The following is a 72,089-nucleotide window of genomic DNA, read 5'->3' on the forward strand; positions in this document are numbered from 1 at the left end:
AGGAAATGAAGTTTATGCTGACCAACCTTTATGGAACAAAATACTTGTTCAATAAGGACTTAAGTGTTAGACACATTGACAGTGTATATTTTATCTTCACAGGAAACATTTTTGGTGGTAAAAAGTGACAATAAGAACAGAGCCCATGGAGCTGCTTTAAATGAAATGCTTTGCTCCTTTGGAAATGACGGCTCTTCAGTCAGTTTTCCCAGCACAATGAGCTGACTCTGTCTTTTGGAATGAGCACCATTGGCTATTGACCAATATTCTCATCTATATTGATTTCTGTTCAAAAAATACACTGTATTTCCACTTTAATTATTTGCATGGCTGCTTTTCGCAGAGATGGACATCAATATCACAGAAACTGGTGAATCACACCAAACCCACAGTCATTAAAAAGAAGCTCCTGTACCAGTGGTCTCCAGAGACTCATAGGAACGATCAGCAGGGGATTTTAACTGTTAAATTAGGGATAATTTCTTAATGTCCAAAAAACTATTTTTGGGAAGAATCACATGAGCGTTTTTTTGTGTAAAGACGACTTTATGTTAGCAGTTTAGTGCTTGTCAGTAATGTGCTTAATAATTACACTTTTGTCTTGTCTTTATGACTAAAGCCCTTTAAATATAGTACTTCCATGGCCTTTGTTGCCTTCTACCTTGCAGTTACCAGCCTCTTATCTAACCACAATTTTTTTTTTCAAAGCCAGTAGTTCACATTTCCAGCTTTTAATTGATATTTTTCCAAGTTATGTCCAAGTCCAAGCCTTTATGGTCAAGTCCAAGTAAATTCAACTAGTGCCAGCATTGCAAACCAGTAAAAGTGAAAATAAAAAGTTAAAAGAAACCCCTAAATAATAGAAAAAGCTCATAATAAGTTATAGCATTGGTGTGATTTCTATAGCAATATGGCTGCCACGCACACATGCATCAGTGTGTTAGCAGGTGAGTGCAGTAAGGGGCATCAAAACAGGCAAATGATCAATCCTAATAACCAGCATGGTGAATTATTTACAGTAGACACCAGTGAACCATTATAGCCAATACAACATACGTATAATAAGCACACTGAGCATAAAAAAATAGTGAGCAATAGCTTATTAAAGTTTGTTAAGATCTGAAGATTCACCTACAGCAGCAGGATCCAAGTGAGTGTCTCCAGAGTGAGAAAGCTCGTTCATAACTATTATTTGCTCCACACAGGGATGGAATAACAATGTATCGTATAATGTCTATTTATCCCCACTTCAGACTAGTGAAGCTGATACACTCCATCACAGCTGTGGGGTCAGTACATATCCCACTATCACTGAATTATTATTTCAGTTTACTGAAGTCTTAAATACACTTTCTACTTTTATACTTCCACTGTCTGCTTTATAGGATGAAACTGTATTAAATTGTAAAAAAAACCCAACCTGTAACATTGTAGGTCAGCGAGTTACAACCATAAGGATATGAAGTTTTCATCCTAGGATACTTTTTAAAATATTTTAAGATGTACTTCATTTATCCAAACAGTTGTGAAAAGATTTACTTTGTTTATTCCTGATTTGAAAACGTGTTTTTATTACAGTAGTTAAAAATCAAATTAAACACAGCAAACAAAATCATCTCTGATCATTATATTAGATACACCTTGCTGGTACTGGGTTGCACCCGTTTTGCATTTAGAGCTGCTTTAATTCTTCTTGGCACAGAGTCAACACAGTGCTGGAAACATCCCTCAGATTTTGGTAAATATTGACATGACAGCATCAAACAGTTGCTGCAGATTTGCTGTTTGCACATTATCGTCATATAATGTGAATCTCCGTTTTCACCAAATCCATCACCAGATCTCAATCCAATAGAGCACCTATTGGATTGAGATCTGGTGACTGTGGAGGCCATTTGAGTACAGTGAACTCATTGTCATGTTCAAGATATAAGTTTAAGAGGATCTAAGCTTTGTGACATGGTGTGTTTTCCTGCTGAAAGCAGCCATCAGAAGATGGTACATCGTGGTCGTAAAGGGATGAACATGGTCAGCAACAATATTCAGGTAGGCTGTGATATTCATAAATGATCGTTACCTTATACTAGGTTGTCCAAAGTGTGCCACACACCATTACACCATCAGCTGCCTGAACTGTTGATACAAGGCAGGATGAATCCATGCTTTCATGTTTACCCTGAATTCTGATCCTACCAGGTGAATGTAAGAAATCAAGACTCATCAGACCAGACTTCATTTTTGCAATCTTCTATTGTTCCATTTTCCATTTTCATAATCATGTTTGAGCTGTAGCCTTAATTTCCCGTCCTTAGCTGACAAGAATCGCACCCAGTGTGGTCTTCTGCTGCTGTTGAGATGCTCTTCTGCATACCTTGGTTGTAACGAGTTCCTGTTGCCTTCCTATCAGCTCTTACCATTCTCCTCTGTCCTCTTACTTCAACAAGGCATTTTCTCCAAGAGAACTGTGGCTCACTGGATATTTTCTTGACATTCAAAGTCACCTTTCCTTCTAATAATGCTCAGTTTTAACTTCAGCAGGTCGTCTTGACCATGTCTACACACATAAATGCATTGAGTTGCTGCTTTTTACAGTAACATGCAGATGGCCCATACCTAATGAAGTTTCCCGTGAGTCAGTTAACAAAGCAAAATCTGAATTTATTTTGATGGTAGCATATGTAGCAAAACCAACATCAGCCAAAACATGAAAAACAACCTTGTACAACAAATTAAAAACAGTATCATGCAACAAATTGCTCGTGATGTTTAGTGGAGCACTTAAATGTGTATAAATCCTGTAATTGTCTCATCTTTCTGGCGTGGTTTTATTTGCCTGACAGTAGCCACAGACACTGGGAGAATTTCAGAAAGGATAACAAAGGAAATAAACATGGCTTAAATTCAAAGCCAGCATTTGCCCTTAATTATTAATGTATCTAAAAATGGCATTCAAAATAAATAAGCAAATAAAATGATTGAATGGTCACAGAATTCACTACACATCGTTCCCACAGCAGCTTGCATCTGCACCTAAGGTCCATGCATTAGAGTCAAAGGCCAGTCAAGTTTTAGTGTTGAGAAAACAGTGAATTTAACCTCTATAGTTCCTGCTGGGTTTGCATTAATGAGACATGCAAAAGTGTGTGCGTGTTCATATGTGGGTGGGATGTGGGGGTTACATGTCTCCAAATGACTTCTATGCAAAACAAAAACGTTAATACACGCAGCGAGCGTGACAGCGGGCAGCACACCTTCCCATAAATCACTGTGGTTTTAATCACACCTGTCTCGCCGTCGCTTTGCCGACATCCCCGGAGAAATAGTTTCGCCTGCCTGCCTCTCTCTCTCTTGGTTTCTCTGTTTCTCACTCGTGCTCAATTATCTAGCAGCTCTTTCTGTGTTTATTTATTTATCCAAAGTTCATGTACAGTATGCATGCACAAATTTTCTCCTGGGGGAAGTGGGAGCGGCTCAGCGGAGCGTGGCGGCTAACCACACCAGCAGCAGGCAAAGAGGTAGAGGAGGAGGTGAAGAAGAAGATTAAAGGTTTAGCTGATTTTTTTCTTCTTACGGGCAGACTTAAAGGTTGCTGGTTTGTTTCCCAGTACCCGCTGGGGAAATGACAGTCCTGTTAAAACAATCTCTGATTAGTTGCCTTTGAGCAAGGCACAACTTTGCATCTACTTTAGCTCCAAGCTGGGCGGTTCTCATTAAAGGCAAAGCTCATGCTGCGAGGTGGCTGCTTGCGCAGTTTGACATTAAAACAAAGGAGAAGCTGATCATTGCATTGTTATACATGAATGATTGTGGCACAGAAGGAATCACAGTTAGGAGATGATCCTGGCATCAAAATGTAGGTACAAAGGAGACCTTTCATAGGCTTTAACTTGCTTGGATCAGCCACCTATCCCACATAGTGATATGAGCCTTAAAAATATAACTAAAATGCACTTTAAGTTTTCCTTCAGTGAAATATTAAAAAACAGATCAAACATCCAAGGTACTGGTGCCTGCTTCTCTTCATCTACCTCATCGATAATAGATTGGTGCAGTTTTTTTTGTTAAAACTATGATATATCCTATGATACAAAGTTCAAAGACAGTTATAGAAAATGATTTTTGCTCATATTTGAAGCAAGTTTAAAAGTGAATTGTGTTTGGGGGATCAAAGATGCCATTTTGGCCCACTGCTGTGTACTGTAAAGGTTCATAACTCAGAAAGTGTTCATAGTAGGAGGGTCACATTTTTCAGTGTTTCACTAAATATACTAAAGTTATTGGACAAATAAAGAGCTCATTCTGATGAAGACAGGTGGGATCTTTTCTCAAATTTGTAAGGGACAATCTAACCAGCTAGGTTAAAAAAACAAAACGGGACACGAGGTGCAGTCTCTGGGGCTGTTTCCCAGTGCCATTAAAAGCTCATAAAAATGAATCTTTTTTTTTTTAAGCAGTAAGTATGAGGTGTGTCAGAAGGTTTGTGGAACCGTCTCAAACATCTTCTATTTCTTGAGTCCTGATAAAAATGTTCACCTGTCAGAAAAGTGAGAGCTGTTGTACGTTTTAATAGAGAATGATAGGAAGGATCTCTGGAATAGCTCTTTATGGCAGCGTGGCTCTGATGCACACATTGAAAGTTCGTCTACTTCTTGCACACGGGATCATTGTCGGTCCTCCAATCCAGTCTGTCGTTCAGGAGACCTTCCAAGTACCTGTAGCTGTCTGCTATTTCCAAAAAGATGTTGAATTTTAAAAAAACAAAGAAGCGTGTTTGATTTTTTTAATGGAATAATCAGATTTATTGCATTTTTCCATCTGGATTCCTCATCTACGCGGTAATTTCAGCATCTGTCCATCGACGGTTCGGTTTTTGCCCTCAAACCACGACCAGCTTTGACCCTGGACATAACATTTTAACCACGCGCTGTCCACGTCTCATCTTTTCCTTGTGTTTGCTTACAAATCAAGCACATCACACACATATTTTTCCCCGTGTATCTGTGACAAAAAAGTTCAGAAGAACGACTGTAAAGGCTTGCACGAGAATGGCGGCCGTGTGATCAGAATTTACATTAACAAACAGGCTTTGTGTTTACACGAAAACGCCAGGCGCTGACACATGAGCCGAATCCTCCACAAAACAATGGAGAGAGAGCATTCAGGAGGACGTGAAGAGGGGGGGAAGCGGTGGGCTTTGGTAAAGAAAAAGAGGGAGTAGCAAAGGAACTAAGTGTTTTTTTCCTTTCTTTTTTTTTTTTAAACAGACATTAAAAAACACAAGGGAGTTGACGGGTTTACACCGAGGGAGAGGCAGGTAAAGGCTGCCTGGAAACTAATTAGAGGCCATATCACAGCAGCAGCAGGGTCTGAGCCACTTTCACTCAGCGCCGAGGTAAACAAAGTGCTCGGCTGCTTGTTGCTGTGACAGGCCAGATAAAGTAGTATTTACCTTTCAGTTGTTGGTTTCTTTTACAGCCGGTGCTGCACGTATGTACAGTGTGTTTGCCGGCGTTTATTTTGCAACACAGTGTCAACAGAGTGAGAGAGAGAGAGAGAGAGAGAGAGAGGGGAAGAAACAGAGAGGAAAAGTGGAGGCGCAGTGCAATTATAGACTTAGCTGGAATGGAAATGAGGTAGACGGAGACCGAGCCGGCAAAGGAGTGTCAGCAGAGCAGGACATTACAGAGTAAAGCCTTATTTACGCAGGACTAATACTACCTGGGGATGTTCAGTGATTTGTAAAAAAAAAAAAAAAAAGTGCAGGAATCGCAGGGGAGCCCATCAAAATCTGCCTAATCGCTCAAGTAAAAATGTGCTGCTTTTTGTTTGTCCTGATATGAACCCCCCTATTTCCATTTATTCCTCTTGTGTAAATGATATCTGTTAGTTTATAAAACTGGTAGCAGTAAAATCCAGTAGACGAGACAGATTTTGCTTCGATAAACTTTCAGTAAACAAGCATCTGGCAAACTTATGTTGGGAGACTTACACCCGCCACATAATGCAATATGTAAGTTTTAAACTTGGATTTATACATAAAAACCTGATTGAATTTGTTACTAGTTGAATTTGCGGTTCAGTTTTTAGGGTTATTTTTCAGGGTTACCTTCCTACTAGTGACTGTGTATGAACGATGGGACAAAGCCATTGTGGCATCGACTCTTACAGCTTCAACGTTGTCCTGTTGGGTTTTTTTTTGGAGCCAGAAGTGACCATAACTCTCCGAAAATATAGCCTTCTTGAATAGACTGTGACTCGGTATTGATTAGTCATATTATGTGTCAGATAATTGCATTAAAATACTAACAATGACGTACGGATGTTGGTGCTATAATGATTGACACAGATTGGTTTGAGGTTTTTTTTTTTTTTTGTATTGTGTTTTCTTATTTGTGGGGATGCCACCTGGATGGGGGTGGGGGGTGGGGTTCACAACTTTTGTAAGAAATGCTGAACTGTTTTGTTGAAAACTATAAATAAAGTTGTAAAAAAAAAAAAAAAAAATACTAACAATGACCACAAACAAAGTAAACAGGTCCAGTCTTATACCTGGTTCTATTGACCTGCTGAGCTGTTGTCCAACACATGGATAAAATCCCAGTCAGCAACTATCTGTTGGTTGCATGGTGACTGCATTGAATTTTATTGCTCTTGGAAATCTGCAAGTTATTGCTGGGACCAAATAGTTGCCCAGAAGTTGAGCATCCCTCACCCTCAACATCTGGGAAATCACTTTTGACCACAAGTCAGTTGCATAGATCACCTGCGAGACAGCAATCTGTCTCCAAACAACTGCAGTCCGACTTGGAAAACCTAGCAAAAGTTTTCAAATAGGTGTCGTAGTGACTTTAGGAACAAACTGAAAGTCACTGAACAGCTGACATGTTCTCCAAGAGTAATGATGAAAAAGTCATTTTTAACATTTTTATTATTTGAAATTGTGACACATTCACCCTCCTTCCTCCTGAACAGGTGCCTACGGTTTGCAATCAATATCACCCCAGTCATGTTACTGGCAACAAAAACATCACAAAGTGATCCGAATATGCAAAGCCCTTAAACATCACCATTAGAAACCAGTTTTACAAGCATAAAAATCTGTTTCATCACCTTAAAATGATATATGCAGACTGGCAACATGCTGCATCAATCTGAATTAGCCTGCACCAGTCGTCTCTTTGTAGTATAGGAAGTCAACTCAACTAGTTGCCAACTGGTTGTATTCTGGTTTCATTAATATAAAAATCAATACTACTATTACGAATACTACTACTACGGCTTCTAATAACAAAAATATTCCATTATCCATTATCTCATCTTATCATATATTAAATATTCTGATATTTAGTTAAAAATGACTTATTTCTTAACAGGCTGATGGAGGGAGAATCTGATTTTTTTTTTTTTTTAATTGTAGTGAGTTTCTGATGTGGGCTGACAGGTCACACGGCCCTAGTTCTCCACTTATTTTATCCTTTACCTGTTAAAGGTGATCTCACTTACTGATGATCAGTTAATTACTTAGTTTTCATGCACTGCATTTGCATTTTGGAGTATTTCTTGCTAAATAACTAAGGATACAGTGCAACACATCATGTTTTGTAGCTCATCTGAGGTTTTATTTATCTTATTGTAAGGCATGCTAATGACCAGAAGATCCTTATTATCTCTGGGTATATTAAACTACAGAATTTAAGTAAGGTGACAATATATTGGGGTGATTCTTAAAAGAAATCCACACTATTTACATATATTTACCTACTATGTACTTTCATTTCTTCCTTCTAGTGATTTCCATGTATGATTGTCATGATTTTAATGATTTCTCTGTCAAATTGTTGCAGAATATACAAGTTTCACTTTAAAGAATCTTTGGGAATTTTTTTTTCTTCTTCTTGGTTATGTGTTTTTGTGACTACAGTGGTCCCTCGCTATAACGCGGTTCATGCGGTGTTGCTGTTTCGCAGATTTTTTTTGCGCGATTTCACATGCTTTTTTTTTGCTTTTTTTTTTTTTTTACAGCGCATTGTGTTCTGCATCCTGATTGGCTGTAGACCATTGTCAATCAATCTCCTCCGTGCCGTGTCTCCTGTACAGTACAGAATGCATTCAGCTTGTCAAATATACATTGGTCTCCAGAATCTGCTGATACTGAGTGGAATCCATGTGTCCCTCAACTTTGACAAGATTCCCAGTCCCTGCACTGGCCACACAGCCCCACAGCATGATGGAACCACCACCATATTTTACTGCAGGTAGCAGGTGTTTTTCTTGGAATGCTGTGTTCTTTTTCCTCCATCCATAACGCCCATTGTTATGCCCAAATAACTCAATTTTAGTTTCATCAGTCCACAGCACCTTATTCCAGAATGAAGCTGGCTTGTCCAAATGTGCTTTAGCAAACCTCAAGCGGCTCTGTTTGTGCTGTGGGCGGAGAAAAGGCTTCCTCTGCATCACTCTCGCATACAGCATCTCCTTGTGTAAAGTGCGCCTGATGGTTGAACGATGCACAGTGACTCCATCTGCTGCAAGATGATGTTGTAGGTCTTGGTGCTGGTCTGTGGGTTGACTCTGACTGTTCTCACCATTCGTCGCTTCTGTCTATCCGAGATTTTTCTTGGTCTGCCACTTCGAGCCTTAACTTGAACTGAGCCTGTGGTCTTCCATTTTCTCAATATGTTCCTAACTGTGGAAACAGACAGCTTAAATCTCTGAGACAGCTTTCTGTATCCTTCCCCTAAACCACGATGGTGAACAATCTTTGTCTTCAGGTCATTTGAGAGTTGTTTTGAGACCCCCGGGTTGCTACTCTTCAGAGAAAATTAAAAGAGGAGGGAAACTTCCAATTGACCCCCTTAAATACTCTTTCTCATTATTGGATTCACCTGTGTATGTAGGTCAGGGGTCACTGAGCTTACCAAGCCAATTTGAGTTCCAATAATTAGCTCTAAAGGTTTTGGAATCAATAAAATGACAACAGTGCCCAAATTTATGCACCTGCCTGATTTTGTTTAAACAATTATTGCACACTTTCTGTAAATCCAATAAACTTCATTTCACTTCTCAAATATCACTGTGTGTGTCTCCTATATGATATATTTAACTGACATTTTTATTGTAACAACCAACGATTTATACAGGAAAATAATGACTATTAACAAGGTTGCCCAAACTTTTTCCATCCCAATGTAAATTGCTCATCTCTGGGAACCCAAAATGTCTGCTGAGTCTGCTTACCTACCACCTTCCTCGATGCTAGAGTCAGACTACTTTACAGTTTCAATGTAAAAAACAGCAGGAGGAGATAGAACAACTCTGCGAGCAGCTCCTCAAAACTCAAAAACATCTAGAAGAGGATGTTGCAAAGCGAAAAGAACAAGAACAAAGAGCCCGCTGTGAGTTCGCCGAGCTCAAACTCTGCACCAGTGAGGCCCTTTGTGAGAAAAATGATTTGAAGGTATAAAACTTATAAGAAGAGCTGGAAAAAAACAAAGCTTCCTACCTGGAAATCATAGAGAAGCAAAACCAGGAGAACACAGCCATGAAAAACCAACTCAGGCAAACAGAAGAAGAAAAGATATTACTTCAGGAGTCTTAGCAGTCACTGCAAGAGACAAGGAAGAAACAAGAAAATGGGTCCAACGTTGCCAAACAAGAGAATTCTCCAGCCCAAAACAAGACAATACATCGGTCAAGTTTGGAAAAAGAGGCCAGCTCACAACGAGACACTGCAGTCGAATCAGGACAAGAAAGAGGAGGCCAGCGCTACCAAACAAGAAAATCGCCAATAAAATCACAGTACAAACACAAATAAATATGAACAGTTATTTCCAGTGCCTAAATGTCCATTTTAAGGAATATTTGGTTTAATATTTAGTCATATATACATTAGTCATTGACTAGTTGGCACTCACAGTGCCAAGGAAATGTTTATCCAAAGTTGCTTCAAGATTGGTCCACTTGTCTTGGAGCAGACAGGGATGCAAACATGCGTACATATGCTACGATCATCATAGCATGATGTTCATTGTTCACTAGCACCCCATAATTCAGCAGCCTTTATAACCACCTTTACAAGCAATAATGTGAAGTAATTATTATTCTGTATGACTCTCACAGTACTGTGAAGGACTTTTGGCCCACTCTTCTTCAAAGCATTTCTTTAGTTCATTGAGGTTTGGGGTCATTCGCTTATGCAAAGCACTCATAAGGTCCCACCACAGCATTTTAATCATGTTGAGGTCTGGACTTTTCCTGGACCACTGCAGGACCTTGATTCTTTTCATTTTTAGCCATTCTGTTTTAGATTTGCTGCTGTGCTTGGCATCATTGTCCTGTTACATGACAAAATTTCATCAAGCCTTAGCTGTCAGACAGATGGCCTTACATTGGACTATAAAATACAGAGGAGTTCATGGTCAACTCTATGATTGCAAGGTGCCCAGGTCCTGTTGCTGCAAAACAAGCCTAGATCATCACCCTCCACCACTGTGCTGCCAGCGTATGAGGTGTTTGTGCTAATATGCTGGCGTTCCATCAGGACAAGCAAGGCAAGCAATCCATCTCTGCTTGCCTTGCTTGCCCCATTGGTTCACCACTGGCTTGCTTAAAGTGTCTCTTGCACAAATCAGTGGTTTACATTTTCATTCCTGAATTTGTTTGTACTTTAGGAAGAGATGCATAACAACAAATGACACCCCGGCTGCCTTAGGAATTTAAACAAAAGTCTTTAAAATGAATACTTCCACTGCTACTGGTGCAACTTATAAAAAATCATTTTTATTATTGTCTTTTGGTTATTATTTACAGTTTTCCAAAACACCAGAAGCCACAAAATGCTCAGAATTACAATTCAAAAAGGCATGTAAAGAAAATGAAATATTAAATAGAATTTGTAGGTTTTGATCGTTTTTTATTTAAACATACCTCTTCTTATTTTAAATGTTCTTTTCTGTCCTTAAAAATGACTTTATCTTGTTGTTCTGAATGTCGTTACTTACAGTATCATTTCTTGACACTCTCCCATTTGTTTTTTTGTGCAGTGTGAGATTATTTTCACAGAAATATTAGTAAATGAAGCCCATTGTTCTGCAGTAATGTTTCGCCGACACAAACTTGCGCCCGTCCTCATTCCTTGGATGTGTTTCCTTTGATCTTTTCCAGTTTCTTAATGGCACCTGGAGGAGATGAGGGACGAGAGAAGCATCTGAATGAGCTCGGAGCAAGGGCGCAGGTTTGGCTCTCTTCCTTGCAGAGAAGGAAGAGGAGGAAGTGAGGATACACGTGAGTATAATAAAGAGCGCGCCTTGTTTTCACCCCCTCTCCTGTGTTTTTGCAGGTCCCCTGTCTGTCCTTCTGTGAGGATGTGTGTCTGGGCGCAGCCCTCCTTTTCCACTCCTGGTGCCAATCAACCTCCACACCTGATGCCCATCTGCTAATCAACCTCTGCAGTATATCTACCCTGGCTTCACGCCCACTCGTCACCAGTCTGTTGGTTCAACCTGTATAGTACAAAACGTGCTTCAGCCATTTCCTAGAATAGTAAATTCTGACTTTTCTCTCAGATCCTTTCAGCCATCACCTGCACTCTGTCATCTGTTCCATGACTGAAAACCTGAAAATATGCCATATCTTATTTGAACAACTAATAGGTGGGGCTTATGTGCTTGAGATGACCGTATTAAGACTACCCACTCGTCCTGACATCATTTAGAGTCAGGAGTAAAAAAAAATATTAACAAAATGACTGAAATGTTAAGTATTTTTGAATTTAAAGGTTTGCAGATACTCTTAAAGGAGACCTGTTATACTCAAGTTTTTATCCTTGGACCCTTCTAGAGTAGCTTAGCATGATTCACAGTTCAAAATAATCCCCTTCCCCTTTAAGTCAGTTTTCTTCAGCGACAGGTGGGTTGCACTTCTGTGCCCGAAATGACCATATTAGGGATATCCTCTGTCTCTGGCATCATAAAGAACCAAGAGTAGAAAAACCGTCTGGATCCTGAGGAATTACTTGTATAGTGGCTGACTCCATTATTTGTGATTATAAACAATATGCACATAACAGAAAATTAGGAAGAGGAGAATACGTTCAGGTTAATGTAGGATAAGGTAAGAGCACCTGCACATCTCACCTGCCTGACTCTATTTCTGGCATTTGTTTTTGCTCAGATTTCATGACTTTAAACATTCAAGATTTTCCTTGCAGAAAAGTCAGACTCTATACATTTTACCTGTCAGCTTTATCAATGTGTTAATTACCACCTTATTGCCCTTCCCCTTTCTGGTCTAGAAAGGGCTCTCAAGCCTCTTTGTGGAGCTTCTCTGTGACATCTGTCTCCCATGTTTTGAATTTGAGAGAATAGCACTGTCAAGCGTTCACATAAACCACGTCAGGGCCGCCCGTGGTACCTATCTCCTCCACAAAACAAAGGCTCTCCTGCAATTAGGGAGGCCTTTTCTCACCGCCGACAGCTCCCCTCGTTTATTTTTCCTTTCCCTCCCCCTATTTTTTTTCTTTCCTTTTTTTGCTTTATTCCGACAATTTCCAGCAACTCTAGCAGACACCTTAAGTGGCGCTAAGTGATCAAAGAGGGGAGTGCATATTGGATAACGCAATTAGGCTACCACTGAGAGAGGAGAGTAACAAAGAGAGACAAGAGAGGGACTCTGAACAGATAATGGCTTGTAAACAGAGGACATTACTTTACACAGAGATTATTCAGATCCAGACCTGACACCGGATGCACCAGGGTCTATTAGCAGAGTCATACCCAGTGGGAGAAATAAGACTGGATCACTTTAGTTAGGAAATGGGAGAAAATGGCAGTGTGTGGATTTGTTCTCAGGCTGAAAAGATGATTCTCGGGCTCCTCTAATTGCCAATATTCAAAACAAAACAGCAGCAGTTGAAAGGAGGAAGGGATGTGAGAATATCTCGTCAAAGAGAAATTCTCTTTCCTTTCCCTCCCCGCTTGTCATTGGTGTGCTTAACAAGACGACATAAGTGGCTCCTCTCATCATAATGGAGATCCGAGAATATAAAGGGTGTGTGTGTGTGGTCGCGGCAGCGAGGGCCAAGTGTTGTGGCTAAGAAAGGAAGTCGCGGTTTCCTCCACCACTCCCCCCCCACCCAGCGCTAAATGACTCAGGTCAAACGGTCAAAACATAATTATCACAGAGGACGGCGGCGATCGCCAGTCAGACTGCTTACCTGACATTAACCCCAGTCTGAACTAACAGGAGGCCCGAGTCGCCCCGGGGAGCCAGATGCTAATTTGAAGCAGAGTTTGCAGTTGGAGGAGCTCGGGTGGGGTAATTGTGGAGATCTAATAGGGATCAGTGCTCTGGGAGCCCTCTATACATCTGCCGTCTGGCTAAGACCAACCACACCTGAGACTCACAGGCTTGGCTGCGGTCGCGCTCCCCTGTAGGCTTTGATGCTCAACGGGTGCAGCATGGCGCCACTGCTGGCACACGTGAAGCAAATGTGTGTGTGTGTTTATGTTTGTGTGTGTGTTTTGTGGTTTGAATTCCAAGTGTAGCTAAGTGGGAAGGCTGTTTTGCTAGAAGTCTGATCACAATGAAACTGAAAGTCGTATTAGTGAGAGAGTTCCCACATCAGGCTTTTCCGAGTATATCCTCTTCAAGCTTGATTCTCATTACCAGACGATTTCAGGAAAAAGATCAATGTTAATGTTTCAATGTTAATTTAAGTGACATCATTAAGCAAAGAAAACATGGTGACCTTTGTTTCGATACCTTCTTCTATGCTGCATAATTAATAAGGATAATGTGAATGAAATTAAATGAGGTGGCTTCATGGAAAACAGTGTAATTTGGTCAGATGAAGATGTTTAGCAACTTTGGTGATATTTTGACTTTTAACTTTTAAGTTAACGCCAGTACAGTGCAAAACTCTTTAGCCACCTCTAATTTCTTCTTTTTTGCTTCCAAAGACACAGACGTTCTTATAATATATTTACATCAATAATTCTCCAGGCTTTGTGAAGGTCTTTCAGGTTTTTCTTTTTCTTTGGACACTGGCTGCTTTTTCACTCATTTTCAGTCCAGTCCACTGACCTATGAATAAACCAAGCATAACAAAGGCACCTAACTCAAGGGATGAACCACTCGTGGTTACACAAAACTGACAACTTGGCAAGGAACTAATTTTAAATTATCACTTTGTTACTAGCAGCCTCTCACAAAAGCACATCATTGATTCACATTTTTTTGCCTATATCTATAAAGAAAATGCCAAAGACAGACAAAATATAGAATTTTTGTACCAACAAGGTGATTCCCAAAGCGCCATTAGCTAAAAATTGGCATATTTAAGCATGGTGTGCAGTGTGACCTTAAGAAATTTGAGGACACTGGACGAGTGGAGAACAAAAACAACAATTGTCAGATCTAAAAAAAAAAAAAAATTATCTGAAAGTCATGTCCTTGTTAAAGGCCTGACAAAGGACTTGAGAGATGCATCTGTATCTTTAGCTGATCCACATGAATTATAAGTACAATGACTCAGAGGTTCTTTGATCATACAGAGACTCTCTAATAGTCTGAAAAGATGACACTTTCAAAAGAAAAAGTTTTGTCCAGTTTTGACTTCCTCTACTCACCACAGCAGTGCTGAAGCAGATATTTTTGCTGGTACCCAGTGTAAACTGTGGCAATGCTATAGGACATCACAGTTGGCAGCACTGCATAAGATTCTAGGTATTTCCAACTCCTGGAAGTAACATCGGGCTTTTCTTTGTGGAAAAAATTAACAAAATTAGCAAGTACTAATACTGGGCTTTGTAATAGGAAAATACAATTTTAAAACTCAATGTTCATCAACAGTGCATGCTTAAACATCAAAGAAGTTCCTATGTATGTGTGTGTGTGTGTGTATATATATGTATATATATATATATATGATCATCATACAAGTCTTTCTCAGGTTTCATGGAAACAGCTCATCTCTAATGGCGGGCCTCCATCTGGAGTGAGGCTGGAATATTACTCCAGACTTTCTTCTTCACTAAAGATCTTCAAAAGTGTGTCAACACATAAAGCCCACAATATTTGTCAAATTTCAACCAGAATTCCAACACACAGTAGCACCATGCACAAATAAAATTAATACATCTCAAACTTAGAGCTTAAACCTTGAATGATTCACAGGTTAGTGCTAAGTCCTCATTTAAACCAGGGTATTTAGTGGCTGTTCCTTCCAAAGTCAAGAACCTCTCTTACTGCAAATCAGAAAGCATACGCAATTTAAATTCAACCAGTTCTTTCCCCCGGGTCATCTGCGCTACTAGATTAGTCCCTAAAAGTCCAGATTTGACACATCTGCATCTTTAGTTTCACTACGGACCTTAAAATTGAAAGTAAACATAAATTTTGATTTTAAAATGATCACAAAATGCTAAAAATCACGGTTATAGCTGTAAATCTGTCTAACTTGTTGTCAAGGCTCTGCCTTCTCCAAGCCTGATGGACCGATATCTTGTCAGGAACGTGAACGTCTTTTTCTTTTTTCTGTTTTTGTTTTTTTACAGTCATGAGATTGAGCATCATCATGATTGTTACTCATCACCCACTCTGCCAGATTTGGCTCCTTGTGCCCCTCATCCCCAAAGTTAATTCCAAATTGATAGACTCTGTTTTGGCATGAGCATTGGAAGAGCTCCATCTACGCATAACGAAACAACCTTACAGGGAATCAGATTTCATGTTTGTAACCAAGATCAAAATAAACCTTGTCTTAGTCTAAAAGACCAGAAACTTAACATTTATTGTAGCTAGACACAGGTGAACAAAATCAACATCAGACTATTAGTTTTCTTGGTGAAAATATACTGCCAATTTAACTTATATTCTTGAGTTTAATGGATTTATTTGTGTCTTTGGTGTTCGAGGTTATTAAAAAGTGCTCAAATAATCCTTTTCCTGTAGCCTCACTGTAAAGATTTTGACTCCAGAGGCTCACAGTCCTGCAAATAGTCGTGCACATTGTCATTCCCACCCAATATAGACAAGAGTAGATTACATAAATTGATGTGAGGGGCAGCAGAAGGCCTCGACCCTCTTGTAACACAGATCACCTCTGCACTTGACTCTAGCTTGCTCATTGTGTCAGTGCACTGAGAAGAAAGGTCCGGGCAGGCAGCCTCCTGGTCATCTTTAATTCATGCGATTAAATATGCAGGAGGAGCCCTCCTTGTACCAGCTGTTAGACACCGTTAGTAAGCCATAATTCAAGAGTTCAAATCCGAGCAAATTGAGGGCGAGGTCGGAGAGAGCGCCGGCCAGAGAGGCATTATCCTCCAGTTGAGAGGCGAGAGGCAGGTTCAGTCAGGTGCAGCGCGAAGCCGAGGCTTGTTAATCCTCACGGCTGGAGGAAGATAAAGCAATGCGCTGCCCTTATAAATGCAGGCAGCAGCTCAGAGGTGGACATACTGGCACACAGAGACACAGACTAGTGCTTTACTTAAAACTCAATTTCGTGCAGTGATACAGACACACTTGCAACTTTGACCTCTACTGTCATCCCTGTAGTTTTTGGTTAATGAGCAAAACCTTTATCTCTTAAGCCTAAACTTCCCAGACATCATGAAAAGGGTAACTGAACTTCATACACATCACAGTCCACTTGACTGAAAATTTATTGAGGCTTGAAAGACTTCATTACCATTTACTGAACAGAAGTCCGACTCTATACTTGAACCAATAAACAGAACCTGAATTTCCTTCCAATTGGATAAAAACTATGCAATTTCCTGCTTCATCTTCTTTCACCTACTGCCTTTAGTCACCACAGTGGGTCATCTGCATCTATCCCACCCTATCCCTAACATCCTTCTCTGTCACACCAACCCTCTGTATGTCCTCCTTCACTACACCCATGAACCATAAAACAAAATTGTTGCAACCTTGTTTAATGGACTTTGAAGACAGGGACCAAGTCTGCAACCACTCCCAATCAGATGGCACCTTCAAAGAGACTCTGGTGTAGCAAGACGGTAATAAAATGGCAATAAGACAGACTCAGTCTGGTATCAGTTTGGGATTGATTGGGTTCAAGTTGGCAATTACATGCGATCTGTTTGTGATAGACAGACAGTATTCTCTCCTGTGTCAAAGTAACTACTGTTTAAGATTTAGCAACTCCAAGACTATTAGCACGCCAGTGCACAAGCACAATCAACAACATCGGGGTGAGGATGCATTTAAGTTACTAACTTCGACGCGTCCAATTCACCAATGCCATCTATGCTATAAGAAATCATGTCTGTATATTTCAGTGATTTGGCCCTATAATTGATGAAAAGCCTAACCCCGAAAAAGAAGGACTTTCTGGGGGAGAAAAATATGTTTTAAAGTGCTATTTTAGCATCCCTTGAGTGCTAAACCTCGAGGAAACAACTTCTACAAAATCAAGATGTATGCAGGGTTAATATTTGGGATCCTTGGATGACATGATATGGTAGTATTTCATATATCTTATATCATCCTACCTTCTTGTTGACAACCTGGCTCGTGCCTTTATCTTTGCTGCAACATTTTATCACTTTATTATTTTAACAGTTTATCTAAGAAAGCAAATTCCATGCTGTGATGTCGCTTTCAGTATCTGTAAGTAAACAATTCAAATTTCTTGAATTTTTCAAATGCATTAAACTTCTACTTAAGTTTCTAAGTCTCTCTTCCAAAGGAGTTTTTCAATCTGAATGATACTTCTACCTGGACAAATAAAGGATATATACGCTTACACTAAGTGTGCATATGTGCCTTTCTTCATGTGTATCTTCCCTGATTCCTAGCTGTGCAAAATCACCCCATTGAGACAGTGCACCTACACAAATAAAGCACGTGTGTGGCGTTATATAATATGTGGATCAGCGTGTGTTCGAGCGCACACACGCGTGTCCGCAGAGGAAATCACCATTTCAATAAAGCTCTGATTAAACTTCCCATTTACCGTTGTAAAAGTACACAGGAACCTTCTCTTGGCAGGTTGCCTCCTGCAGCAGGCTGGTGCCAAGCTCTTTGAAACCCAATCAGTTTTTGGTTCTCAGATCACTATCCGCTTCTTAGTCTCTCCTCGCCTCTCTCCTCCTGGATCAGCAGCTCGTGTTGCAGGCTTGAAAGAGAAAAAAAAAGGGAAGAAAGAAAGAGGCCGGTGGTTGGTCATCCATCAACACAGCCAGCTGGCGTTGGATCAACACCCACCAAGTCCAGCAGGCACCTGTTGGCAGTCTGCAAGGTGCAGCACACTGCAAAAAATAGACAACATCACAAGGCGTAGTTTCAAATGGAAGCTCGCAGGCATGTTTTCCTGAGAACAAATGAAAAGTGTGCCAAGTGCAGGAGATAATTACATTTCCTTGCAACACAATTTAATTTGTTTCAAGGATTTTGCATGATAATAACTTCACCGTTTTGTACTAATTGCATATGTGCTGACAGACATACTAAACACTAATTATGGAGTGCCGCTGCCTATTTCAAATGTACCTAAGATAATACCTTTCATTTTCTTGTTTTCTCCTGTTCTTCATATTTCGAGCAAAGTTTGTGTCTTTAAAGTTGGAAAGGTCTGAAGCAGAGTAAGAACGTTTTATTCCTTTAACATCCACCAGGTCACTGACACTCCCCTTAGGGTTAGCTTGCATTTTAACCACAAGTTAAACAAGCATAGTTTCATAAAGTAGAAGATGTTACCTTTAAGTTATGATAATGATCATTTTTGGTTTCTATTTTGGACAAAGACAAATTGGTCCTGGATGAGGTGCAAGACTGAGCATGACTCAAAGACTCGCATGTAGAAGAGACCAATGGACCTCAATGGGATAAGGGTTCCTGAGGCTTCACCTTTAAGCTGGGGCCTGACTGGGCTCAGCCTGAAGGAGTAACCCTAACCCACCCACAGAGTGGACTAGAGGGGTCCTGGACAATGTGAATCCAGCAGCACTAATAGACAATGTTTTTGAAACTGGTTCTCAGATGGTTCTCCGACTAGAACGCCACCTGTTTGCCTTCTAAGTGAGGTGTTTTGAGCATATCCAGCTAGTAGGAGACATACTGGTAGGACAGACACAGGATACTCTGAGGTATTACCAACCAAACTGAAACATAATCTCTCCAGTGTCCCCTCAGAAGAGCTGGAGATGGTGGATGTGGAGAGGAAGGTTTAGCCATCTCTGCTTAGAATGTTGACCCCTCAATCTGGATCTTGATAAGATGCAAAAGATGGACTGATGGATGGATAGTGAACTACAAATAAATATTTGTGCTGCAGTTAGAAGATTTCCATTTTCATATGCCACACAGATAAAAATTTAATATAAAGGGTCAGTTTCAACCTTTACTGTAACCCTAAACAAGTCACATGTTGACCTGGTGGATACAGAGAGGTGAAAACCTTAACATGAGAACTGCTTGCAACATGGCAAAAAGCACATTAGCTGTGCAGGCTGTAGAGAGACTGAGAAAAAGAGATGCAGGGAGTGAGAGTTTGACCGCAGTGACCAGTGGAATTAGAGGCAGAGCTTATCCCTACTCCGGTATCAACACATATAAGCCCAATGTTCCAACTCCAGAAACCTGCCGTCCAATCCATCAAAACACGACTCCCATCGACATAAAAACCTCCCTCTCTGCCTGTATTTGTCTTCCTAATTAATTACTTCACATGCCACAGTATGTTTCTCAAATGATAGATGATGGAAAATTATAGCTGGTGTGTCCCAAGCACAGCCGGCGGTAGATTTGTGCAGTCAGCTTCCAGCTTGCATTACCTGAGTAGATCTGGCGGCGTGCCCGAGCACTCAGACAGGACAGGACGGATTTGATGTTTGGTGTGTAAGAGGCTTTTTTTCCCTTTTTTTTGGGGTGGGGGAAATGTTTCTAATGCCGGATTTAGTAGGTAAGCACAATCTGCCGTGTTCACCTATGTGATATTATCCAGCAAGGACGGAGGAAAGTCAGTCTGTTCAGTCTTTGTGGACCTAAAGGCTTTAAATGTTTGGCATTCTGCTGCTGCATCTGGAGAAAAGCAACTACATAACATTTTTATTTGGTTTTTGGTTCTTATTTTCTTCAAGTAACGTGATTTCTTTTTCTTTTTTTATGTGGAGAATAGAAGAGCCATGTCATTTCTACTTTACAAAACTCTGCTTTTAAAAAAGCAAATACACGACTTTGTTTAACACATTTAAGCTCTGTAAAAGCCCCCAAAGACCTCCAACTAAACAATAATCATTATAATTTGTTAAGTAATCCTGAAGCAACATGTAGGACAGCCGTATCCAAACAATCCTATAATTGCATTAAAGTCAGATTAACATTCCTTACATTAAACATTTTATGTGGCCATTTCGGTGATTAACAACCTTCCAAAATGTACGTATGTGTATGTGTGTGCTTCATCATTGCAGAGATAATATCAATATAAATGCATAATCGTACACCCTGTACATTCAGGTCTGTAACATTTTGGACCAGTGACACATTTTTTGTAACCATGTCCTGCTCTTGTTGAAAATGTTGTACTGTGTATGAAAATAACTGCGATTCCTATACAGGTAATGCAGTACTTCTGAAAGCTGAAAGTCTGTATCATATTTTAATTTAATCATATTTTAATTTAAAATCCACTATGGAGGTATACAGAGGCAAAACTACAAAAAATGTCTGTGTTTGTCTAAAAAAGTATTGCCATAAATGTAGATTAATGAATAGTCCCGTAATTGTTTCCTAATATTCCATCCATTTACAATATTTGCACATTGATATAGCTTTCTTCTGTGATATACAGCAGTGGTCCCCAACCCCCGGGCCTCGGACCGGTACCGGTCCGTGAGTCGTTTGGTACCGGGCCGCGAGAGTTGAGGCTCAGGTGTGAAATGTATGGTTTTCAGGGTTTTTATCGGTTTTCAGCGTTATTTTGTTATCGTTTTTATCGTTAACTCAGTTTTCCTGGGTCTTTTCACGTGTGTTATGAATAAATCTTCTTTTTTTCGGTACCGGTACTAGTTTTATTTTGTTGTATTTATCCGCGACACCTTAAAGGCCGGTCCGTGAAAATATTGTAATAAACCGGTCCGTGGCGCAAAAAAGGTTGGGGACCGCTGATATACAGTATAGCCTTCCCCACAGACAATGACAAGATTTAACTTTCAGATATTATTTTCCAAATGTCCTAATTTTCTTTTTAATGACTTTTTTATGTTCATAAGGTGCATCCATACTCATCAACCTGGACATCTGTAAAAATTGATTTTCACTGCATGTAACCAACGGTTTCTTTTATTTATGCAATCAGTTGGGTGTATCGCATATGGTGCACTGTTTTATCTTCATGTGCTTCCTTAAATGATGACTTGTGTTAAATGTATCAATGTAAAATCTTTTTTTCCCCAAGAAGACAAAGATTGTTTTATTTTGTATAATATGTATAATTTGGTTATATAATACAATAATAACCTATAATCTCATAGGTGGTGCTTAAAAACTTTAGAGCCAGCAGAAGAAAGAGTCCCAGTGTATTTCTAAAATTCACTTCAAGTCACTGTTTCTGTTTTTGTTTTCACTCTACTTGTTTATTTCTTTAAAAACTCAGACTGTTAGATCTTACAGCACGAAAAATACTTAAAATTTCTACATGAGTAAGTTCAAAATCCTCATTTATCTTACACTGGACCACAGTGCTCCAAGCTCCTTACACTGCTTTAGCTCCTCCCGCTTTAAACTAGCTTTCTTCTGATTGGCTGCCCCTGGTAAACAGGTTTGAACAGCGAGTGTGCACAGCCTCTGTGTTGGAGAGGACCATATTAGGGATGGTCACTCTCTGTGACATATCCAAAACAAGAAAAAAACAAGCTGTGTAAAAACATCACAGCATGGAATTTGCTTTCTTCACATAAACTGACCTCATTAATGAAACTTGGGCCAAGTTTAATATGAACATTAGTCTAAGGAGCTTGGAAAGAAAAGCGTCTGGACTTCTTTAAGTTGCTTGAAGACGTTTCACGTTTCACGACGTTTCACGTTTCACGACGTTTCACGACGTTTCACGACGTTTCACGTCTGCTTGAAGACGTTTCACCTCTCATTCATCCTTCTCATCGTCTCATCCTTCTTCAGTTCAGCTAGCACCTGAACAAGCTTCTCGGATGAGAGGTGAAACGTCTTCAAGCAACTTAAAGAAGTCCAGACGCTTTTCTTTCCAAGCTCCTTAGACTACGATGACCGGGATGACTGAGAACCTTCACAGACATATTTAATATGAAAATCTACCATTTTAACAGAAAAAAACATATGGATCCTCCTGAAATGACTATTTCAGCCCTAAGCGTTTTTGCAGCAAATGGCATATTCTATATTCTCTGAAACAGGTGCTACTGGTCCTTTTCCCCACTTTTGCCAAGTGCTTTCTCGTAGGAGCCTGTCAGACTGTTGGGTTTCTACTCGTTATGCTGTAGGATTTTTACCTTGAAAATGAAAAAAAAAAAAAAAAAATGAAACCAAGTTGTTTATTTGTTAAGCAAAATTTAGTGTTTCTGTGTCTGAAAAGTGAACTACTTCTTCTCCTGTATCTGTGATACATGCTGTCCACTTTACAGCAAAGATTTCAAGACTTACTTTTTTACAAGAGTAGTTCTCAGCGCAGGAGCATTACAGGAGTAATAAACAAACAAATCGACAGGAGCCCTCCCATCGCTCCCTTTTTGGAAAAAATATTTTTGATCAGTCGTACTGCCTAAGGCCAGGTCTTTAATACAAATTCCAGGCCTTTGATTCACTGTGCTGTCCGGTTTTAATAATGCAGGCATGTTCGCGGGTGGTTTGTGCCGTCTCCCCTGCCCCTCCTCCTGAAGAAGGCCGCTTCCTCACGGCAATGTCAAAAAAAAAAAAAAAAAAATGACCAGGGCTGAACAGGAAACGCTCACCGTGAGAGAAAGTTAGGATGGGAAGACTGGGAGCAGTGGGGGTGTGTGAGAGAGAGAGAGAGAGAGAGAGGAAATGAAAAGTGGGGGGGAGAAAAGTTTCTTTTTTTTGTACTGGGAGCACAAAAGAGCATATTAAACAGTAAAGTTTATCAGTCTAAATTAAGTCTTGAATTCACAGCTTCTTTAATCTTCACATCTGAAACCATTTCCTCTCTCCCCTCCACTCCCGCCCTCACATTTCCCCCTGTTAAAACAGTGGAATGAAATGCAGCCCGTGCCGTTGACTCTCCCCATGTCGAAAACACCGAGACACATCATAAAAAATTAATTACTCCTCCAAACCCCCCACCCCCACCCTGTGCTCATTTCCATAAGATTCCTTTAAAAAAAATGTAAAATTCATTTAAAGTAAGTGGTGACGTTGTCTTTGAAGATCAAGACAACTAACACGGATCAAAGCGGAGGTTCTGTACGGATGAGGGCCTGATTAGCATAATGAAATTAACTTGGAGACAAGAATCTCTAATAGGTGCAACAAAAAAAACGCATTAACAATATTTAAGGAAAGTGCTGTTTGTGCTTGTAATACAACAATTATGGAACTTGTGTTCAATTAACACTTTGTTGATTAACTTCTTTCTTCATACGCGGCGTATACCGAGGCCTCTTTTCATTTTAAAAGCGTCACTTTTGCTCTTTTCTCCCCTCCTTTTTCGCCTTTCGCTTCCCAACTTGACACACATGATGATTCTTTGCTGTATTGTTTTCCTTAAATCGGGCCATGAAATCAGTCTGAATTTGCATATTCACAGTGATAATTGCAAAGCTGGCAGATAGTTGTGCTATAATTGCAAACTAATGACTGCAAAATTATTTGTGAACTCGCTGGATATTGAGGTTTTTCTTTTTTTTTTTGTCTCGCTCTCTCTCTTTCCCGACAGCACCCAATTTGAGTGACAGCTCCAGCAGGTTAAAAAAAAAGCCTTCATCTGGAAATTTTCCTTTGAAATTAACCAGAGTCACGGTATCTTTGCCGTCACAGCGTGTGATCTGTGTACTACAACATCCTGCACAAGCTCTCAGCTTGTAGTTTCTGTCTGAGGGGCTTTAATGCATCCTCCTTTTCCTGAAAGAGAAACACACGCAGGCATGCGGTTATTAAATGCAGCTGCGAAAATACCTGTGAATACCAACATCCCAGCTTTGATAACAGGAAGGTGAGACTTAACCAATTAAGAAGGATTTACCTAAACACCTTCAGCTAAACTCGCACTGCAACTCCAAAGGAACAAATACACAAAAGACCGAAGATCAATCCAAATGAAACTTACTTTTCTGTCTTTCTGATGATTGCATCCGGTCGTTTCAAAAGTTTTCCACAGGCTCATCCACCCACAGATTCGAATGACACGAAGGGTTTGAAGCCCTCACCGTTATCTCTTCAAGTCTGCAAAGTAGCGGGGGCACAACAGGATGAGCCGTGACTAAGAGAAATAGGCTGTATTACAATAACTTTAATATTAACTTTATTTATAGAACACTTTCTGAACATAGAGTTTACACGTTAAACATCCAGTACACCGTCAAACTCTTGAGCCACCCCTCAATCCTTTATAAGTTGCTTGGCAAATGGGAAATAGGTGCAACGATTCATGGAAACGTGCAAACATACATGGAAATATAGGATATGAGTTTCAAAGTCATTTGGGCTCTGAGGAGGCCAATCCATGGCTGATAGTGTTCCACTGTGTGCTTGTTTTTTCTAGCCAGGTATCATTTTACTGCATTGGCAGCGTGTTTGGGATCATTGTCTTCATGGAAAATGAAGCCGTTGCCAATCAGATGTTTTCCAGATGGTATTACATGTTGGGTCAAAATCTGATGGTGCTTTTCTCTGTTCATTTCAGTTTTGAAAAAAATCTTCAACACTACTGGCTAAAATGCAGCTCAAGCCATGACAGAGTCTCCACTGTGGTTTACAGATGGCTCCTGACCTCCTCTGTACAAATTGATGACGGTTTTAAGGATATGACGTGTTTAGTCCTCCACTTGTTTAGTTTCCTCAAATGTTTAAGAACACACTGCACATCATTCTAAGATATGCCAGGTTTCAGCTAATAGCTCTTTGATGAAATAGTAGTTTTGTGCCAACAATGTGATTCCCACTCTCACAAATCTACTATTTTTCATAGATTCAGCTGAAGAAATGGGAGCAAATGATATGTCTTTTTGTGACAGGTGACAGTAACAAAGTCATTAAAGATACAATTTAAAATTGTTCTTTAATAAGTTGCCCGTTTTATGTAGACACAACCAGTGTTGGTCAAGTTACTTGAAAAAAGTAATCAGTAACTAATTACTGATTACTTCCCCCCAAAAGTAATCCCGTTACTTTACCGATTACTTATTTTCAAAAGTAATTAATTACTTAGTTACTTAGTTACTTTTTAAAAACACAATTTACAACCTGAATAGGTGATAAAGCGATAGATCTTTCAGTCCAATTCTACTTTTTCTGCATAATCCATCATACAAAATGTAATCAAATGGAAAAGTCTCTTCTTAAAACTTGTTTTATTAGTTTTAATCTTTTAACTTTATGCATAAAGCAAAAATTAAATTATATGCAACATTCTCTGACTGGAAGAAATTTGTTTAACATTTAAACCCGTTTTCTGCACATTCCAACACATAAAATAAAATATTTTTTTTGTGTTTACACTCACTCTTTCAAACAGATGCAAGTAAAACACAGCAGAAAATAAATAAAGTCAAAGACTAGTTGCTCTATTTTCACCTGTAAAGCAGGACTGGGGTAGGCGGAGCTTTGCCCTGGTGCAGGTGTGCCGCAGTGGTCAGTCGAAGACTCCGCGAGTTTCTCCGTGAATTTCCCATTACAGTCGTAGCGCACTCGGCGCTTGCTTGGAAGTTAAGGGGTTTTTTTCGCTGTAAAAAGAAGTTTTCTTCCCACGCACAACGGACACTAATGTTTTTGTCACTTTTTATGGAATCAAACTCAAAATAAGGTCAGTACTTCCACGCTTTAAACGCTGCACGCTCATACTCTCTCCGCACTCGATATATTATCCATTGTTGATCTGCAGACAGCTGTTGTCACGAACGTCGCACTCGCTTATGTCATTGTCATGAGACATTCTCGCAAAAAAATCACGGTTTTAGTAACGCAGTAACGCAGCGTTCCTACGGGAAAGTAACGGTAATCTAATTACCGTTTTTGCAATGGTAATCCCTTACATTACTCCTTACTTGAAAAAAGTAATCGGATTACGCGTTACTGCCCATCTCTGGACACAACACTGGTTCATCCTTTGAGTTCAGTTCCTTTAAAAAAACTGAATAATTCATCGGTACAAATGATCAGGTACAAGAACTGGTTTATTGATAGGTAACCGAATTTCATATGTGGCCTTGTAAACAGCGATACATTGGGGGTCTTGGTGAGAGAACATTGGAGGCCATCTCGTCCAGAAAAAAGAGTAGTTAGTCTGTGTGATCTGAGGAAAGGAAGCCTTAATGTACAGACTCAACTGGATTCTTACTTCTACTTTCCAGAAGAAGAGGTGCAGAGGTAGGGATGATATATGCTGGCACTGTGTCAACCTTCTAAAGAGCAGATGTTTCCAAACACTGCTCTGAAGTGTTGGTTCAAGAGGTCATGTGACCACAGCTCATAGAAGTTTTAGTGCGTTTCACCACAGTTTCAACAAGTAGCTTACCTGCTGCTTCTAGGTAGGCGAAGCACCATGATTCCCATTATGGACAGACCAGAATCACTCACATAATTACTATAAGGTGCTGTTTCTATTTATGTGCGAAAACCGTACCTGATCTATGGTTATTGTTTTAGCTGTAGGTTATCCATTCCCTTAAACACAGAGATCCAAAGTGTTATTAAAAACTGTCTTATTTGAATGATTTCTGTCATATAGATGAGAGACTGCAGGCTGAGCTTATATCAGCAGAGAGAGAGAGAGAGCGGCACACTGAGCTGCAAATTCATTAAATTATGTCAAAAGAAAGTGTATCTACATTCAAGGAGAAAAATAAAACAGCTCTAACTTCCGTCTGTTCTCCACTCTTTGGATGCATGACTGTGAGTCAGCTGCCTTCAAAAAGTTCTGTGTTTTTATTGTATTACGTATGCGGATTTTCCTCATTCTTGCCTTCCATACAATATTAATTAAAAAGGCTAAAACTAATAAAAACTCACTTAAAACAAAACATTTTCAAGCACTGGAAGCAAACTGAAACTTAACTGAAATGAAAACAAAAAGTAAAAACAAAATAAAATTGAAAAACTTGTTAGAAACGTCAACACTATAATAACTCTGCTCACGAGGCAGCAAAAGACCACTGACATAAAGATTGATCATTCAACGCCCCCCCTGGCCAAATCTGTCCAGAAGATGAACCTCATGAATCAGAATTTATGCAAAAAGGATGATCTGATGATATGGCCCTGAAAACTTTACCCAGAATGCTTTTTGTGAAGCGTTCTCCAGTGAATTAACCATTAACCATCCAGGTTACCAGCGCTTGTTTCTCTTACCCTATTTTGCTACTTAAACCTGGATACATCCCATGATGTTGACAATCACAGTTGTCAATACACGTCAGATTTGCTGTAACAGAGCTTAAAAACACTGATTGTTCATCTTTTTTTGTCATTTTCCTGTTGATGAAATGAGCTTCACCTACAAAAAAAGCAAGAACAAAAGAGGAAGAAGTGGCTAAGGATGGAGGTTGGTTAAATCAGAAAGCAACAAAAGAGTCCCAGATTACTATTTGAGCCCGCTGTGTAAAAGCCAACTGTGATGAGACATTTATCAGCAAGTTTCTTCAGATGTTTGGTCGGCCGACTCTTTGTGTTGTTTACTTTCTAATCTGACCAGCACTCCTCTCAGTGGGAGTCGGGTGCATCTCCCCCTGACTTCTTTCTGACAGAGAAAGGAGCACCGTCCTCTTTGGACCTGGCAGTAATTGAAATAAATTACAAGAGTGCAGCGTTGTTTTTGTTATCTGTGGTTAGTTAACAGCACCTCCCCTCCTGCTCAGGGAACAGAGGGATTCAGGGAGGAGAAGAACGACGACAACGAGGTTCCAGTGACCCAGATTTAGTCTCAAAACATAAATAAATTATCACCACCGCCACCCCCCCACCCCCTTCTCCCCAACTGCCCCGCCACCCACCCGCCCTTCACACACACTTCCCATATTCAGACTCTACCTTCAAAGTTGGAAATGGAATTTAATCATGGTAAAATGGAGATTTACTCACATTCCTGCATGGATTTATGCACACAAACTCATGCATATATACATTATCTAAATATAAACACGCACACTGACCAGGAGGTAATACAGATATTCTTTTGTTCCAGCTTTTCTGCATCAACAAAAATGAAATATATTTGTTTGTTTGGATATTATGTTTCAGTAAATGATGACCTTTCGTTGCGCGTTCCTTTGGATAAATACAGAAACTCTGCAGCATAAACCAAAGCAGAAATTACAAAGCGGAGTTTAAAAATTCTCAAGACTACAGTAAATGTGAGAAACCTACACCTGTGATTTTGGACATTAGGGACCCGTTAATAGTTGCTTTTGGGTTAGAGGCTACATTTGAGTTATCTGTGATTTGGTTACATTTGAAAGAGTTTATATAACATTAAGTATACTTCTAGAAAAAAATTACATGAACTGTGATGAACTTAAAAGTGAAATGCTTTATGCACATTCCCAGAGTTTGTTATTCCCCCTTTGATAGAATTAAGATAATATAACTGCTTATTATTTTAAAATTACTTCAACTGAGCATTGTTGGGTTTTTTTCTTAAATGCTGGCAACTTGTCAACAAATACAATTGTAATAAATGAATAAATATATAACGACAAATGTCAGCTTAGTGTGATTAAACATTATACCCACTACACATATTATAAATACACTGAGCCTGGAGCTGTGGTCTTAGTCACTGGTTGCTAGGGAAAAATGTGTATTCTGCAACCAATTGGCAAGTGGTTGTTGGAGGTTGCTGGCTATCACTGCGTGAAACTGGTCACAAAATGGGTGCTGCATCGAAAACCTCCTTAGGATCACTAGTAGGTACCCCAATTGCCAAAATTTGCAAGGTAGACGTCAACTTATTGTAAACACTCAGCAATTGCTTGCTAGGCTGCAGTAAAACAGAAAACATTCGCCTTCAAAATAAAAGTTTTGCCTTTTGAAATGTATTAGTTTCAGTAATAGGGCACAACATTTACTTCAACATGTTCTCTGTGTCCGTTTAAATAGTTACTCAAACGTAATCACCTGAATTAACAAAAAATAGGACAAGAAAATTATTTTTAGCATTCAGAATTGCAGGGCACATGACGCTAATACTGGATACTAATAGGAGGTTGATGGTGTAGTAGTAGTAGTAGTACTAGCAGTAGTAGTAATACATGAGTAACACTCAAGGTATTATTATGATTTTTGTTGGAGATGATATGTTATTATTAGTATTTGACTTGACCTTTTTATAGGTTTTTAGTGGCTAATTCTACAGTCAGAAGTACATTTTAATATAAATAAAATTAGAAGTAAAGCCACACAAACAAAACAATAAATGGAAGAGCCCAAAAATCTATACTAAGAAAATCTGCAGATAAATCAATATTAGATAACTGGCACACGGCTATTGGGAGTGATTAGGCCTTTTGGTGCTTATTGTTAGTATGTCCCTGTCCAGAAAAATAAATGAATAAGTACAATTCTGATCTTAAATTAGATTGCTTGATAAAAGAAAGCCAGTAGGAATTGTCCAGAAAAGGTAACACAGATGGTCCATGTCCTTATCTCCCCTAAAGAAAGAATTTCCAAAATCAAAGTCTAAACTGTCACCAGTAAACAATCCTCTTTATTCACACTTCATTTGTTTGGAGAACATCTTGAGGAAACAGGGTTCTTGTCCTCAGAAAACAAAGTCATAAAATCGAGGAATCTGAGCCTGTGCAGGAGTGACAGTGTTTTTAAGCAGGCCTGTCTGTCGTGGCGGCGTTTTAAGAGCGTTCTCTGGCGACTGCCGTGACACTGCCATTCCCATGCCCTGTTGAATTCTTTCCTCAGATCCCAGGCATTTAAACTGCTCCCTCCCTCCCCTGCGCCACTCAGGATGCAGCCAAAAGTCCACTGACCTATGTGGGAGTGGATATTTTGGAAGACGGCCCTGGCTCTTTCACTCTCTATTCCTGTCCTCGCACGTTCATTAGCCCTGGCCTCGAGAGTCAGAGTGTTTAGATGTTGTTATCATTCCTCTCCTATCATTTTTCTTCCCTGTTTTTTCTCTCTTTTCCCCTCCAGAGACACATTTTTTTTATCTAGGTTGGGTCAACTGCTGTAATAAATACACGTATGTCACATTAAAATTACTATAATCACCAAGTAAATATATATGTGTTTTTCCTGGTGATGGTTGGATGGTAAGGCTCTTTTAAAAACCTCTAAAGCAGAATGCACTGAAGCAGTTTAAGGCTGTTTCTTTAGCACTGGTTCCCAACATTCCTAATCTGACGTCCACCTAAAGTCCTGACAGAGTGACTCAAGATCCGCTTTATCACCAGTACTGCTCATTTTCAAATGTTTATTTCTTTTATCTAGATCTCTGTTTACCATTTACTTTGAGCAATTAACTCAGTAGTTATCAGTCGTTGTTTGAAACAGTAGGGCAATAGGTATTGGCAATCACTCATTCGCTACTTTTACTTCATTTACATTAAACAGTCATTGTTTATTGCCCACTGTTAATTTACCATCTATAGCCAAAGAATGTACTTGTTTATTTACATTTTTAGCTAAAAACACTTTTTATTACTAATATTTTTAGCTAACAATTTCAGGTATTATACTATTGAGTTTAAGCTAATCATTTCAACTGCTAATCCTTTTAGCTAACAATTTCAATTGTTAACCTATACTTTTAGCTAACAATTTCAAGTGTTAGTCTCAAGTGTTACTTTTAGTTAACCAGTTCAACAAATGATCTGTACTTTTAACAAACAGGGTTAGCTTGTTTCCATAATTTTAGCTAGCTAACTTCTATTTATCAGTTGTGCTTGTCTACTAATATTGTTTGCTAACAAGTTATTATAGAAAGTTGTGTTTAGCTAACAATTAGAATTTTAGTCATACTTTTAGCAAACAATTTTACTTGCAGGACATAAACTTGACTAATACTTTCTCTCCACAGTAAGTAAAAATTGGCTCTCACCTCACGTTTCACTAATACTTCTTAAAACAACACAACATTGTTACAATGATTGTGACACACCCAAAGTGGCAAACAAGTTAATGTTTTATGGATAGAAGTCACATGGTTAGGAGTCAGATGATTGCAAGACCTGATGTATATGAATTCATTTCAAATGCCTGAGGCAATGTCGCTCTATATAACTTACACTTGTAACTACTAAAGTCAAAGTACTTGTACTGACCTTTCCCTCTGCAACTTGCAAAAGACAGGCAAAAATAAAAATCCAGCAGAAAATATAAAAAATGTACACATACGGAGAATGTAAAAAATAAAGAAAAAAAGATTGAAAAGTAGGGGTTTTTTTTTTTCATTTCAAAGTTAGCTGTAAAATCAGTAGTGTGACTTCTTGATGTTTGGTTTTATTCTCAACTGGCTGTGTTTTGTCCTTGACTGTATGATTATGATCTTTAACACATCACCAGAGACCTTGCAGTAACAAAAAAGTGTGAATTCTTACAATATGACACTTTCATGTTTGTCTGAATGACTCTATTGAACATGTGGAGAAAAAAGGAGATAAAATAACACCAGTAATGATAGCCAGTTTAATTCTTATGGCTACTGTGACACATCTGACCAAACGCACTCGTATAATTGACTTTATGGGAGAAGGCTGTCATGATCAAAAGTCTCTGTTTACAGATTGCTGTTGCCTTAATGCTAGAGGTCAAGGTAGGGGAATAAGTCTGTTTCTGACCAAGTCATTATTTACTGTTGATTCGACAGAGGGAAGTTTTCTCAACCAGGGCTCGGGACTTTTACATTACAGGCCAGCAGAGGAAATAATGACCTGTAGGTGCTCAGCTGTTGGAAGGAAATTGGTGTTTCTTTCTTTTTATTAATATACTCCAAAGCTGCTGCGCTCTCCTCCAACATCCCTCCTTCCATCCTTCAGTCTCGTCTCCCACAGTGAACACCACAGCCCTGTTACATCACTGGAAAAAGTTTGCTTTCTTTCTTTCTGGAAGTTATGAGCTTTTTCTCACCTTTATTTTGTCTCTCCGCAAGCCGTTGCTGTTTTGGAGAAACCACATCACTGCAATTATTGCAGCATTCTAGTTTTCTTTTTTTTTTCATGTTACATATTTCTGCCCCTAAGGGTGGAGGAGGTTCTTATTATGGTGACTTAAATTTAGACCTTTGTTCAGCTTGTACACATTATGTTGCAGCCCAGTCTCAAGACATTTTGGGAATGAGCTTAGAGTGAAAAGAAGAAAAAAAGAAAATTGCCTCATTCTTTCTAATGTTGTAATGTACTTAGATGCTTATTGATCTCGAGCATTGTTTGGACAAATTTTCTCATTTATACTGAAAAAAATATGTTTTGCTGCAGTGTTAACAATTTTGTTCTAGGCACAAAAATTCAGATAAACAGGAAGTGTCACTTTGGTTTAGTCTTTTTATTTCCTGTAGTCTGAGTATTTAATTCAAACTGGCTACAGAGTTGCTTCAGACATGTCACTTTTGCATCGACAAGCCCCTTTGCAACCCAACTCAACCCTGTTCCTCCTTTTCATGCTGTGTCTGACTAAATAATATCATATCTTTGGTCAGTTCTTTGTATGCTGCTATGTTTGTAGCCTTTTGCATTGGGTGGCGTTTCTATATACAAATGTCATTTCTCATCTGTGTTAAAACCAAACTCACCCTGGCCTGCTCGTTGAAAATACTTTACAAATGTTTGCCCTCCGAGTGAAAACAGAATTAAGCAAAACAGCTTCCACATAGGCTTTCCCTCCTTGTTGGAGTAATCTACCGAAAGACCTGAAAATGCCAGAACTTTCTGCTTAAATCAGTTTTATAGGTCTGAGAAAATAGTTGAGTTAGTGAAGTTACTGCATTTTAATTGAAATACATATATTGGATTTTCTTCTGTCCTTTTTGGAATTTCACTTTTTCATTGTATTAATTTAAATTTTTAACTAATTGGACATGTTGGTTTAATTGCTTGGTTAATCCACAGCAAAATACTTTGTTAATTATTTGTATTGCTATTAATTTGAGGCTGGTGTTATCTATAATGTCTACTGAGTTTATGGAGTTAAACATAATCCAGCACTATGTTGTTCCAGTGCTTGGCGATTCACTTACTTTATCTTTGACAGTTTGGCCCTCGGGAAAAGACGGTTGCTACCTTCTTGGCCAGGTCAGTCTGAAATAAATGACATTTATAATCTCAGCAAGGCTTTTACCTGGTTAAATAAAAGATATCCTTTAGATTAATGGGAAGATTTTAACCTGACAGCAGTCAGATTTCATTGCTCCTTCCCCTTTTTTTCCCCCATGTATCCCTCCAGTGGCCGGTAGATTCAGAGAGGAGGCTTGAGAGAAGAAAGAAGTGGAGTAGTTGTTAGAAGTGAAGAGGATTCAGGGCCCAAGGCAACTAATCAACGTGTTTCTCGTGTCACACAAGCTCAAATCAACTTTTCTCGAGGACTGTAGATATCTTTGAATATCGTCCTGCGAGACCTGTAAAATATTCACACAGCTTTAGTTACCTGCTGTTTTTAGTAGGTATGAAGCAGAAGAAGAAGAAGAGGAGTGGGGCTTTCATGTACTTCTGATGGCTTGTCACTTTGCTCAGTGGCACAAATGTTCTTATGCGAGGCTCGTGGCGGACACGACTTTTCATCGTTGTTAATCAAAATGAATAAACATGCATAATTGCAGAGAGTGGGGAGAAGTTAGGGAAATTCAGAGGGAATTTTCAATGCCCTATGAAGTATTAAAATGAAGCTTGGCCTCATTTTTTTTTCTTCACCTAAGCGTACTTCCCCACCTAGCTTTCTGCCGACTGCACCGACATGTATATCTCTGGTTTTCATCACATGCGCTTTTCTCAAACACACAAACCATTAGGACAAAATATTTACTTTCTCACAGACGTATTCCCGTACTTCTCCCAACTTTGATATTCCCTTTGATTTCCAGCACCCCCTCCTCGCCTGCCCTTTTCAGACATGTAGAAGTTTAAGAAATCTGCGGGTTTGATGTGATTTTTCCCGCCTTTGTACATCATAGGCAAACACGGAGAGAAAAAAAAGTGCGTTAACAGACAGGCAACGAGCTCAGGCAACAGTGGGGAGCTAAGATTGACATGTTTTTTTATTTTGACAGCGCTCACCCTCCCTGCCCTTGGTTTATGATCATAAATAGTGCATGCTGCTTATTAGGAGGCTGCCGCCACGTTCCCAGCTAGTGTTGCTTGCCGGTGTTAGCAGACAATTTGCCAGTACACATGTGAGACATTATTAGTGTTTCCCTTTCATCCTGCAGCTCCCCTCTCCATCTCCTTCTCCCAGTCCTGTGCCATCCATGCAAAGCACTCTGGGATAGGTTGCACTCACTCACTGATTCACGCCGCTCGTCATGCAGCTAAATTTGATGGGAAAAGCGCATAATTTGCCTCTTCTTAGATTAAATCTAACTAATGTGATTATGTGGCACAGACACAGGAGTGTACACGAGCGCAAAGGCGCACAAAAGCCGGTATGATGACAGAATTTCAAGATGTTTCAGAGAAGAGGAGAGGGGTGGAAAAAAAAAAAAAAAAAGAAAGGCCGGTGCTTTTTAATGCTGCATGGAGCAACATCTGGCTCCAATTACCCACTGTGAGGTAGGTGCTCTATTATAAAAGGAAACTCAAAGGATTTCCTCTCTTGAAATACACGTTATCCCTTAATTCCTGCCTAAATTACCACTTAAGCAAGGCCTGTAATTCATAAACCCCCGGTAGTCCAGGTCTGTGTCCATGCTGGCTGCAGGAAAAACTAAACTCTGTGTCACCTTGACTGTGGAGGTAGCCGTCCTTGGAGAGCCGTGGAGGAGAGTGACATGGCCAGGGCAACTCGGAGCGAGAGATTAGTGGCGTGGTCGCACCTCTCCTCCCCTCAGATAGCGCCCCACTGGTGTGGCGAAAGAGGTGAGGAGGGACATAATGGCCGATGGACCCCCTCTAAAAGGATGTTTTGCGAGAGGTGGGAGAGGAGGTGGGGATGGTGCGAGGGCTCCAGGGTCCCAGGGGATAGATTTGCAAGTGGAGATAGTTCGATTCACCTCTCCCTGACACTGACGCCAGGGGCCCGGGGCGAGCAGTCAGCCTTTGGTCAAGGCGAGTACGACCCCAGCCTCCAAACACATACTGTCTCGTGGAGAAAGTACAGGTCCGGGCAGAGAGGTAGTTTGAAGCTAGGTTCTCCCCCGAGGCCACGCTGTTGTGGTGTGCCGGTGTCAGAGCTGAAGTTTTCCACTGAAGCTTTCAGAGTCTATTAGCAGGGAACGGTGGCCCGCTTGGCACACCACTGTCACAGGCAGGAGTCTCAAGTAAAGGAATAAAAGCTCCAGCTGCACAACCGCTCTCATATCTTATGATTTTTAAAACAATAAACTCTGTCAAACTGCCTTAAACATAACATATTTTAAACAGATGTTGTACAAACACTGCTGCTTAAACTGTCAAAATATGAATTAAAGGCTCAAATACTCTGTTCAGAGTTTGATTTTACTTGATTGCAAATGCTTTGGCAGTCACTGGATTCAGTAATGGAAACTCAGTGTTAAGATCTGGGAATATAGCAAACTGAGAAAATATCTGTTTACAGATCAAATTCCTGAACGTCAGGGGAATATTACCAACATTTAAGGTGTGCTTACTTTCAGCTTTTCTTCCATATTAAGTGGTTTAGATGACCAGGCTAAACCTTTGGCCTGTTTCCAACCCATATTTGTCTCGGTGCTCATGTTTTCTGCACTATTTGAAGGCAGTGTAGCAGTGTTGCCATGCTCCTTGATCACAACAGGCTCTTTGGTGAGAACGATGTTATCGTAACTGAGAAGTAATGGCCCATATTGCACTCAAATTGTGATAAGTGCGATTTTTTTTCTTAGTAATGGTTAAATTTATCAAAGCAGCTCAGAGGCCTTCCCATTACACCAAAGATGGCCAGGCAGTATATTTAGAACTGTCCTACATGTTTTAGCTACGAGTAAAAATTGTGCCATTCCACTGTTTTTAATAAGTAAAATGTACTATTAATATATTTTGGAGATATTTAACAGCTTAAAATGAAATCTAAATCCATCAAATGGAATTTAGTTCCAGACGTCATCTCCAGTAGCATAAGGCAACATTAGCCAGAAGGAAAACACCTGGGTTTTGATTCTTTTAGCTAAATCAAATACAGATTTTTACCCTTGTTTAGGCCTGAAATCACCCATGTTGCTATTTTGCCAGAAAAGGCTTCTATTAGATAAAACAACTTTTTTTTCTTTTTTATGTTAACGTACCTAACTATGTAGCTGAGTAGTTAGCTACCCAACATAGTGAGTGAGTTGGCTAAGTTTAACTTTCTTGCTTTCCTTTTCATTTTTTTTTGTTTCTATGTGGTATTTTTACTGGACAATCATGTAATATTCACAATTAAGACACAAATTAATAATATTTTTGAGGTAAACTAACACACTTTTTCCAATATCAAATCTCGCTTTAGCATTTATCTGCCTTAGCAAGCATGCTAGTATTAGCTATCATTAGCTTTGGAGGTTTTTTGTTCTTGGTTTTTTTACTACAAAATTAAAAAGAAAGTCTTTCAGTGAGTTAAATGCCTTGCAGATGTCGTCCTTTTTTTCTGGTTAATGTTGGCTAAAATTAGATAATGTGCTAAAGCTGATACATTTGTAGCCAGAGGGACCCTCCTATTCACTAAAGACTTTATCTCTTTATCTGTCTGACAGAGAATCAGGCTTGGACTGGGACAAAAAATCGGCCCCGTCATTTTGGTCTATAAATATATAACCGCATATATCCTGTATACACATACTATGTGTATATATTCCATTTTGTTTGATTATTTATATGGAAACAAATTTTAATCAGGTTGGTACTGTTGTCGTTGGCTTAGTTCTTGACAATAACTAAAAGCTACAATTTAGCTATTAGCAGTGCTTCATGGTCAAAGTAGCCATGTATTTTAACCTAACCCCTCTCTTCCCAATTATGTTCCTCCATCTATTTACCACGTGAATTTCACCTTTACTCATCTCTTCCTCACTTCTCTACAGCTAATGCTAGCAGTAGCCTCCAGTCACTGTGAGGCCTGGTTATTAGTTGTTGCTGGTACTACTTGTTTTCCAGGGGCGATTGTAGGTTCAAACTTTTATAATGTCATGCATATAGGGCCTTGTAAATTATATTAATGGAGTATGCTACTTCCAAACATCCTTAACCCTTTCCAAACACATTTCCAAACCTCAATTCAATTGGATAAACATTACAATGTTACCTTCAAAAGAAACCTAATTAGTTGGATGACCTATTGTACACTATCAGACCTGTACACAGACCTATACACAAAGCAAACTGGTAATAGTTTGTTTTTGAATTCCTACAGTACAAACCCTCCCTTTATTATGCAGACATAGCATCATGTGCCCCAATTTCATAAGTGGAGAATCGATTTGTAGTCAGTCACATCAATGTAGTTGCAGCCATCCTGTTCGAGCCATGTTTAGAGTGGTATGAATCCTGTAAAATGCTACCATTCAATCATCCTCTGTTTAGAATGTGCACTGGCATTTCTTAAGGGCGCTACTGGAAAGCACGCAAAACATCCATGAAAAACTACTTTGTGAAAAATAACTTTTGGTTTTCCAGCTAACTTCACATTCTTCCTGTTCTTGCTGAAAATGGACCAAACTTCAGTCAGGAGAACAACTGAGATAATCCATCCCCAGCACAAGGTTCGTCATTAATATACTGCTGCATGGTTTGGATTGCTCGCTGTGAAAAATTTGTGCTCCTCAGCTTCATGCACTCATTTAAATCGTTGTTAGTCTCAGAGTAATTCTTTTTGTGACTCGTTCAAATATTTGGTGTTTGGCAAACGGTGAGCGGATGGGCTGTAGTTACATCGTAAGGTTTCAAAAACTGAGCTTTAAAACGTGCTGCAGATTAATAGTGATATGAAAAAAGCCAACCAAACTAGCCAGCTATGGACAGCTTGCTTGTTAATGTGTGCTAAAGCTAAGTTAACCGTAGCTCATGTTATGTTGTGTTGGCTTTGTAGGTGAGCAGAATGGAGGCATTGAGGCAAATTAAACAAATTTCTTATTTCCATTAGAGGCAGCTGACAGTCAAGGATGATAGCATTTTACATTTCATTAACACTTTAGCAGTACAAAAGCTTTTGAGTATTGCATATACACTTTAAAGACATGTCTCAGGCTCACAAATTAAGAAAGACACTATTTAAGTAAAAGTTTTATCTTTACACACTGAGCAAATGAGCTATGGTTTCTTTGGCATATTGTTAAGACACAAGTTATCTGTCTCTGAGTGACACAGACAGTGGGTAAAATAACTTACTTTCCTTGAGTTTCTCAGAGGCAGGAAAATAAACCGTAACCCTCAAATGCTTCTCCTGGACTCCCTTCATTTTCTAAAACCAGAAAGTGTCGAAGGCTCTGTTAACATTTTTCCAACCTGGAATTTTACTGACCCAGGAGTCCTGACTGAGCAGGTATTGGCACACCACAGGCTGATTTCACAAGGTTTGGGTGGATTTTTAATTTGTGGAAACATCAGTCTGAACCTATAGTCCAGCGACCACAGGGGAACCTCGTCTCCAGAAATCTGCTCCAACCCTGTTATTAAGTGGTAATTCAAACAACTCATTTATTTCATCAGGAACTGCCCAGAAAACACCAGAATTATGAAGTGTCTGTTTTTTGAAGGAGGATCTCTTTCAGGGTTACACGACCTGCATTTCATCTAAGAGCACATTTTATGAAAACAAGTTATTTTCCTGATATTACAGACGATTCACTGCAGTTTTGGCAGAATACCTTTGCATTAAAATTATAACTAATCCAAAAGAAACCTAAGACATTGCCAAAATTGATTTTAGTTAGATTCTATGTACTTTTGTGCTTCCATGTGGCAATTTTTTTGATGTATTTTCCAAAAGACAGTTCACTGTAATTGTGGGGCTTTTGTACCCCACAGTGGTCAGGGGCAGTTGTTGCCTTTGCCTAGATGTTAATCATCCCTGACCATATTCTTGATGTCACAGATTACAGAAAGGATTATAGGTTCAAGTCCGGTTTTCTGGTTCTTGCAACTCTTGACACTCTTGACACTGATGTCATGCAGTTTTACCAGCCCAAAATAAACCTGCTGGCCAGTAAATCCGAGGCTAAATCAGTTTGCAATAATGCTTTCTGTTTAATGCAACTTTTTTGGAAAGACAAAAGCCTGATCATTCACTATGGCCATCTAAAAGCCCAATGTGGAAGAGTTCCTTCGCTTTAGTCCAACCTGAACAGTGAGCGTTTAGCTAACTCACAATCATCTTTTAAAGTCTCTTCTGAAACTCACTTTCATAGACTTGCTCCTATGTGTTATGTTTTATTAATTTTTCCTGATGCCAGTCTTTTTATGTGATGCTTTTATGTTTCTTGCTTTGCTTTTATGTTTCTTGCTTTGCTTACATTACTCTTTAATAGGCTCCCCTTTTTTTACAACTCGCTTGGAATTTGTTTTGATAAATCATGGCTGGTACTTTTTTGTGAAGACGGCTAATAAAACCAGAGCGTGCTCAATCTCTGCCTTGTTGGATTGTTTGCCAAAAACATGCATGATGTGGTCATGCCAGATATTTAGGTTAAACATAAAAATTGGATTAATCATTTATAACAAACAGGTTATATTTTGATATATTTGTGTACCTTTAACTGGATGAACCTGTCTTTCTTCTGGCTAATAATACCTTAGGTCCTCTCGGTGGGGCAAAATTTGCCTTTCAGGACCGGTTGGTAATTGGTAGCTGGAGCTTGATGGCAGTTGTTAGGTGATATTGTTGCTGTCTTCAAGTTTAAACTATTGGGATCCGTGGTAATCTGATAGCGCCCTTTGTTAGTCAGGCGACTGTCAACTGCTCTCTCAGCCTGCGTGAATTTCAGGCCTCATAAAGTGATTTTGTTGGCTTATGGCCTAACCTGAACGTTGTATTAGCTGATGCCTTTCTGTTGGCTGATTGGCTGGTACTATAAATCAATGTCATTAATTAGGAGTATTTTATTACATTTGAAAACCTATAATAGACGTCTTCTATTGAAAACAATAAGAAGCACTGCGACTCCATAGTTCCCTGTTCATTCTGAACTACGTTGAGTCGTGTTCCCTACGAAACAGGAAGTTCTGAGACTGCAGATTTGCCAATGTTTACAGAAATTCTCTGTTACAACTCGTAATTACATTCACCTCCTGGCTGCAATGATTATGGCGGGAGCAAAGTGGTGTAGCTGTACGGAGGTCAGGATGAATGGATGAGTCAACAAAACACTGAACTTCAGTATGGGGGAAAAAAGGTCATTTGCTGTTTTAAGGCAAAGGTAAATTGTGGCTGGATAAAATAACCAAAAGATATAAAGAGAAACTAAACTGCATCTTACTCAGTTTTCTACAATCCTACACAAGTTGAAACTGAAGATCTTTAATAAAGTGTTTGTGTAATTGAAGTTCTTTCTCAAAGGTCTAAAGTGCTTTTTCTGCCACTGTGTAATACTAATTGGATTCAGCGTAACATTTAAAAACTGATTGTCTTTAATCTTAACACTGGCTGCATGTGGTAGGAATACAGAAATAAGCCTTTACAGCATTCGAATTGTGGCACTTGTAGTCACCTCTAAAATTTGACTCAGACAGCATTAAAGTTGCATCATAAACTGAATTTTCCAAATGACTGTATGGTCAAGCATTACCGCCTGAGCTGATTAATCTTTGTGTTCACCTTTAGTAGTAAACACAGCGTGTTGCTGCGTCTGTGAAACACCACAAATGCGAGGATATCCTTCTTTAACAAGGAGGAAAGACAGCGCGGGTCTCTGGGAGTCTTTTGGGGTAATTTAACACTAACATGGCGAAGGAAACAGACTATTTCTGAAGGTAGTCATCCATCAAACACTGAGGAGAATGTCCAGTTGGTGGCTCCAGCAGGCTTAGAATAGCCTTTTGTTCAAACACCTTTAATAATTAAACACCTACTCAGCCCCTCAGGCTTCACAAGATTGAAGACTTTCGCAGGGGGGGAAGAAAAAAAATCCCCTTCCCCTCCCTGTGCTGTTGTAACCTGGAGAGCTTGCCGGAGATGAGGTGCGCCGTATCACCTAATGCCTTTTCCTTGCACTGAACAAATCCCCTCTGACTCCTTTAGTACACTCATAAAACAAGCATACTTGGAATATGTAGCCATTTTAGAGGCAGTTTATGCACTAATATTACAGTTTGACTGATTTTTACCTTCTGAGTGGAGTTTCTGCCAATTAGTCAGTATCAGGACGTCATAAAGTTAGCCAAACAAACTGATACAAGTGGAAAAGAGAAGGTCAGAAAGTATGTGGTCTGCACTCCAAAGGTGCTTCATTATCTTTAACAACGTTATCACACAGTCACTTCTAGATAGCCGCTGAAGTATTCTCTGAAACGATAGTTGTTGCCACTTCGTTTTTCAGTAGCAGAGATATAGTCATTACTTTTATCTTTATTGCACAAAAGGACAACAGCGTTATGGTAACGTGGAGGCCGCATCCAGGACAGAAACCGTATTATACTGCTAACATGACTTTGGCTCTTTGTGAACATCTGCACAGACAGCATGCTGACAAGGAGCAACAAACCCAGCAGCCAGAGCCAAAACTTTTAAAGGTAACAAAGGCAGTGATGAAGAGTCGGTGTTGCAGCCTCCGTTTCTTCCTGTACATCTTCCTGCAGTAGAATCACTGTGGCAATCGCTTCTTTGGGCCCTGTGTTTTTAACATAGTTTTAATGTGTGAACGCAAAGCTGACAACACAAAGCAAAACAAAAGAGCCTACCTGTGTCCTCATCGGGATAGGAATTTGTGTCAGTGTGTGGGTCTGTAACCTATAGTTAATATATTTAACTGGTAATTATGTGACAATGCGTTTCAGGGCATTGTACAGGGTAACACAAATGTAATGAGTAGTGTAAAAAATTAAGTAATTCAATAACAACCCCAACAATCGGCACAACAGCAGTGTTGGACGCCCTGGGAATAAGTGCAGGCTGCCCGATCTTTGACTGCTACTGTGCTGGATAGAACTGCTGGTCCTAGTCCAGCAGAGGGACTTTTTTTTCTGCCTGTCTTTCTTTGGGTAAAATGCTTCCAAAACAGATAAAAGACAAAAGGATACAGATCCACGCATATTTAGAGCTATATTAAGAGAGAAAAGCTTTGATATTATTATGTTACACATTCACTGAGCTTGTGTCTCAGCTGTGTGCTCTCCTGAAGGGGGTCACAAGCATTTGTAAGAGTGTAGTTTTTGCTTCCTGCCACATTAAACACTCCTTCCTATTCTCCATCCCGTGGGACCAAATAATGACTAATGTAAAAAAGGGGGGTGAAAAAAAAGGGCTGCAGATATGCTGAGAACAAGCACCTGAGAGAGAACAGCTGTCTTGTAAAAGGTCAGTCTCCCACTGCTCCTTGGTCTTTCTCTCCATTTCCGGCCTCTCAGTCCCCCCTCCTGTTTCCCACCCCCACCCATTGGACTCCAAAGTCACGTAGTTTGGCTTTTTTCTCACACACATTGCTCTCACTCCCTTTGCGCTGCACCTAGAGGATTCTTGGCAGAGCCTGACCACCTTGTAATCCCGTGCAGAGAGGGGGGGGGGGAAAGAAAAAGAAAAGGAGTGGGCGGATAAATGTACTGCGCTCTGGTTTATAAAACTTCCCTGAAAGTGGATATATATGGGTCTCTTGAGGTGTTTGTTTTTCCCCGAGTGTAGTGTAGCTATCATCGTTACGCACATGTGTAACCCACCCCCCGCCCCCCCGCCCCGTCCCCGCACACACTTCCACACAAGCTCTTCTAAACATTGACAAACAGTCTCGAAAAGGCAAAAAACAAACACGGATCGAATTGGTTACATTTGGGCTGCTTTGGAGAGAAATTTCTCATAACCCGGCTGACGAAAAGAGGCCGCTGCAATTTTGCAGACAAACAAACAATGTTTGGAGTGATCACTTTCAATAAATGCCCTACTCACATATTTGAGCTCTAATATTTATCATGAAATCGGCATGGCCGCCAGACCGACTAAACAAATACAGAGCTCCCACGTCTCTTATATCAACATACATGCAAAAACCAACAGTAAACACACGGAAAGCGACGCTGCCGTGTCACTGAGAGCGGCCTCAAACCCAAACTGTCAATAAGGCGTGAGTTGTTGTTTTACAGAATCACACTTGAAGCTGCGAGATGCAACTTTTCTTTTCACATTGTCATTACAAATAAACTCAGCATACATCGATGGCTCTGTGCGCGTTTAGGATAGTTCCTGTCTCCTTGAAAAGCCCTCTTTAATGTTACCAAGGACATTTTGAGGCGTTTAACATTTCCTGTGGGTGGGTTGTGTGGGCATGGCTGGCGTTGAGCGTATCAAGGTGATTGGCTCAGTTCTGAGGCAATTGGAGATAAGAGAAAAAGGGAGAAAGAGAAGCTGTGCAATGAGTGCAAATAAGTTTGTATGTGCAAATGATGGATTTTGCATGTGAGGTTATCGAATATCTCCTTTGCTAGAGTGCTAAAAGGAGATGCTGTCATTAAGATTTCCCATAAAGTGAACCCAAGGATCTCACACAAACAATATGTGCACTCATTTTCATGGTGTACTATTCTGTTATGTCCTAGGTATGCTCCAAAAAGAAAGGAGTCAAAGTCAAACAAGACAGTACAAACAGGGTCTCTGTCTTTTATGTTTGCATATGTACTGTGAAAGCCATGTGACCTACAGGTTATATCATTAAGCATGCCATTCAAACTGCATGCAAACTTCTTACGAATCTTCCTTTGCCAGTATATCAAAAGCAGACTTGCAAGGGCCCCTTAGTGGCTGAGAGCAGGTCTCAGAGCTCTGACTTGATGAGGGACTTCTTCTTCCTTTTTCTTATCATCTGCATGCAGAAACAGGAGTGGATATTTGGGGGTGGGGGGAGGTCGAGATGATGGGATCACGTATGGACACCACCAGGGATGGCCGGGGTTACGTTATGGTCAGCACTGCTATCTGGGTCAAAGCCTTTTAATTGTATTTTCAGGCATTTTGGAGTAACAAGGCTTCCGTCTTGAGCTCTGGGAAAAGTTTGAAAGAGAACAGGGAGTCAGGAAAAGACGGTGATATGAAATAAATCAGCATATAAAATAAGGAGGTAATGATGCCAGAGGAGGGGAGGGGGAGCGGGGCGGCAGGTCTCGGCGGGTATTTCAGCCAACCGCTTGTCAAGACTGAGGCGGCGGGAGAGTGCGTGACAGCTCTGACAAGAGTTAGCGGAGGTCCTTCAGCGTTTCTCTTTTGTGTGACAAGGGGAGGCGGGCAGGGAGGGCTGCTGAGCAGCTCTAGACAGCCGAGGTCGCGGGAGCGGTTTCCGGTGGGTCGCATTAAGACCAACCTGCCTGTCATGACTCATGAAGTTTGCCGGGAAGAAGACAGGAGACAGACGAAGAAGACGAAAAGCATATTTCAAACAGTTACGCAGGGTGCAAGCAGGTGAGAGGTGAACTGGCTCTACATGTGATCCACCGTGTACTTAAACCTGTGAACAACATGAATGTTAATATTGCGTGCAGTTCAGAGCTGCCATGTGAAAGATGTTTGCATCCATCTTGTGCAAATTATCAGCCATTTAGTAGACGACAGCGTGTTCCTCCACCTTTAATGTGATGCTGGATGCAAACAAGGTAGCTTGATATCAAAAGGATTGATGCATCTATCTATTTCCTTAAAACCTTATCCAGATTCGTACAGAACCTGGAGTCAACAGATTTATACTTTTACATTCACGCCTACTGCCAATTCAAATTCACCTCATCTATGTAAACGCTTTCCTGATGAGTTTATGGGCACTTATTTTGTAAGTTATGTAGACTCCTGCACTGAATCAATGTAGAGCACACAACATAGCCTACACAAGTGACCAACGCTGTTGACAGCATCATAACTGTGCATGATGTGCTTCAGTTAATCTGAAATTTCATGGCCAAAACTATGGTTTTCAGTGCAGTTTCTCTCTTTCAGTTGATCCATTTTCTTCCAGTTGTTTTGAAAACTCAAGTAACCAGTTAGGCATAGGAGGCTAATCAGTCTTTGTGGCTCACAAGAAGGTGCACATTGAGCAAACCGCCTGGTACTCATATTCACACACATACACATTCTATGGTGAATGCATCGGGGGAAACGTGGGTTTCAGTATCATGCAGATTGGAGAAGCTCGGCATCAAACCACTGATCTTCTGACTAGTAGGTGACCTGCTCTACCTTCTGAGCCTCCTGAGTAAGTTACGGCGTAGGGTTTCAGAGGGGTTTGGCGTACCGACAGCATAGATTTAACACAGAGGTATAATTCCACTGTAAGAGATTGTGCAGTGTCTGTCCGCATTACTATCCAAAAAATCTCCTCAGTTTGAGTTGTGTTGCTGTCTTTAAATTTTTGTTTTTAATACAATGGTACATTCGGGTCGCTGCTCATGTGGTCGACCGGCCAGTGCTACCTAGCCTGACCTGTCTCACCAATGTGATGTTTGTGTATTGTATGTACGGTCGGCAAGGTATCATCTATCTTAATTGCCCCTTGGGGATAAATAAAGTCTTTTTGACTTTGACTTGACTTTGACTTGATCCCGACTTTTTTGGAATTGTGCTTGTATTACATTTGGCATCTGAGGGATTCTCTACTCATCTACCTCATAAAACGGATGCAAGAGCAAGTAAACCGAAACATTACAAAGGCTATGCGGGCACAAACGATTAAAAAAGAAAATGGCCACCAAACACGTGAAGCATGCACAATTGCCGCGTTTCTCCTGTTTGCTCAAAAAGCCATTGTTTTAAAATTTTTCATTTTGCCTCGGCGCTCGCTGAAACACGCGCTTCTCTGGATTCTCCCCAGTTCGCTATTGTCTTCGCTCAGCCTTTCAACCCGGCCTCACAAACAGATTCTCTAAACCAATTGTCGGTAATAAGAGTTCAGCAGATTCAACCATGAATATGCATATTAATCTCTCAGCACATTGCTAGAACAGTCCACCAAGACAAAAAAAAGTTTTCATCCAATTATACTTCTAAATCAGCAATAATTACAACCCTATACATCATCTGCATATTTCAATTAATATTCAAATCTTGTATAGGGTTTCGCATGCTAATTTATAATATATTCAGGATTAGGTACATTACAGTTAAATCTATCTCTATCCAGTCTCTACCTTGCCTCTCCTTAATAAGCTGTGTTCCCTGGTAATGTTACTGAACTTATTATAATGCAATATGCTCAGGCATAAGAATCACACATCCTTAATATTATTTCTTGCAATTAACATGGAGCCGAAAAAATACAGAGGGCCTCCTTCGTTAATTTGCTCAGGCACTCACATATAATGCAAAACAGAGGGGGAATAAACAGGTCTCTGTCTGACTCGTGCGCACGCTCACGCGCACGACTCAGTCAAGTGTTGCAAATCTAATTTAAATATATGAATGTTTTGTTTTGTCCATTTCCCCGGACTTGACTCGGCCGCGCCGCGTCCTCTCAAATGGGAAATGATGCTGCTTAGTATTGCTGCCCAGCTTTCAGAGGGCGGGTAAAAAAACAAAAAAGGAAGAAAAAAAAATAAAAGGCACACTAAGACATTTGTCAATACTTTGTGCATTCTCTATCTGTCCAATTTATATGTTCTATACTCTCAAAGCTCGAGGGACTTCAATTAGACAAGTACCTGTATCCGGCGCTCTGCTCTACAGCTCCCAGGAGCCCTTTGTGCTCTCATATTGAATCATGGAGAGACAGTTAATATTCCAGCGGAACGGAGGATCTATAAAGTCGCCACCATAAACCAGAGAGGGGCCTTTGTAACATCCAAATAATAGCAGTAAATAAAGAGCTTACACCTGTATGGCAAAGGCCAGGTCCAGCGGCGGTGCCCTGATAGGATGCACCCGGCTGGCCTGCAGACAGCAGTAAACGCTCAGGGTAAAGAACAGCGAGTGGCGTTAATGGATAGGTTTATTTTAAAGCGTGCCATCTGCCATCAGTCACCTAGAAGTATTGGACAGCGGGGAAACAAGTTAGCTTAACGTCCCCTCTTTGTTGCTCTCCTCTTCCTCCTTCGCCAGGAGCCAGATAAAGATGGCGGGGAGGTGGGGAAGAAATGTCGGCGAGGGCGGCCGTGCGGGTGCACAGGGATCCCTGAGAGAATAAAGCATCAAACCCACTCAGCAGCACCACTAACAATAATAAAAATGCCTCGGCTTAAAGGTGACATTCCCAATTTACGATTATTTGTGTCTATAAAGTGTATTCCTCGGCTCTGACTCATTCGCGCCCCTCCCTTACAAGAACAATGCATTAAGGAGGGGGTGCCGAGGGTAAATGGAAATTCTATCCATTTTATTAAACCGACAGGCCCCACTATACCTGAGACTTTCAATTTTGCCAGTGTGACCTCCAAGGAGACATTTCTGTCTCCTCTCTGTCTACCTTCGCCTCATTCAATTCCCTGTTTGCTCTGACCGGCCCTCCGAGCACCCGGGGGCCCGCAAAGCCGTTATGGATGAGCTCCGAGGCAATTCTGAAATGGAGAGAGGGAAGGAGCGTAGATCTCAGCTCCCCAAGAAAGATTTACTTCAGGGTGCAAGATGGATGAAATCAGCCTTTGTATCTCTCTTAGTGATTGTTTTTCCTTGCGCTCTTTCTGCTTCTTTTTGTGTAACAGGAGGACGTTCAATGGGATGGGGAATGTGATGGATTGGGAGGCCGAGATCGGAGCAAATCTAACAGCAGAGGTGGAGATGCAGCGTTGACCTGAGTAATGTCGTGATCAGGGCCAGCTGATACGACCGCCGTGTCTTTTCCAAACACCTAAACTGTACCAACACTGACTTGATTTGTCTCCTGTGTCATAGGTGCAGAGAGTTATGGACAAAGACGGTAGAGACTAGCAGTTTGATGTTGTGTAAGAAGGCGTCTCTGGTTTATCACTTGCCCAAAATCTTTAGTTTTCTTTGCCTGACGCGGACCAGCTTTGGTTTAAGTTTGTGCTATGACTGTCAACATTAGATCAAAATGGGGGTTAGTTAATAATTTAATTACTGTTAATTCATAAGAGTAAAATACCATAAAACAACTTCTAGCCTGTAGAGTGTTATCCCTGCAGCTAAATTTTAGCATTTCCTTTCACTGGAGCTTCAAAAAGCAGCGCAGATGTGGGTCTTTTTAGTGTTAACAGCAAGGAGATCCTGCTTCTTGTCCAATGTGGACCTTTGTTTTGCTCGCAGTTCTTTATTTTTGCCTCACTTTTGAATTTCACATCCAATCCATGCTTAGATTTATGCACTGAAACAACTCAGTTGGATTTGGTGCTAAAAAGACACTTTCAGGGTTAGACACTGCCAACAATTTGTGATCTAAAAAGTACTTTATTAGGTTTCAGAAAAGATTGTGGTTCAGTTTCAAAGTCATTCCTCCACAGGAGTAACCCTGCTTGAAGACAAATGAGCTGGGAGTCACTTTTCACTCGTACTTTTGCCATAACCAAGTTATTAACGGCACAGTCGCCATAGAACACTATGTACATAGACAAGCCACAGCAGCAGCGCTGACAAAGTGGTACTAATGAACATATGGCGACCATCTCCTGTATATACTGTATCTATAATGGAAAACAATTGATGGACTCCCAAAATGTTCTGGGATCAAGCATCTTTAGTCTACCTATAGTTGTTGTGCTTCTGCAAGCTGCTTTGCAACCCACTCACCACCAACCTCAGTAATAATGTGCGTGATAACTTTCATGCATTGTTCTTCGGCGTTGATGACTAACTATGATGTATGTTTTGGAGAGAACTGACTGTTTGGATACAGCATGAACAGTTTTGATGTGTGTCTGTTGCAAAATACAAAGTTTGACAGGTATGAATATAAGAAAAGACGATGAGCAGGTCTAGAAGTTTCAGTATTATGAATGACTTGCAGAAAACATTTCAGCCATAAGTCAGCATCAAATCTCCGAGACAGGAAACTGAGTCGAGAACAGTTAGTTCTTTTGAAAGGAGCCATTATTGCCCGAAGAGCCGGTTGTGGCTGCTTTCTGTGACAAGCGTAATTGATAAAAGCTATTAAGGTCTACCACGCTATCCATCATTACATCTGTCAAGCAAATCAGCACAAGCTCGAACGCTTTAGATTCAATGTTCTGCCAATAATGCAGCCTGGCAAAGTTACAAAAACAACGTCCAGAGAGAGCAAACCGAGCCCATCATCAACAGCAGCAGCAGCAGAGCTTTTATCAGTACACAGATCCGCTGCTGCAGAAAACTCACGGCTGCTGAGGGGGGGAATCTCCTGGACAGGAAACAGACATCACTTTCCCTTCAGTCTCTATCGCAGGGAGGTGATGGCACATAAAGTATTCCCGTGAAGGATGGCGGGAGAGAGGAAGCAGCCTGAGACACAGCCAAGTTTCTATTGAGTTATGGATGTTTTCAGCAAAGAGCCTTCAAGAGCGGCACTGCTCAAAGTGACTGAGCTCACACTTAGCATGGTCAATATAAATGGAATAGTCGACATTAGTATTTCCTCATCCAAACCCACCTCCCACCCACCTCCCCTTTATGTTAAATGTCTTTTTTATGCCTCTGAAGCTGGTGAGGAATGGATGAAAAGCATATGTAAAGTATCAGATATGTCCACTGTGTGGCAAGGGTGCAAAGTGTAAGGTTATTTAACCGTCTGTCATGATTGGAGTACTGGGATTGTAAGTGCTTTTCTGTGACAAGCGTGACATGATGTAGCAGATGAATTATTAAGTAAAGTCACAACACATGAGGGGATTGAAAATAATATTTTATATTGAGGAAAAGTTTGCTTTATCCCCTTTCATATTTAGAGATGAAGTAATATTGCCGAGATGCTGATCTGCGCTCACTAACCGCCGCCATCGGCGATGGTGCTATAACCGTGGCTAATTGTATGTCTAAACCCTCTTTGGGATGAGCGGCGCGTCGGGAATACAGCAGCTCTGGGTTTGACAGTGATGGTTCACGGGATGACAAACAAACGCCACAGAGGATCAATGTGAGGAGGTCCATCTTCAAAACACAAGAGAGACGGGAAAACGACAAAACTGATCTTCCGTGACAAGTGTCCGTGTCTTATCAGAGAATTCAGCAGGGTGCTGGCGTGTTTGGGGGATACTGTTCGCACTTTGTGGGATAGTGTGAAGAGTTTTTGCTCTAAAATGAAGCCAACTATTTTTTTAAAGTGCTCATGACTAACTTTTGACAAGATATGGCGCTTTTATGGATAATAGGATCAACTCTTTGGGGCCTAGAATCAAACTTTCTTTTGGTGTTTTACGAGTAATGGATACTGGACTGGAAACGGCGTGAAGCTTGAATTGAAAATGAATCTAGAAGTTGGTGGACAGCCTGAGCTAAAGCATATAAAGAAAAAATTAACCCATAAAAAGGTGGGATTATGGTACATATTGCATTATGTTTAAGTAGCCCTATGAAAAAGAGTAAAGTAATAATGAACTAAAAATCTGTGCAAGTTGTTGTAGTGACCATTAACATAAGGTTCATTTAGATGTTCTGATTGGACACTTCTCTGAGGTGACTGGATCTCATGAGCATGGATGGATAAGAGGATAGCGTTGCTACATGCATTATGCCGAGAAGAACTAGATTATATCAAGAAAAATTGGGAGCATAAAACTAGAGTATCTCACATGTGAGGTAAAGTTTTGACAAACAGGATTTTTTAAAAGTTCACAGTCCTTTTGAAGTCTCCCTGTGAGCCAGGACCTGGGACAGCTGACCCTGTATTTGTGTAGTATTATCTTCCATTGAATAACCATATAAATTTAGCATGTGTGCCTCTTCTTCTTCCTCCCTGAGGAGAAGGCGTTACATGAATCATCGTGCAATAAGAACAGTGCTGAGATATTTTACAGAAATATGAGAGACTAACTGCTATCGCCAGTGTGACAAATCACAGCCGAATTGTCTGTTTTCAGTGCTTTAGTCCTAATACTTAAACACATACTTTACATATGGTTCTAAAAATAAAAATGCATCAATTCAAAACATCTTTTGATCCGTTTCCTTCCTTTCAACATCTACTCTCCCCGAGGCCCGCACAATCTGCATGAACCTGTTGGATGTGTTTGTGAGTCTTAAAAACGCAGTTTTTTTTTTTTGTCATTTTTTTTCAGTTACAATTACTTTAAACAAAGACTAATTACTGGACAAATGAGCGACTGTACCACCAAGTCCAATTACTGGAAAAAATAGCTGCTTTGTGCCATTCGCTGATTACATCAATAAGATTCTCCTCGGCATGGGGCCATCATTACATCGGTTCAAACAGTAATTTTACTCATTTATATGGATTTCATAACGTAATATTCCCAGCAAAGTAAACATTTAGATGTGCGGGGAGGAAAAAAATAAAAAAAAATAAACAAACGTATGCATATGAAAGTACAGAAAATATGAAGTTTCTCCCAGAACCAAATTGGCAATCACCAGCCTTCTACCCCATGGTCATAATGAAATCGCGCCAGCAGTGGTTGAAATAAATGACATAATTCTATGTACACACAATTAAAGGAGAAAGCTACAATCGTGCATTCAGCTCAGAGTTAGTTTATGATAGCACAAAGCAAAAGCAAACCTATAAATAATGAATACGTCCATAATTATTCCGTCTGAGATTTGCATAATTATTGTTTTTTTTTCCTTTCATGGAAGCATCTGTTAACATTGCAGTCCTTTCTTTGTTTCGCACAGCAGCGAGCATACCTTCCTGCAAAAGTACACACATGAATAGTAATAAATTGGCATTATAAGGAAATGCTGTTCATTTATAATTAATAGGTTGGTCACATTTACACTGTGATATTGCTGCAAATGCACCACTATTGCTCTAAATGAGAGTTCCTGTTGCATCTGTAATGTGCAGCAGCACTAGAAATGAGGCTTCCTATTGTTGAGCTAAAAAAGATTTTAATTCATCTCCTTGCTTTCAAAAATTAATGATGATGAAAGCAAGGTGTGTGACTGATCCGTGAGCACAGTGTTTGCTCTTTTTAATTTCAGATGGATACTTTCATTTTTTTCTGCACTGGATCTGAAAGATGCCCTTCACACCTGTGTATGTCGTGCATTTTTACTTTTTCAACATGGGAAATTTTCAAGGTTATAACCAGACGGTCTTCAGCAATTTAATTATCTTCTTTTATAAGTTCTGGATACAAATTAGTCTTCCTACTACATGCAGGATCTAGTATGGGCTGTCCCATCAGTCAATGATAGGCTGTAACCACAGACTGTATGTAAAGGATGGACATGGCCACCCTTGCTAGTCTTGTGTTGAACGTGAAGCATCCAGGATATGAAGTAACAGCACACTGTCGAAATGAGAAAAAAGATTGAACCTTTTTGTGTTAACTGTAACATCTGTTTCATTTATAGCCTACAGAATATTTGTTGACCAAAACTGCTTCAGAGATGGGGACGTTTACATCCCAGGTCTCAAAAACACACTGATCTCGCCTACATAAGCTGCCTTTATAGGTAGCCAGAGAAAAGTCCAAGCAAACTCCAAGTAGACCAAAATGTGTCACTACAAACCATGTGAGAATGCTCAGTCTCCTTATTGGCCAGATATTTCTGGGGGTAGGATTTCCTCCATGTTTGTACCAGGCTATAAACATGTTTATTTATCATTTAAAGTTGGGCATTTTAACATGGGAGTCTATGAGGATGGAGTCAGCCTCAAGTGGACATTACAGGAACTGCAGTTTCTGGCCCGTTTGCATTGGTGTCACTTTTCAGCCTTGGAGTTAACGGTTAATAAAAGTCCATCATAAGTTCCCAACACAGAAAATTATATTTTCAAGAGGCTCTCTTTGTCGAACCAACAGTCCAAAACTTAAAGACTGCATTTCCAATGATATAAACCAGACAAAAAGAATCAGATTCTTTCGACTAACCAGGGAATATTTGGGATTTTTGTGTTTACTGCTCTCTCGAAACCATGTCCAACATTCACATCTCATCCAGATCAAACATTCCCTTTTCTTTTGTACCTGGTACTTGACCAGTGTTTGGTGATTGAGCTTGGCTCAGAGCCAAAGTGGCCTCTCAGCTGCTTTCCGCCGACCCTTGAGCTGTGTATAACCAAAGAAAACATTAACCAGGTGACTTATCATGGAAGTCTGTGGCTGACCTTTTAATGCGCCTGTCATTGATTGCATAGCATGGTACACTCTGTCCATCCCAAGGTGATAGATTATTCAATTAACTATTGACCTTTCCCGCAGACTCATTTGTCGATGGAAATGCTTTTATGACAGCAGTGCATTTAGAAAGCAAAGGATGCTGAGTTTTGATTTTAGGATTTACTGTGCACATTATGCTTCTCTCTCGCCCGCTCTTCTTTCTCCTGTTTACTTTTTGATTTACAATGTAAAATGATGAAGTTTGGCTCTGGTGCTGGCGTTTGGCTCTCCTGTGGTGGATGACGACTGTACCGGGATAAGTTTTCCTGCCCTCTGGATTTATCCCGTGTACTTCTCCTTTATTCGCACATATTTTATGGCCAAATGCAGTTTGTTAGCGTAGCCCTGAGCTGTTTCTTGAGACTGAGAGAGGTGCATTTGGATTTGCAAAGCAGAGCCGTGATTCAGCACCTACGATGTGCCCATTTGGCATGAGTGCAGTCGTCTTCATATCGGTATCTGCTGTGGCTGAGATTACTCACTCCGATGATAGCGTTCAGATTTTTTTGCATTCATCTACATAAAAAAAAACAATTTTTTAATGTTTTCAGAGCCTTTAAGAATCACTGAAGAGCAATGGAAAATCTTAACAAAAATGTGGCCACTATGGACAAGTTTTGGACCAGTTTTCTGATGTCTGCTCAGTACTTTTACCCGACTACTCTGCTCAGAAAACAAGCCACCTGCTTTTCTTTTGGGTGGATAGACCAGCAATGCAAAAGGCAACTTTCTGGGCAACAGTCCAGGCCAATGCATCCCCTGAGTTATCGGATCTGAAGTGAGAAAGTGTAAAGCAGCAGTCTGTTTTTTTTTTTTTTTTAAAGTGTTGTCTTATTTTCATTTCAGCATTTCTGCCATGAAGGTACGACACTTGTTTTCAAACTTCCTGCGACTCTTAGCGATAAATTAAGCACAGCATGACAGGTCAGTATCTTCTGCCAGCATCAACAGCAAATGGCAAAATATAGAGCAGAAATGATCTGAGCGTGAGGTTTCCATGGAATCACTGTGTTGGGACATCTGCTGTGGTAATGTTACCCCACAGTGATGTCCAAAAAGTTGTTCAGTTAGTCGCCGCCCTTTGATCCAGTCCTGACACTAAACTTTTACTACTTTCATATCTCATGCAACTTGAGCAGGAATATAGGAGGGGTTGTTGGCTCCAAATGAATCACAGCATAAATAAATGTAGCACCAAGAAAGACATACAAAGAACAAACATGTGAGTTTTCTATTTAAAACTTTGTTAATGGTCCAGCTGTGATGTCAGATTCATTTGGGGATGAATGTAAGGTGCTCAGATCTAAAAACTGTATGGTACAAAATAAAAAAAGAAAGAAAGAAAGAAAGAAAACAGCAGTCAGAAAAATGTTGCACATCTATGAACACACAAATTTTTAAAACAGGCCTCAGTCACACAGGCCTAGAGACCGTTTGGTGACTGCTTGACAACCACCGGTTGCTAGGAAAAAATGTGTTTTCCCTTATGGTTGATGAGTGGTTGCTGAAGGTTACTGACAATTGCTGTGAAGTCAGTTGCCCCCCTTGAAACCACCAGCTGCTAGGAGAAAATGTGTAACAGACCTTTTCAAACCCAAGTCATTATGTCACAGTAGCTACATTTATGCTAGGTGCCACAGCAAACATGGTCGAAACCATGGTGCTAACTTCAAGGTCAAAACAAGTCTGATAGCAAAATCTGAAGCATAACTGGACATGGGATAAAACTCAAGTCAGAGAAAGCAAGCACTATCAGTCAGATTAATACAGTGAAGGAATTAAAGATGTTATTTAAATAATTGTTTGTAACCCAGTGACAGCTTGGTCAACAGCTTATTTGGTTACTCAATGGTTGTGAGCCAACACAATGTCTTCCCCATTACCGGAGCCTATTTCACTTCTGTTTCATTGGTTGCATGGCAAACTAAACATGCCTGGACTCTTACAACCATCACGTGTCTGCCCCTGATATCATCACTTTGAACCAGTGGTGCGATCAGTTTATTGTGCGATCAGTCGGAAGGAAAATGGACCGGGATTTCAGATCAAGAGCTTGATTGAGAATATCTCATTTAATTTTGTTGTCATCACTAAAAGGATATGAAAAAAGTTCTTAAAGTCAAACTTTCTTTTGCTGGAAAGTCAAGTTTGGCACAACATTCATTTTGCAGTTTAACCAAGGCTGAGACCACCAGCTGATGGTTATTTCATGTCAAACCAATAAAGGCAGGGCAGATAATTACAGAGGAGGGAAGAAAGCAAAGGCAGGAAGTAATAACAAATTAAAAATGAAAGGAAAAATTAATCAGGAAGCTACTTAAATGGAGGCATGAACTGCTCAGTGAAGATATCCATCCAATTTGCAAGAACAATTACAAGGTTTTGGCTCAAAATGAAAGAAATATCTAAGAAAAAGTACGCAATCTCTAAACTCTACCTTTGTGCTTTCCTGTAAATGTATGCCAGCGTTTCTCAGGCCTCTGAGTTCAGATTTCCATCTGCCCCAAAAGGCTTAAAGCGTCTGATTTCCCTGATTAGCTGAAGGTGTGCTAATCAGTGAAATCAGCCGCTGTCGTGTTTCGTTGGACTGAAAAGCTCCAGACTCCTGCGTTCGTTCCCGCTCTGCCCCTCTGCCATCGTACACAGGTTAAAACAAACGGTAAGCTGCAGATCCTCCTCACCTCAGGTTAAATATCCTGTTGTGACTTGATGCCGCATGACACGTCTAGCCAGCGCCAGTTTAAGGACCCTCCTCCTCCTCCTCCTCCTCCTGCTCCTGCTCTGCCCGTCCTCATTGTTGTTAAAGAGGATGTGACAAAGAGCGATATTGGGAGAATGAATATTTAATATCCCCCTCCCCACCCTGACTTATTCATGTTCCTCAGGCATATCTGCCTTGCACGTTCCTGCTCTCTACCTGTCACATTCTCTCTCACCGAAGAAGCATGGAGTCATCATGGTGGCGTAATAACTTTACTTTCAGCCAGAGAAGTAGCAGGGACAAAGGCAGCAGGCAAAGACATCTTGATCAAGCAATCCTCCAGAAATGATGTAGGCCTGTGGAGAGGTGATGGATATCTGTTATCCAGTGCACCTCTTAAATATCATCCTCCCCTTTAACAGTTTTGACAGGAACTGCTTCCCCCCTTGTCAGAGCCAATTGGTTGAGGGATCGAGGGATTGAACATCTACAGGAGGACAGGAATATCGCAATTACCGACAAAGGAGGGAAGGTGGTGTGGGGGGTATCTGTTAGTGATGTTTGATGTGATTTATCCGACAGCGCCGGGAGTGCATTTAAACGGGGGGCCCTGTGACGCCGTGACATTGACGGAGTTGTGTAATCAATTGGACTCGTCCGAGCACGAGCGTTTGAGAAAGCTGCTGTCAGTATCTGAGTGACGGTTCATCATAACTACCTCATTCGACTGTCCCCCACCCGCCACCTCCCCCTTCCTCCTTTATGTGGTGAGAAACGAGAGGAGGAGGAGAAGAAGCAGAAGGAGAGAGACCTGAACAGGGAGAAGCTGATAAATCACTTCAGCTTGGAGGAGAAAAAAGAGAAAAACAGGCTTCTGCTCAACTGGATCTCTTTTCTGGACTCGTTTCAGTCGCCAAATCTATGGCTGTTCAAAACTCCCACAGTCAGAGAATCTGTAAAACCCTCCCCTCCAATGTAAAACCTGTCATGGCTGTACTTTAATGGACATGTTTGCCTCTTAAACAAATGTTAGTCTGTTAAAAGACATAAATCTAAAGCTGTTGAGGACTACTGTCTGAGGCCTCTAAAACTTTTTGTATGAATATGTAGATCTTCACGGAGGGCTTTGTTCTCACTAGAAAGCACTACATGGACTTCGTTTAGTAACTTGGCCCAATGCCTCGCTCAGACTAAAGGACCTATGGACCGATTTATTCCCATATACACACAGACAGGAAGTGACAGGTGGGTGGAAGACAAATAACTTTAATACTCGTAACAGAGATAACACAAAAATGCTGTGTGAGGCAGGTTAGTCCAGCTGAGAGCAGCTGACAGTGATGAAATCTTTAAATTAAAGCCTATCTCATCAGCCTGAGCACCGACTGTCAAGCTTACAAAACTTGAAGTACTGCTGCTGATTTTAAATAAGAAAATCACATTAGAACAAAATAAAGAATATAAATGGCACAACTACATTCTGATGGCTTTGTTGGGTTGTATCACTGGAGAGTAAATAAGTTGTAAAATGAAGCAAATAGCAAGGTTAAATTTGTAGATTTGTCATAAGGAGAAGTAACATATTAACCTTTTTTACACTGCACACTGCCATATAATCAGTGGCTCAGGCTGCTGGTGGTTTAATGGTGTGGAGGGGATATTTTCCTGGCACATTTTGGGCACCTCAGTACCAGCTGAGCAGCATTTAAACACCACAGCCTACCTGAGTATTGTGACTGACCATGTCAATCTCTTTATGACCACAGTGTACCATCTTCTGATGGCTGCTTCCAGCAGGATAACAGATGACACATGACACTTTACTCAAACGGCCTCCGCAGTCACCAGATCTCAATCCAATAGAGCAGCTTTGAGATGTGGTGGAACATTTCAACATGGGCGAAAATGTTCCACCACCTTGTTGAATCTATGCCATGAAGAATTGTTAAAAGGGGGTCCAATCTAGCACTATCAAAGTGTACCTAATATAGTGGCTTGCAAATGTATGCTGGATTAATCCCTGTAAATTTTATCAATGTGGTTTCACAGCTTTAGAAACAATCCTCAACCATGGGCGTGCATGTGAGTGCATATTGTCTGCCTCTGGTTTTAGCCAAACAGTAAATAGAAAGATGTTTAGAAACTAGATGTTATAGTTGACATGTTAAGTCTCTTTGGCATTAGTTTTTTGTTTGTTTGTTCATTTTATTTTTCCATTTGGGTGCTCCAAATATGTAAAAATGTCACAAGAAGATCCCAATCCCAATTTCTGTCCTTAATCTTCCCTAACAAAATAAAACATGGAGTCCTTAGTCATTGTGCTAAAAAAAATTTAATAAACTCATACAGGACAATAAACATCAGGCAACATCTGTGTGCTGGTCAATAATTCACAAATCTGAGGCAGTGTTTCAGGGTAAATTTTGAAAACAAGGATAGCTTGCACTTATTCCGACCTGGAGTCATGAGAAGGGTTATGGAGCCTTGTCAATAATGTATGAGAGGCACATTTTGAATCCCCACCAATGTTCATACATTTTTTAAGGAAAAATACTTTGCACAGAGAGAGAGAGAGAGAAAGAGGGAGAGAGATAGACGGAGCAAGAGGTGGCTAACTGTGTTTTGTCTAAAAATAACCCCCTGTACATCTCTTTACTGCTGATCTGGTGTAGCCTCGTAAAGCTGACACCAACGTGGGTGAGCTGGGAGTGAGGTGGAGCGAGTAACAACTTCACGATGGACGCCATTATGACTTTTCGTCTTCCTTCTCTGCCTGAACTCGCACAATCAGTCTAAAGATCTGTGAATATGTGTATTTATATGTTTATATTTGAATATTTCACGCCTGTCGATTGAGTGCTCGAACCTTGACCCTCAATGATCTTTACGGGTCTGATTCTTGTAATGTTGCCAACGCATGAATTTAAGTTTTTGCACACATGTGGTCAGAGGAGGTCTCATAAAGTAATGCCTAAAATGGAAATTAAATATATGACTTATGCATTGAAGTGTTTATTTATGCATACATTTGCTGCAGATATGGCCCACACATACAGATATTGCATGCAGCGCAGGAGGTCCAGATGAAGTAAAAAGTAGGTTGTATTCAAAGTTCTGCACATGTGATCATCCATAATACTTCCAGTCTTTTTGAGCTTATTGATTTTATATGTAGATATAGTAAATATGATGCTGATCAGGAAGCACCTTCTGCTTTCTTTGTGTGACCGGTCACCCCCTTGAGGCTTGTGCCTGGCGGGCACAAGCAAGCCAAGCTGACCATACTACAGATGCAATGCATGACCATGTCAAGCTGTGGGAAAAAAACTTCTCTACATTTCTGCATAAATATGACCTAAAACTTCATCAGATTTTCATACAAGTCCTAAATGTGAAGCAATGGAGACAAAAATATTCAACTGGGTCATTTACTCATTGAAGAAGAATAAGAATTGAAATTGCATATGATGAGAAAACTAATCGAGTCTCTAGGACCGTTTGTGAAAATCAGGTGTAAGTGGATGTTCTGTTTTATTTAAAGAACAGTTATTGATTGAAGTCTAATCTTCACAACACGTACGAGTAAATTAATCCTTCTGTGTGAAGAAGAAAGTTTCTAGGGACTTAAGCATGAAACCAAATACTTGAAACCTTCAGAAGAGAATCGCTCTTCAGTGTCGACATAACTCTTGGGATTGGGATGTTTTCATTAGCGAGCAATCCAAACCACAAAGCAACTTGTTAATGCATAAATTTGGGGGCGGGGGGTTGACCAGTTAGTGACCCACTGACTGGTTTTTAGGTCTGGTTAATCAATTTCAAACTGTGACTAGTGTTTGCGGTTGCCTGCAGTTTACATGGAAGCTATTTATATCTTCAAAGTAAAAGTCATTTCCTTTGAAACTGGTTGGTTCCAGCTGTTAGCACAACTTTTATTTTGAAGGCAACAGTCTTTTCCTATATGCTTTGAACTTTTTTAGGTTTCTCTACAGCTCTGCAAGTAATTTTCAAGTGTTTGCAGACAAAATAACATCTTCTAAGAAAACTACAGATGACTGTGGCAATCTACTGGAGACCAGTGCAATCTCAAATAGGTTTTTTGGTGCAGAACCCTCATCCAACTAATTTCACTCGGGGACTCCCACCAACCTGCAGCAACCACTCATCAAACACACATTTTTTTCTAGGAACCAGAGGTTGCCAGGGGGTTGCCAACCAGTCTCTAGGCCTGTGTTACTCACGACTTAATTAACTGGGTATGTCTGTAGATAGTGGCGAATCTACAAATGCCAATCAGTTGCTATTTACTGTCCAAGCTGTTGTGAAACATGAAAAAGTGCAACTAAAATTAAAACAGAGATGGTTCACCTTCAAAGTAAAGTGGCAACTTTTGAAACATCTTGGTTGCAGCTGGAAGGCTCAACCTTTACTTTGAAGGCAAACGTTCTCCACGAGTATTGTTGCTGTGAGTGGTTATCACACATGTAAACTGTGGCAATCTGCTAGCAACCAAAGCAACCACAAGGAAGGTTTTGGTGCAGCGCTTCCTTTTTGACTATTTTTACCCAGCAGCCTCCAACAGCTGCTAGCAAACCAGTCAAGGAAAACACATTTTTCGATGGTGACTAGATGTTACCAGATGGTTGCTGGCCACTTTCTAGACCTGTGTGACTGAAGCCATAGGGATAGTTAGGGATGTCACCTTTGAGTTAACCATCTCGGGGAATGACCTCCATCCGCCCCACCCAATGAATTCCTGACACCATTGAAAAGTGCTGTCAGTGTTTTCTCTAAAGTTGACCCCTATCTTTCTTACGCTGGAGTCTTTTTATTATTCCATTTTTATTCAGGTTCTCCTGATAAAATCTGAAAATCTGAAAATTGAAGATTTTTCGTCATATTTATGCAGATATACGGACAATTCTGAAGGTCTTCCCAACTTTTCCCTGCAGCCGTACATCATGCAAAACTGCCTCACAAGCACTGAACTGAGGTTTTGCGAAGCCCATCCAAAGTCAACGTTGTGTTTGGCAAGTCACTTGGTAATATAACTTAATATGTTGATAATTCTGGCACTTTAGGAGAGTTACAGGGGTAAAAATGACATGAAATAGAATACAAAAGTAAGGTTTTGTGCTGGTTGGGGAATGTATTACCTGTGAAGAAGGAGAAATAGAAGGCAGTAACATGCATGCCCCAGTTTAAAGTCAATATTGCATGTGGTTCTCCACCTGAAATCTTTCCAAAACCAACCTTGGGTACGTCGGGTGTAAGAAGAGCTCTTCTTTTTTGTTTTTTTAAAGTCCTGCGACAAACCTTCAAACTGAAATTGATCATTTAAAGAGACTAATGTTACAGAAAATGCAACAAAAGTTATGATCTCCCCTTAATGCGCTCTTCCTTCTCTTATTCAGATTTATTAAACAATTTCTCATGACTGTTTGACTTTGTGTCAGCACTCCAGACTCTTTGGTGGCGCTCGAACTGTTGCTGTTGCCGTTGCTGGTTTTAATCATTTTTGGCCCGTTTCCACTTCCTGCCTGAAAAGTGAAACAGCTTAGGAATGTCATTCTTTGAAAAGAAAACAGAGAGGATCCACAGAGGAAGTCCTCCCACAGTCCTCTGGTCTCCATGCACGGCTAAAACACACACATACACACACCTCTACGGGGATGTACTCACACACACGCATATTCTCACACCCACACAAAAAACTCTCCCACACGTGTGCACTCACCAACACACCCAGGCACATGCACGCAGAGGACTTGCAGCAGGGCTTGCTGGGAAACATCAGACACCCGGGGAGGAAGGAGGACAGGCTTTTCCCACATTTAGACTCCATGGATACTTCAGATGTCAGGCTAAAAATAGAGCCAATGTTAACCAAAGCAACGCTGAATCAACTGCAGCAAATGACCCGGCCTGCCCTGTGTTGGATTTGGATTCCTGCAGCCTGTGACCGTCTGACAAAATGCCACACAAATGTAAAAGCACAGGGAAGGTGATGAAACTCAACGGATACTCGGGGTTTTGTTATTCAAGGCAACCTGTGATTTAAATTCTGGTGCACAGCCATAATTATAATGGAGCGTTAGGGGAAAGGCCAAGGTTTTCTCACAGGTGAAGTTTGACGTTTCTCTTCTTCCCTCTTTTTTTAATATAAAAAAAGAATCTTTTATGGGCCTTAAGTTTCCCAAACCCGACACAAATACGCATACTTGTGTTTTTACTCTGCACTCCTCACGACGCTGTAGCCCACACATGCTCCACGCTTGCCTCAGAGAAGTTAAAAATATTAGTCCTGGCTTTTAATTTGTGATACGTTTTCACTTGATGACACGAAATAAGAGTTGGCGCATAATTAGAGTTCACAAAAGCAACACTGCAGGGTAGCAGCTGACTTTTTATATCTGCAAATTAGCTGTAATTATTTACAGACATGGACACGGAGCACCTTTAGGTTTCTCAGTCATTAGTGTGTACTGTGAACGGTTTTGAGGCATTTTAAAAGATTAAGTATCCACATTTGATGATTTGCTTACCTTTGGTGGTATGTGAAAGCTCAACATTGCCTCTGTAAGCATTGTTTAGGGAAGCCTTGAGTAAAGCCTTTTAATATCTTTGTGGCATCCATAGACTGTGTGGGTTCACCAGACAGGCGTAGATACCTGCTAATTAGTGATACGTAATCTTCTCGTACAATCTGTTAGTACTATTAACTGCACAGAAGTTCATATTATTTGTCAGGTAATTGTATAAAAAAGTTAACTGGTGGCTCTAAACTGGCGTAAAGTGTGAGTATGAGATCCCTGTGACATATTGGAAGTTGGGTAGGGTCAGCTTCTTCATTACTTAGATAACAGGATATATTTACACAGGGGTAACTTCATTACTGTTGTATAAAAGATACACTCAAAGAATTTCATCACATTCTATTGATTCCTGTTTCCTTGTTGGCTGTCTCCCAGCTGGTACTGGCAAACGTTTGCTCTAGGAACCAAAATATAGGCCATTAAAAAAAACCTTTACCTGAGGTACTGAAAGCCTTTCAAAGGGTTCCAGGTACCACCAAGTGTAATTGAGGAGGGAAAAGCCTCAATTACACTTGGTGAAAAGCCAAATCATTTATTTTTAGATCGCAGATTTTAGGTGAAGGACTATTTAATTCAATTCAGTCCCATTTTATTTATGTAGCGAAATTGCAACAACAAGGCGCTTTATATTTTAAACTAAAGACCCTCCAATAATACAGATACAACCTCAACAATCAGATGACTCCCTTTGAGCAAGTACTTGGCGGCAGTGGGAAGGAAAAAAATCCCTTTTAACATGACGAAACCTCAAGCAGAGGTAATGTCACTATATTCAATGAAAAAAAAAAAAAGGTGGACGTGTGGAAGTGAGAGTGTGGGGACTCGTTTGCTTTTGCAGTGGTCATGAGATTATTTGCAGTACTGGAGTTTTTATAACGTCAGTATTACTTACATATTTTAATCATGTAGTCTTCTTCTTCTTCATTTTATTCAATTCAGTTCATTTTTTTCTTCATTTATTAATCACCAGTCAGCATGTTTTCCTTATCTAAACCATTTCCTTTTTTAAAAAATATCACGGCATTTTGTCTTTTAATATTTTTTCTTTGCTTGTCAAGAAGCTCATTCTGGTGTGAGTCTTGATGCAGACGCTGACTCATCACACGGTAACTAAAGTTGTCAGTTTTAACAAATTTTATTTCAGGGAGTTTGTGGGTCCTGGCTCACTTTTGGTGGTACTGCAGGTTTTATCACTTCAGAGTTACCTACTTTTTTTTTTTAAATACTGTTTTCCTCTTTATTTTTTACATTATAGTTATCATCAATTGTCATCTTTTTATCAATATATTTACTGGCTTGACAAGATGCTGGTTGTAAGATTTATGTTTTTTCGTGGACAGGCTGTAGACAGCCACTCATCTCAGAGACTTTAAGCCTTAATGTAATTCAAATGTGTGGATTATATAAAGTGCTTCCTTTGGACAGTTTTTTTTTAAAGAAGGAAACTGTGCATCGAGAACAGAACTGGTTTTTGTAGCAGGCTTTAAGCATGTTTATTTCTGCTGTAAAGCTGGCCATTTTAACATGAGAGTCTGTGGGGACTGACTCGCTTTTAAAGAGAAAGTCTCAAGTGGCCACTCGAGGTACTGCAAGCGTTAGCACTTTTGCAATAGCCCTGCTGTTTGCAGCATTATTTGTTCCTCATCTGACCCTTATTAAGATGTTGGTTGCAAACATCATAAAGTATAAAGAGCAAAAGCATCTTCATTGTTGTGTTTTTTTTCCCTTTAATGTCAGTATATTCGTTGGTTTGATGAGAGGCTCCTTCTGGTGTATTTTTTCCCTGACAGGTTGCAGACAGTGACTCATTTCACAGTTTTTTTTAAACCATGTTGTTTCCTAAGCATAAAGACTTTTTTTTTCTATCAACACCATGCTTCATATTCATATCGTGTTTTCATATTCTTACCAGTGACCTGTTTGCCACACCCTTTAACCTTTGCTCCAGGGTACAACGACAGTAAAGTTTGGGTTTTTTTAAGGAGTTGAACTTAATCATTTTTCTCAGGAGGCATTTCAAACCACTGACCTTCCACTCGCAGGCCTGTCTCTCCAACTTTCAGGCAGCCACTGCTGCCATTATGCTAAATAATCTCGTTTCACATTTGCTCACTTCTCCAACTAGCACCGATTGTCCCACCAAGTCACCATCTCCGCATAAAAACCCGTCTGGCCTTTTTACATGTTCTCCCTGTTGCCTGACTCGCCCCTGTTCTTGGCACCCAGTCACGTTTAATTTAGTTCAAATCCTCGCCATCCCATAAGGCTGAAATCCTGTTAAAAGGCATACATGGCAACCAGATATTCACAACAAAGCCAAACACATGCAGCGAGCGGACAAGATGATTAAAAGAGTCGATCCTTGTTCGAGAGGAATGATGCCGCTGCGTTCGAGCAGCAACATCAATATCGCCTGGAACGAGCCAAAGCAGCGAGGGAAGCTGTATAAATTCATCAGCGTCATCATTTAGAGCCGCGTCTGGACTTTGGTGGAGAAGTGATGTAGTGATGTGCTCCCAACAACTTACATTCAAAGCTGTGACAATTTGGTGTGATGATGTCAGGTTCGAGTGGTGTTTACATGTAAAAAGCAACACAACAAAAACGGCACCCTAATCACATTCAGTACTCGCCGCTGAGCTCAGCTGCGCAGAGGATTTCTGTCTTTCTGTCTGTTGAAATTTAGCAGGCTGAGAGGTTTTTAGTGACACCTTTTAATTGTCAACAGTGATCTTGGATGATTTAACAAATGGATAATCACACTCTTGGGTTCCACAGCTGGCAGTCTGCTGCTTTTTATTGTTTCCTGCCATTGTCCATCAATTTTTTTTTAGGTCAGACAAAATGAGCTATTTAAATATGTGAGTCTGACCTCAGGGGTACTTAAAGAGTTCTTCTCTGCTCTTTCTTACTACAAACCTCATTCACTCATTCACACAGGCACCTTTTTCTTTTCCTAAAGACCTAATGTTCACACTCCGATGTATGGATCAGGGGCAACTCTAAAGGCAAACATCTACAAGTTAATGACATTTAGTATCACAGTACAGGGATACAACCTACAGTATGACTTGACCTCAAATTTGATAGTTGGCCAACTTTATGTTTTTAAATCTAGAAATGCCTCATCACCAAACCAAGAACTGAGGTTTTGCAAACATGTGACCACTAACAAAGTAACTTTACTATGTTGACAATGCAGGGTGGTTAAAGTCTCGGTCACACAGGCTTAGAGACTGGTCTGCAACCTTCTAGCAACCGCAGGATACCAGGAACAATATGCATTCCCCAACAGGTCTACAAGAACCTCCTTTTTTGCTTTGATTGCTAGCATTTTTGTGGCTGTGGTCTGCAAACGTGGTTCAACTACTCTCTGAGCTGTGGTGAAGCTGAAAATTGAAACAGAAACCAGAAATGAAGACTGTTTGCTTTTGTACTACTGGTAGTTACCATTAATATGCAAAATTAAAGGCCACCGTGGCAATCTGCTAATACCCAATCTAATCACTGGGGCGGTCTTTGGTGCAGCACCTTCTTTGAAACCGATTTCAGTCAGTGAGAGCCAAAAGTCTCCAGGACCCACTACCAACCAGTCAGGCAATACACATTTTATTCCAAGTAACTGGTGATTGTATTACGTCCAGTGTGGCTTGATTCCCATTCACCAGTCTGCAAATATCATTGGGCAAGATACAAACCCCAAGTTGCTCTCTGATAGTAGAATACTGTAAAGCAAGTTGTTTAATGTAACCTAAGATTATGAAGAAAGAGAAAATTTGCATTGAAAAAGATTTAATCAGTTTATTGGTGCTAAACACATGAAGAAATGTAGCAGGAGGAGTTTCACAAGTGGACACTTTAACAGTATTATATTTATATAAGATTCATTATAACTCCATGTCGTGTTCTCTCAGTTTTCACAACTGTAGCCGGCTCATTGTACATAAGATCTGCATTTTTCCCATAACCACTTTCCTCCTGGTATGAACCACCTTCCTTCTCATCCTCCCCGCCCTGATGCGAGGTGATGCTGTGCTCTTGTATTTGCTTATTCAGTGTGCAAACCCTCTAAATCAGATTTATGTAGTTGCGGATGTCACCTCAGTGCACCGAGCAAAGAGACACCAGAGCACATTAAGACTCGCCCGGGGGAAAGATGCGCCGCCCTCACGGGTCACTGAGGATTATTGCAGGAATGATCATTTACGTTTTATTCTATTTTGGGGTCTAAATATATTAGCACTCTGGTCGCGGTAATGGCTTCATACTTCCTGTTTTGCCCTCAGTTGCAGAGATGTAGAAAGGCTCTCAAAAAAAATGCAAATTCAATCCTGGGAAGTGATCACGGATTAAATTGTTTTGAAGGGTGATTCAGAAAAAAAAAAGTTTAGAAAGTAAAAGTAATCTTTAAAAAAAAAAAACACAAATCAGTGAGAATCACATGATGTTATTGCTGTTTTAATTTGAGTTTCCATAAAACATAATCACCACCTTTATCTTCTCACGTGTCAGGGGCCCCGAATTGATGGTGCGACAGTACGATGTGAAATTGAAAACGAAGACAGCGCTACTCTTAAAAAAAACAGATGATAAATTTAGCTTCCCATATGGCACCGGCATCTGGCATTATCTGAGCGCTCGAGTACACGGCGGCCGACTCAGCAGAGAGGCCTACTGCTGCACGATGACGTGATTGTGCCTCTGTGTTTGAAATGCCAAAGATTATCTGCGGCTCCGTGTTGAGATATGTACCTCATTGATGTAACGTTTTGCAGATGGTGTAGTAGCTGCGGAGAGAGAGCGAGAGAGAGAGAGACAGAGCAAAGCGCCATAATCTCCTGATGTGTGATGACAGGTAGTCTCAAAGCAAAGCCTTTACACGCCGTACCTGCAGCGCTGCTCGGTTTGATGGGAGATCAGTGGGCTGTCGACTCTGTTAACAGCCGGGGTGCGCAACAAATCCATCGAAAGGCACAGGAGACAAACACAAACCTCACACGCAGGCACATGAAAGCCTGCCGAGTACGTGGAAGCACAATGTCAAGCTCAGAAAAAATAAAACTGCCTGACACAGGTACGCGGGCCCCGCAGACAGGCGTACAAAAGCTCCGGCTCAGGTTTCACTTTGTATTCTCAGTGTACAGAATCAAATCCACTTATTCGATCCAAATCCCTCAGAATCACCTTTAAAATCTATTTAGGTTCAGCTTTGGAGGCTTCTGGAAGCTCCTGTGCGGAATCGGCTCCCTTCTTAGAAATTCCACGTTATTCACGGCATTTGTGGCGTTGTTACATAATCAAAGAGAAAAAGATACATTTGAAAGCAAAACAAGGCATTCCATATGTTTATTGTGCAAAATCCATAAAGTTGTCCCAAAAGGTTGATTGCTTTCACCTGGACGTAACATTTTCAGTAGGAGAACTGACCTCACAGCCCATTGTCCATTCAGTGAGCTAGTTTCAGTTATTGTGCAAATGTACTGTTTATAAGGTTGGGGAAACCTGCAGTCAGCTCAGACTGAAGAAATCACTTGGATGAGTGACGAAACATCCAGATGCGTCCAGATGAACAGAATCAACCTTTTGAGATTTACTTACCTGGATGATTTGAGCATACATCAACACATCCATGAACTTGTATTTGTGGAGGTCATATTGGTAATTTGGACGGGCACTTTTTGTATGAATCGCCACTTCTCCAAGTCTACTGGTCAGATTTTAGTGAAGCTGGATTAATTTCTGCTTCCCACGAGCCTTCTTGATTTCTCTGAGGATTTCAGTTCTCATTCATTAGTGCAATACAGCCAATAAATGACAATAAAACATCACTTTCTTTCACACCTCTTGAAGTATGATGGTTCATGAGCCGGATGAGCTGATACGTCACCACCGTTCTGGTTTTAACTTTGCTTTTGTGTGTGTGTGTGTTTTGGAAAATCCAAAAGTTTATTTTGCTAAACTTTTCTTTGAAAATCAGGTGGTTGTGGTCGTCAATTTTTATTTGTTGGTTTGTAAGTCTAATTTTGTTCTTTGGTTTGTTTGTTTTTAATCTTCTCTGTCAATCTGAGAGTTGTTGTTTATGGGTTTTTTTCTTTTAGTTTGTTTTGAAAATCCAAGATGATGTTTACGTCTCAGGCACGGGACTTCTGCTGAAAGTTTTAACACTGTTCAACATTCACATTTAGCAAACAATAAAGGGAAAAGTATGAAAATCAATGCAGCGGTGTTTATGCATGTTTGTTGATAGGCTGATTTGCAAAAACAAATTCCTGATTCATTCATTTAACCCCAAAAATGTTAGACTAGCAAGAAAACGATTAGTTTAATGCTTAGTCTGAAGATCATACAGGAAAAAACTGAGAAAGGGTTTGCTAGGATATGCTTATTGATGATGCCGATGGTGGAATTGCTCATCTTAAGGCTTGGATAAGATGTGACGTCACCTACTGGTGACGTCACATCTTATCCAACCCTGTACATTTTGGGATATGTGCATCAGGTCAGGTGATTTCCTCCAACAGATTAGATTCTTCTGTTTAAATGTCACTCTGGATTTGATCAATAGTTAGCATTAATCTCTGACTCTCCCTCACCTCATCCCCAACCAGTCACAGCAGATGGCTGCTCCTCCCTGAGCCTGGTTCCTGCTGGAGGGCTCTTCCTGTTAGAAGGGAGTTTTCCCTTCCCACTGTCGCCAAGCACTTGCTTGTATGGGGTTGTCTGATTGTTGGGGTTTTCTCTGTATTATTGTAGGGTCTTTACCTGACAATATAAAATGCCTTCTGTTATGTTTTGGCTCGACAAAAAATGCATTGCATTGAATAACTCCTCTGCAACCAGCATTGACTTTGACTGATAGCTTAATGCTGTTTGTGGCTTAACACATCGCACTAGTTTGTGGCATGACCACTTGAAGCTGATAGCTTAGCATTAGCATTAAGAACTACCACATGAGTACTAACAATTAAGCATAGTACAGCTAATGTATCTGAACTTTTTCTTTTTTGGAGGGTTTTAATTTGGTCAGTATTATTTTTGGTGTGTGAATATTTATAAAGTGTTTGCTGTTCCGTAACCTTGATATGTTGACACTTCTCAGTGGGATAATCCAGTATCCCAAATTCCTATCCTAAAGCTTCAAAATGTTAGCATGCGATCAGGACCTGAACTGCAATACACTGAATGCATGCTAATAAATATTAAAGCAGTGTCAGGAGCATGCAAACATGTGCGAAGACATGAACGTGAGTTAGGATGATTTCTGCCTCTCTGTTTTCATTTCACACACACACTAAGCAGCCGCACAAACTCCACACACACTCCACCGCACACAAAAAAACACCGGTATCACTCCTTCAGCGCTCTGAATGATTTTGCTCTCAGCTGAGCCACATCACAGGCGAGGAAAGAGTGCACCACTCCGTCAAAGAGCTCTTTAATGTCCTCTGATGATTCAAAGCAAATATTTCCCTGGCACACTCCTACTGAACATGCTCCTCTGAAGAGCAGGCCCTCGACTGAGTGAGGATGCTACTTTTACGCTTTGAGCAATGCTCGGTGGGGGCGACACGTCAGAAAGAGGGGGGGCCGGATAGCGAGCGGTGTTGAAATGAAAATGGATCGTGGCTGCTTGTAGATTAATCTGACCGTGGACAACACAGAGGTTTCTTAACAATGTGACAGCCTCACTAAAGGACTCACAGCAAGGAAACAATGCTTTGTCATACAAATGTTTGCGCTTAGATTTGATCTTTAAAGATAACTACTTAAAGTCGGGCAGCTTCAGTTCACATTTTTGAGGTTTTTTAGGAAATGATTCAACTTTTCTGCTCATAAGGAGTCAGGTTTGATGTGTACACTGAGACAAAACAGAAACATGCAAGACAAAAGGAGAAAAAAGATGATTCTTCACTTTTAATATTAGACATCCTCTTCCTAACATATGATACTGATTGACCTGCAGTGGAATAAGTGACTTTTTACCACAAACGTCCAAAGCTATGTGTTCACGGGCATATTCCTGCTGACAGGTTTATTAATTCCTAGTAATTTCTAGTTTCCTAGTTGAAAAGGGAGAAAAAACACTAATAGGTTCATTTACAAGTCAGAAAAAGCTTAGGAAACGTCCAAACTGATCACAATCTAATGGACATGTTTAAACATTGGGCATTCAAATGTCTCATAAAGCCACATTAAATATTTGTAACCTTTAAATACTATCTGCAGTATCAAAATGAAGTCTAAGTGTAACATCTTAGACTTAAATTTGCGACTTAATAAAATATGAATAGTTCGTGTAACCCAACCAGTATTTTTGTTATGGACAAGGGCAGCAATTTTTATACGTCGACTAACATAAAAGCAGATATCATTATGAAATTTCCCCAGTACCTTAACACAATGATTTATGTATTTATGTTTTGTTTCACAAGTTTTCTTAAACTAATACTTAATGTCTATTTACATTTCAGTCAGAAATCAGAAACTTAATCAATTAGAAACTATCAACAAATGGAAAAAAACTAATGTAAGAATAAAATGCTCTGGAAATCAGACTCGCTGTGGTACAATCCATCTGTAGCAACCTTCAGAACATAAACAGGAAAAAAATTTTGGGTGGATGTAAGTGCTGCTCAAGTGCAGTTCTTATGGTTATGAATATGGGTTAATTTTAATTTCATGCAAAGAAAATGTTTGAATTTCTAAACAAGATGTTTCTATTTGTAAACAAAACCTTTGGATTTGTAAAAGAGGTTTTGTCCTTTACGTCACACTTTTGGATTCGTAAACAAAATGTTTGATTTGTAAAGAAAATTTTGGGATTTAAAAAGAAAACTTTTAGAATTTAAGAAACCAACTTTCATTTTTCTAGAGAAAACCTGTGGACTTCAAATCAATCTTGGTGTTGATTTCTAAACTAAACTAAACATCTGGGTTTGGGATTGGAAAAAAAAAAGTCTTTATCAAAAATTGTTTTGTAAACATGTAAACGGACTGGCTACTTTCAAATCTCCCGCCTCTCAGTACAGGGGTATGTCACCATCCTACGCTGTGTTTACCTCTACAGAGCCATAAAAAAAAAGTCAGGATATTTTTGAACAGTTATTAATCAGCTTCTGTGAACGACTGCGGGCGCAAATTCTGAACCTCGTCTTCACGGGAGTC

At 40.2% G+C, this 72,089-nt stretch overlaps 1 long non-coding RNA gene across 1 annotated transcript; it reads right to left on the reverse strand.

Annotated features, from left to right (window-relative positions):
* Positions 1-10,932: 10,932 nt before the first annotated feature.
* On the reverse strand, positions 10,933-19,875 carry LOC120436070. The gene is made up of 3 exons (XR_005610099.1): positions 19,797-19,875; positions 17,978-18,139; positions 10,933-11,177 (listed from the first exon to the last, which is right to left on the reverse strand). It is a non-coding gene; the product is annotated as an uncharacterized LOC120436070 (long non-coding RNA).
* Between the last annotated feature and the right edge of the window lie 52,214 nt (positions 19,876-72,089).

Source organism: Oreochromis aureus, linkage group 23 (assembly GCF_013358895.1).
Source record: "Oreochromis aureus strain Israel breed Guangdong linkage group 23, ZZ_aureus, whole genome shotgun sequence".
Classification (NCBI taxonomy): domain Eukaryota; kingdom Metazoa; phylum Chordata; class Actinopteri; order Cichliformes; family Cichlidae; genus Oreochromis; species Oreochromis aureus.